This window comes from Myripristis murdjan, chromosome 11 (assembly GCF_902150065.1).
Source record: "Myripristis murdjan chromosome 11, fMyrMur1.1, whole genome shotgun sequence".
NCBI lineage: Eukaryota > Metazoa > Chordata > Actinopteri > Holocentriformes > Holocentridae > Myripristis > Myripristis murdjan.
The window spans coordinates 26,802,322-26,874,410 of NC_043990.1; the positions used below are offsets into that span (position 1 = coordinate 26,802,322).

Sequence of the window (72,089 nt, forward strand, 5' to 3'; positions counted from 1 at the left end):
AGGGTGATGTCAGACAATATTTCAATAAACTTAAAAATCCTAATTAAAGGCAAAATGGAATTAGTTGTTGTTCTGTCTGTCGGCAAAGCAATGGTCTTCTTGTGTGAGGTTGCTAGCTTTCATTTGTGATATTACAGTAATGCCTTAACAGTCCTGGGCAACAGATAATGAATGACCAAAGTGTTTGCATCAGAGTGTTGCGAGTTAAATGTCCCAGTGTTGTGTCCAGATCCTGTGCATGGACAGAAATCCCCCCTTGCGCTGATCTCCACATTGAATCTGTTTTTTTTTTTTTTTTTTTTTTTTTTTTTGTCAAAATGAACAGTTTTCAGAGGCTATAAAAAATGAACAAAAAGACACCTGGCCAACTTATTTGCATGTTCTGAGGTGTCATGGCAAAAAAGCTTGGGAACCACTGTCTTGGATCAGGAGGAGAATGCATCATTATTGGGATAAAGAACACTGTAGTGAGCAGTGAGCATCACTTTTGATGGGGCGGTAATGAAAAACCACAGCATGAGGAGAGAGCTCTCTGCACAGAGCTGACTATTATGATAGAAAACCAACTGGCACTCCCTCCTTTCTCAGAAGTTGCTCCCATTTCCCCTTGTTTATGTTTCAGCATTCAATTATCAACCATGACGTAATACACAGGCACTAAAATAAAGAATTAATAGATGCTAGTTTACTTCAAAGCACGCTACCTGAAAGCCCTTTTTGTTGACATCAATTTAGTGTCAGAGCCGCTGCCCTGCTTACTGCTCTCGTCTCCCTTCGCCATTCTACAAAGACGAGCTAATGGATCCCTTCAAAGCATTAAGGGCCCTAGCTAATTGAATGTGGAGTCCAATTTGCTTCATTTAAGTTTCTCTTTTCCCTTTATTTCCATCTACTCATTGCTTTTTTTTTTTTTTTTTTTTAACAATCAATAATACTACAACATCAGGTGTATTTTACCCCTGGCGGGCCTGTTTTATGTGTCTATAAGAGAACAAAAATTCACAACCGTGGTCACTCGAAGAACATCAAAGCATTTCTTTCCAAAAAATCCTAAGAATCTATTATTTTGGAATACAACCAAACCAAAAAAAAAAACTGTCATTTAATACTCAGTCTTTTAAAAAATACAGATGATTGCAACCACAAAAATGCCACCACACACAGTATATTTGCTAATCTCTAATAGCTGTGGGTACAAGCAGCTCTCTCGAAGCTAAAAGCAAGAGAATGTCTCTACGTCTCCGAGTCTCTTTGATGTCAGTAACAGAGACACTCCCCACCTGCTGACATTAACAGCGAGCTGAAACCTGCCTTTTGAGCTGGCATGTGCATTCACAAACAAATAACTTTCATTTCAACGCAGCAACAATCCAGTTTTAACCAAATATTTTGCCCACACCCATATAAATCGAAGTGATACTGACATTTTCTCCATCTCCGTCTCCATCAATCTGATCTGCCTTGCATTATGAATGGAGCGGCTCAAGGATCTGTCTCTTGGCGGTATTGTTCAAGATGAGAACAGCTTGCCTGCTTCTTGATTTATACATGCTGAAAATCAATACAGAAACATCCTAAAGGTCATGAGCAAAGCATACAAGAATTTTGCTTCAGAATAGATTTCCCTTGATGGTATCTACAAACTTTTTGAGGGAACAGTCTTACTTTTATGTCACTATTCATTTTGTCATTCCGCTTTTTTTTTTATCCCCAGTGATGGATATCTCATCTTGGAAAGAAAATCTTTGCGGACTTGCACCGATATCCCTCTCTTCCCCTAAGCGATTGCACTGAAATCCAATTTTCATCTGTTAGGCTGATACAGGTTTTATCAGCTGTTATTTCTATGACAGAAAATTGATTGGTTCTCATTAACTAATCAAAGTTTTCTCAACGGATGCTGAATTTGAGCAGTTACAAGATGTAAATGACAAATTGACAGACCTACAGGCTCCTTGGCTCGCTTCCAAATCAATGCTTTTCCATCCGGCATGGCTAAAACACCATTACGTAAGCGTATGGAAAAGCAGCGATGGGTAATCTCACACCGAAACAACCTGATAGCTGAACGGAGGAACTCGACTGCCAGCAGCTGTGATCGAGCCACTGCTGGCTAAGAAGTCAACAGCTCTGAGATTACACGTATCATTCACTGTTAACATAATGTGGTTTTGACAAGCTGCGAGTAATTCCTGAGCCAGCACTGATGTCAATAGCCTCATGTTGCAGGGAGGGCTTGTATTCAACCTGCTCTACTAAAGAGTCAATACTGAGGATCAATATGGGTTTTCAAAGGCCAAAGCCTACACCAATATGTATCAAGAGCTGGCTGTGTGCTAATACCGACATGAGGACATTTAAATTGGACATTTTTTATGGCAAAACTGTCCAAAACAAATGGCAAACATTCAGTTATTCCCCCAGAATGAGATTCCTATCAGGGTGAAAAAGCCCCTGAAACAGCAGATAAACCCTCATGTGACACTAAAGCTACTACTGGTGCAACAACTAAGAACGTTAGCTGGGGGGAAGCCCATCTCAATGGCAGGAGGCTAACAATTACCATTTAGAGCATCCAGCCAGTATCCAGCACTCAGTAACAATGAGAGCAAGATAGCCCTATTTCTGTCCTATGTAACAGCCAAGGGGCAAGTGACATAATATCACATTTTGAACTACACTATGAACTATCCCGTTAAAGGTTTCCCATACATAATCAGTGTAGTATTGATCAGTTCTACAGCAACAAATCTAACTGCAATCTATCCATCATGTTAGAGGTGGATAGCATCGACAGGTTGACATGTAATTTTGGCAAATGCCCACTGATGGCTAACTCCATCAGTCTAAACCCTAATGGAAACATTATGTGGGCAGATGGGAGACAAGGGGATCTCAGGCAGCTCTTTGTATAATAAGGCTGGACAACAGGAAGTACACAGCGGGGCAGCAACTGACGGCACTCAACACAGAGGACATAAGTAGTAACACCAATCTTCTGTCTGGCTCCATCCCTCCCCTGCGCTCAATCCTCGACAAATGTCAAGTTCAGCTTTATTTAGAGCCCAATATCACTGTTTACAGTTTCAAAGGGCTTTATATGCCCACATGTTTACAACAAACATTACCACACCCACTCCCCTGACTTAATCCTCATAGCAGGCAAGAAAAAATGGCCCAAAAAACAGGCTGAACAGGAAAAAAAATGAAAGAAATCTTGAGAAGAACCACGGAGAGAGGAGACCCCATTCCTTGCCAGAAGCAATAGGCGTCATCCCAGTGAGCAAATTGCAAACATTACAGTCATTACAGTAACACAGAAAACATCACAGCCACAACTGAGAGTAGAGAGAAAAGACATGAAGAGAGAGACTGTGGGGGAAAAGACACTAAACTAAACTAAGACAGGGAGACTGAGCCTCCATCAAAGCTCAAATCAGAATTATTCATAGGTTAAAAAGCAGTTTTAATGGTGTTTTTGTTGTGAGTGCCTGACAAGACACTGGAGTCAAAAATCAGGTTTTTATCTGTAGAGGTTTGAGGGAAGAGGCAACTGTCGAAGTTTAGGGGAAAAGATCACTGAAAAGACGTTTTATGAAGGGGGGCCAGTGGCCAAGCGTAAGGAATTTTGAGAACATCCATGCATTAATTTCACACAGTCATGCCTCAAGGTTAGCCAATGCAGAGCGGTCATTGTGCTTGACTGGAATGAAGATCTGAGTATCGTCAGCATTACAATGGAGACTAATGTTATAGCTGCAGCTAATTTCACCCAGAGGGAGCATGTAGATGGAGAACAGGAGAGGGCCAAAGACCGACCCCTGAGGAATACCATAGTCAGGCTCTCAGTACTCAGAGGTCATACTGTTGTAGTGGACACACTGCTTCCTCTCTCAGAGGTAAGATTTACACTAAGAGAGCGCCAGGCCATGAATACCAATTAGATCTTCCAGGACCTTTAACAGTACAGTGTGATCAACCGTGCCAAATGCTGCATTCAGATCAAGTAGGATAAGTAAAGTAAAGTGCATACACCTGAAGCCTGATTAAAAAAAAATAATAATAATAATATTGGAAGACATGTGGTCTACAATCTGATCAGATACAATTTTTTCATGAATTTTTGAGTGAAATGAGAGAGAGAGCTTCAGGGTCGAGGTTTGTTTTTTTGAAACAAAAAGAGCAGTTTTTAAAAGAGCAGGGTGAAGTGCCCGATTTAAGCAACAGATTTAGAAGATTAAGGATTGTTGGGCCAAGATCTGAAAAAAAAAAAAAAAAAAAACGAGATAAACATTAGCTGGGAAGGGGTCAAGAAGGCAAGAAGCTGGTTTAGCAGAGTGCACCAGTTTAAAAGGATGGTATAAAATTGGGTCAGAGGGTGCACATCTTGGTTAATCTCTTGAGAACTTACAAAACACGTGGGTGGAAGTTGATTTGACAGGCTATTTTCAATGTCATAATGGAATTCAACAAAATTGTTTGCTGTGAAAGTGCTAGACTGAGGGGAGGGAGTCTGAGTTAGAGTAGATCAGTGGTTCTCAAACTTCTTTCAATAATGTACCCCCTTTGCAATATTTTTTTTTTGCCAAGTACCCCTTGACCAGTGCAAAAACAATTCTGGTAGAAAAAGAAGGTCCAACCCAGCTCCATCAGTGCCTGAAACAACAGCCTGAGACTGACAAAATGTTATTCCCTCTGTTTTTGCTTCTTCTCCACTTCTCTTTCCTTGTTTTCAGCTGTATTGCTGCTACATTTCGATAACAAATCCATTTTCTTGATTTTTGTCTGGCTACCCGGTCGGAGTGAGAAAACGTCCTCGCTCACCGACCACAGGAGCAGATTTAAACCAGAAAAACACACATCTGACACCTTCAGAAAACCCTGAGGGAATACTGTATATAAAATGCAGTTTATCAAACTTACATTTACATTTTTAAAAAAAAATCTCACCTACTCAAAATGTCCTGACTCCAAAGTACCCCTAGGGGTACGCAAACCCCCATTTGAGGACATTGGATCAGACACTGAATCAGAAAGAAACCTTGGCTTATGTTTGTGCACTAAGCAGTTCTGGCTGTGCAGAGCGTGTGTTTATCATCTTCCAGACTATCATGCCAGGTGATACAGAAGACCTCGAGTTTCGTGGCACAGCAGTTATATTGGAATCTCCTACGGGCCTGCTTCCGGAGACAGGTATCCCTGGGGGGACAAATGTCATGCTGCGTCATCTTTTCCAGTATGATCAACTGAAATATTCAGACACAACTGGATATTGAAGAGTCATTTCCCAAATCAATAGCTACATAGAATTTTTTTTCTTCTTTTAAGGGATTCCATTTGACACAATAAAACTTTTTTTGCCCTAGTATTTGTTTTCTTTCTCACTGTCTTCCTCCAAGCTTCAAAGACTTGTTTTAAACTCACAGAGAAAGGAAGATGTAGAGACCACATCAAAACAGCTGGGGAGGGACAGCTTGACAAAAGTCTGGCAATTCAAGCCAGGGATGAGAAAAATGGAAAAATTCACTTCTGTTCCAGCCATCCCAGTAATTTAGTACTTCAGTCAAAGATTGGTCAGTCTGCCAATCAGGGGACCCTCAAAATTACAGTGGTCATGTCACCTGTCTGTCAAATATCATTTCAACTGGACAGCAACATGTCTCAACAGACATGCATATGGTGTGGACGACAACAAAAGAAGTCCTGAGTCCTGATTAGAGTGTCCTGGGTTTGAATCTGATGCCAAAAAGGGTTTTTTTGTCAACTACAGTAGGGGAGAGTGGGGTAATTTGTGCCAAGGGGCAAGTAGTGCCACCCCTGTTATCTAGAAAACCATAGAAGAAGTTGGTCATGTGACCACATATTTTTGAAGAGGCATCTATTCCTCTTCATTCCTCTTCTATTACTCACCCTGCAAAGAAGGGAGACACATGGCTTGAGAAGTAAGAACATTTAAGTTCAAAAAACATTTTTTTGTCCCCCAAAGTAAAAATTCCATGATCAAGGTTTTTTGATTGCTGTGTTTGAACAATTATAGAAAACTTTGAAAACAGTTCACACGGGTTTTAGTACTTTAGTAAGCTACACCATGAGTCTATACAGTTAGCATGATGTTTGCTCAAAACAGCTGGGGGATGCATTTTTTTCAAAATGGTGGGTTTGGGGTAATTTGTGCCAAAGGGCCTGGGGTAAGTTGTGCCAGTGGCACAACTTGTGATTATATACTATATATTACTTTATTGTATTTTATTGTTATTGTACATTGTCTTCTTACCTTTGATCACTAAAACTATTCAGATTCAGATGAAGATGATTTGCAGGTGCTCATTTTGGAATTTTTATTTTGTTCTGGGTATGTGTTCATGTGGCGCTCGGCCTTGTTATAGAAAAGTGGCCTGTGATCTTTTTAAAATAATAAATAAATGTTAAATAAATAATTTTGTATTGAATTTGTTGTGCTTTTATATAGTATTAACATTTGTGAGATTAAAATGATCTGTTTTACTTCAATTATCAATGGCACAATTTACCCCAGTGTATTCTCTCTAATGGCACAATTTACCCCGCACCGGGGGCAAGTTGTGCCACAAAACCACTTTTTTTTCAAAAGCTATATTTCTCAAACAGTTTATATAAGATCCAAAGTGATTGTTCCCAGGGATGCACGACATCTTAAACTATATGTGCATATTTTAGTTGGAGGCATTACTGTGATCCCCTCGCTTTAAAGGCACTTTAAGTAAAAATTGGCACTATTTACCCCACTTTCCCCTGTATACTTTTTTTTTTTAGTTTTTCCTTGATTTTGGTTAGCTAACACCTCTTTCAAACCAATGACCAAGGTCAGACTGGGGATTTGTATGTTGTATTAGTTCCAGTAGTATCCTCATCAGCACTATCCTCATCAGTTTCTCCACCATTTCCCTCACGGAGCCAGCCCTCCCTGTCTTGGTGCCAACCTCTGAGGTGTGTAGTCCTGGACAAGGCCATGCAGCTGGGCCTGCCACACCACCTGGTGCTTCAACGGGTCTGAAACCGAACTTGGACCCATGACTACAACTACCCTACCATGTTACATATTTTGCAGCTTTCATAGCGTTCCACATTTTTACACAATGACAGCAAGACATTAGAGATCTGCTCCTTTGGGAAAACTGTGTCTTAGGCAGATATTGGCTTTAGTTTAGTTAGTAGGTGTTGCTTCTTCACTATTACTGTAAATAACGGGCATGCATTCAGCAATTCATGCACACACATACTATGCAGATAGTATGTGTGTGCATGAATTGCTGAAGGAAAATTTTTCTGCCTCTTGTCCCCCCAACAAGGAACTGGACTCTCTGTCCTTGCCTAACCTGAGTTCACAGGAGCAGCTCGGACAGCGGCCTCCAGCCTCTGGTCTCCCCAGGTTGACCGGCGGCAGATTTTTACTGAACCAAAATAGTTTTCATGTCAGCTCCACTGGAAGAAACCGACTATGTATGCATTTATGAATAAATAATGAATACGATGCATATGATGATACTACATGAATCAATATTCTGATCTATTGATTTTATTGTAGTAAGCCTGCCTGGCTGCCTGCAGTCAAACAGACGAGCTCCCAGACAGGAGAGACAGACACAGCAGGAGCCGTGCTGAGAAATATTAGAAGGATTGTTTGTAGTTGCAGTAACTGCAGTGTCAATCGTGCTTGGAAGCCAGATCAGTTTATGAGGTCATGAGTAGTTTCTGTCTTCATCAGGGTTTAACTGTGTGGACTCCAGGTTGTTTAAAATGAAGCAGCTTGTTACAGCTATGTTACATTAATGGTAGGATGGCTACTGTGTGACTCAAAAAAAAAAAAAAAAAAAATGTGCACAGTTCCTTCACGTGACAAAAATATTCAACTATAGTGAAAGTATCTCCAAATTGTTCTCTGCTTCATCTTATTTCAGCACACACAGCCCTCTTAAAGATTCCACTTGAATGCCAATTTATCTAATCACCCCAGAGTCAAAAGAAAAAAATAAATAAAGGCAAAACATGACTTCTAAGCTGCAGAACTAGATTTAAACCAAATAAATGCATTTTATTCTGTATTAGAAGAGATTTGTATGCATGAGTGATGTGAAATTACATCATTTACTGTTTAAGGCATGACATTTATTTTTTTCTTTTAGGACAATTTTCAACAAGGTAATTGCTAAATCTGCCAGCCTCTCTTTGTGCCTAAGTGCTCATAAATGGTACATTTTTTTAGCCTGCTACAAATTTACATCGAGCCTCCCGATTACCATTCTGGCGATGCGGGAGATGAGCAGAGCCAAGAAAACTCTCACGACAGAAAGGCACAAGAGCACAAGACAAGTAAGTTCTGCTTAGAGGCTGATGGATGTGAATAATTCAGGTCAGCAGGTCTGATATGAATTCAAATGCATGTTTATGTAATGTCTGTCTGGCCATCAACTCTGACGTGACATTTAATTTGACCAGGTACAACCATAAATATTTAAACATTAAATTTAAAAAGCACATGATTTATGGCTTACTCTACCTGGATCAGCTGCCACACATTAGATTATACTTACCATCAAACCCTGAACTAAAACCTGAACTTCAAATGAAGCTGTTTAAAAGCCTTACGATAAATATCTTTTTATATTATGTAATAGGTTAGTAGTACACTATATCACCATATGTTACATTCCAGTGATGTTATATCATATTACATTGTGTCACATCAGTTACCCTTTGTTACATTATGTTATCATATGCGATGCTAAACTGTGCTATATTATGTTCTATAAGGTTCCATTCTGTTCTGTTACATTATGTTACATTACCTCAAGTTACATAATATATTCTGACACTCTGCTATGCTTGATTACATTATACTACACTATGTTACCCTATGCTATGCTGCTATATTATGTTCATTAGAACAGAACAGAACAGAACAGAATATGTGTATTGTACATGTACAACAAACTTGAATGCAACCTTCTAAGCTCAAAGCTTATAAAATTTGGCAAAAAGCCATAAATAGTAAAATAATAATAATAATAATAATAATAATAATAATTACATGATAAACACCTAAAAAAAAAAACACACAGGGCATTCCACCTATTTCACAGGTCTCTTATATTGCACTTCAAACGTATTGCCACAGTCAAGACATGGTGCCTGTTTTATTGTTAAGTGCAGTTATTGCTTTTGGATAAAAGCTGTTTCTCAACCCATTTGTCCTTGTTTTGATTGTCCTGTGTCTCCTGCCCCAGGGCTGCAGCTCAAACAAACAGTGACCTGGGTGGGACAGGTCCCTGAGAATGCTGTGGACTTGAGGCAGCAGGAAATGTATAGCTCTTCCATGGAGGGGAGAGGGCAGCCGATAATTTTCTGGGCGGTGTTGGCGTCCCCCTGCAGTGCTGTTCTGTCCGCTGCTGTGCTGCTGGCATGCCTCACACACATACAGTATGTCAGCGCACTCTCTGTGGAGCAGTGGGAGAAGGACACAAGCAGTTTCTGGGTCAGCTGGTCCTTCCTGAGGAGTCTCAGGAAGCAGAGTCTTTGTGTTTTCTTAATTAACGCTGTGGGGTTGGCGGCCCAGGTCAGGTCCTCCTCAATCTGGACACATCGATCAGCCGACCACCCAGTCAGCTGCTCTACCTCGTCCCTGTGTGCTGGCTCATCCCCCCAGAGAGTCCCACTACTGTTGTTTCGCCGGTAAACTTTATGATGGTGTTGTTGCAGTGGGTGCTGGTGCAGTCGTGACTGTAGGGGGTGTAGGGTAGGGGGCTCAGTACACAGCCCCGTGGGGACCTACCCTCCCCCTCTGCGAGCGATCAGACAGGAAGTCCAAGCTCCAGAGTCCCAGGTCTGCCAGTTTGGACACCAGCCTGTGGGCGAGCATGGTATTACATGCAGAGCCGAAATCCAAAAAGAGCAGCCTTGCAAAGCTCCTCTGCTGCTCTAGGTGGGCCAGGGCGGTGTGGACAGCTGGAGCAACAGCGCCCTCTGTGGATCTGTTTGCTCTGTAGGTAAAAACCGCTGAGCCGCTGTGTCTAAGCACGCCGCCACCTTGAACAGTTCAGTGGTGTTCCAGTCTGTTACATTACATTAAGTTACCATACACCACATTATGCTACACTATGCTATGCTGTGCTTGTTACCCTACATTACTATGTTACATTAGCCTACTTTATGTTACACTATGCTGAATTGTGTTAAGTCACGTCATTGTATTAATCTTTTGTTACACACGCTACGTTACGCTATGCTGCATCACACTGTGCAGTTACCCCATGCTATGTAATGTTAAGCTGTGCTATGTTTTGCCACATTACCATGCTGTTAGTCTACTTTATGCTACATTACACTGTGTTACGCCGCATTACACTGCATTACACTATGAAACACTACGCTGAATTGTGTCGAATGAATTTCACACAGAAAAACTATAGTCTATTTGATAGAGTTGACAATGATGAGTTAGTTGTCCAGCAGCTGTTATGAATCATAAGGCACTGTGATCGATGGAGTCCATCCCTGGGACCAGGCCCATACAGAAGGCCACCATCTGGTAAATGGGTAGCTTCAACAAGCCCTTCTTTGCCTGCCCTGTATACGGCAGTCTATTATGTTACAGGGTACTGTTACAGTAAATTACGTTGCACTGTGATACATCATTACATTATGTTCAGCTGGAAAATGTATCTCTTCTTTGCAAAACAATGCGGCATCATTTCAGCTCTCTCTCCTGAGGAAGCCCAGTCCTCACTCACCAGAAAGAATTAACAACATTTATACATTTATTTCCCCCTCGGTGAGTTTTCTGCATTTTGCGTACTTTAGTTTGCTGCGTTCACAGCCCCTGTGGATTGAGAACTCAGCACAGCTTGGCTAATTAGTCTAGATTGCCAAGCATGCAGCGGCATTCCACTAATTACACCAGCGTCACCATCATGTCTGCCGGTGCAGAGCTCAGCTCCGTGCTGCAGCTCCCTGGTGATTCAGGAGGGGGACATCGGCGACAGCAAAATGCAGGCAGTTAGCAGACACGGAGTGCACGGCAAAGATTTTTTGAAAGGAAAGGTAATCAAAAAATATTAGCATAAAATTGGAGAGCGCAATTTTGCATTGTGGAGAGCTTGGCTAGAATAAAACAGATGAAATGAATTCTCTCTTGCACTTCTCTCAAATTCATTCAATTTGTGCCGCAGGGCAACAAAAGTGTTCCTCACCTAATTTCGGAGCTGATAGGATGTCATTGGAGATCCATTTTGTTTGGAACTAGCACAGCCTTTTTGTGGAGAGAGAGGGTCTATATAAACACCAAAGCATTCAGTGCTCAGCCCACATTGCAATACTTCATTTCTAGCTTTCCTGTGGTATATTCCCTCTCCCCGACCCCCTATTGCTTCTCTCTTTCTATGTGTGGCTCCCATTACATTTTTAATACAGTCATTTTTCAACCAGGGCTCTCAGCGTATTGGGGACTGATTCAGGCTGATGCGGAATGGAAGGAAGTTTTCCGGCACCATATAAAAGCCAGGGTAAATGGAACCCCCCACAATGGAGACGCAAAACATCACGCATGCTGAAATGTGCGGCTGCTGTTTGGCTGCATCTAGACAGCAAATATAAAATCATCATGGGGTCTGTTTTTTTACCCTCTGGAGATTTTTACTTTGATGGAATGAAACAAGGTAATTAATGAGGCAACGATTTCAAGTCATCTTTATAAATTCCACAGTTTTCACCTCGTGTGTTACGGTGCCATCTGAGGCTGAGCACAGCTGAAAATGCAGTGAACTGGAATGAGGGAGTGAAATACAAATTATGAAGAAAAAAAAATCTACGACCACAACATAGTTTTCTGCCGTACAGAAAAAGAGTGTGTATTTTGCCAACATACAGTTAACCGCTGATCAGTGCACTTCTCACTTATTTTAGTGTAATTAACAGAATGGATATAATTTATGCATGAATGCAGAACCAAACAATTCAGGAGATCTGTGTTTTTCTGTATGTGCAGTAAATGATGACATAGTAATGATTAAATTACCATTTAGGGAACAGATATAGTGCATCTGTTCTCTAAACTCACCCAATACTGAATTGCATTTTTTGAAAAATAAAACGTATACTCATACTCACACACAAACCTTGAGGGAACTTGTTTCTATTCTGATCTGTTTTCAATTGAAAATAGCGCTGTAGTCGCACACTAAATTGCAGCGTTGATTCCCACAATCATGTTCAAGGCCTACAAAAGACTGGGTAATGTTCCTAATCTTCCAAATGACTCTGAAAATTGATTTGAGACGGCTGTATTCTGAAAGAGGGGAGGAATTAAATTAGGCAAAACCATTTTCATGGACATCAATGTTCCTCTAACACCTCCCATAACATTTTCAGTGTCTTCGCTGTGGATACTATTGCACCGGCAGCTCCCACTCAGCCGAAATGAAACCCTCTGTTCCAGACTACACTAAGTGCTCACATTATTCTCCATCCAGTCACAATTATTCTTTCACATTGGAAACAACTTAGTGTAAGAATAACGTGTTGTCAGCAGTTCCAGTGCCTTACAACATCTCTAATGCCATCCACCCTGTTCCCAGCAAATTGTAAGCATGAGTAATGAAGCTCTAATCACAAGGAGCTTTTAACTAGTTGACTACCAGTGTCGCTGATTAACACCGATGGCTTTTGAGAGTAGGCGCTGCGGGTGGGAAAGTTATGCTTGGTGCACATCCTGGATTAGCTGCCGTGGGTCAAGAGCTTACTGCAGCGGTGGTTGTAGTGAATTCCCTTTGACAGTGCTGAGATTTCAGCTGCTAAGTCCATTTCCCTCATCTTTAGGCTACCATCACCAGTATAAAGGAGCTGCACAAGCCTACAGCACAAAGCCAGGCTGCAAAACAGAAGAGTGGCCCGTCCCTCCCATTAGAGATGCTGTGCATTCACCCTGTTTGCCCAAATTAAATTCAGGTCACTGATGGGAAATCTTCTTGCTGCGCAGGAGCTGACCAACTGAAGCTAGACCATTGCTCCATCTGTTGCCTTACTACAAGAGGGGGTTAGCTGAGGAGAAAAAAAGACCCCTGTGTAAATCTGTACCCACGGTTCAGAAATCTGGATGCACGTGCTCATGGATTCATAAGCAGAGTCCACTGATTACCAAATCCATGTGCTAAAATGACTATTTGCTTCAGAGAGCAGGAACCGTAATTTGAGCACACCATTTACATTATGAATCTGAGAGCATGTGTGCACAGATTTCTAAACCAAGAGTACAGTTTTTTTTTTTTTTTTTTCTTTTTTTCTCAGCTGAACCAATGGGTGCTCTGTGCCTTTCCCATCACGTTTTTGCCCACCGGTATAAACTATCACAGGCCAGTAGCAGCTTCTTCTTTTCCTCCGATTCCCTCTGTTACACACTTGTTACTTTTTTTTTGTTTGTTTGTTTTTGTTACATCATTTAGGCCTCTGACATCAAACCAACACTTTGTTTATTTAACAATTTGAGTTGACTAAGAGAATTATTTTTCAGAATGTTAGCCGGGGGTAAGTCCACCTCAATGGCAGGAGGCTAACAGTTTTAAAATGGCTGAAATATCCCTTTAAAGGTTCACATTCAGTTCATATATCCATCATGTCAGAGGTGGATGCAACTGACAGGTCGACATGTGATTTGACAAACGCCCAAGACTGGCTAAATCCATCAGTCTAACTATCCATTTAAAGGGGCGATCAATAACCTATGACCCCTATCACCCTCTATCGGTGAGCAGGAAGAACTGCAGCGGCATCAATAAAATTGATCCACCTCTGCGCAGCCAGCCATCCCAGCCACTTAAAATTCACATTTTCATCAGAGACGAACATGCTCGCTAACGAGAGAAACCGAGGGACCGGGAAGTGTCTTGAGAGCCGAAAGGGAGGGGAGGTTTTCAAATGCAGAAATCTCAGCACCGAATTATTTAGTCTGTGGTATTGATCAACAACCCTATCAGCCTCCCACAGATAAATGAGGTTGTTTAATGCCGTGGGGCAGTGCAATTTTCACTGATTGCCCCTTTTAGTGTGATGGCAGTTGAATTGGCGGTGAGAGGGATCCATAATTCGCTGCTAACAAAACAACATAGGTGGAAAACAGTAAGCCTCCTGCTGAAGAGCACACTGGTTTTAAATTGGTGTTTATGTTAATGCTGGTTGTTTTAGGGGGCTTTGATGTATTCAGCATATCTTGCCAAGCTGTATTCACCCACTCCCTTTTCCCTCCTGTCTACCCTCATCTACCTCTGCCACAAAGGACCTCATCTGGCAGGATATGTTCTCCTGAGGTGAAGCCATCGAACCACCACCAGGCATCCCTGGCCTCAGCAGCAGAGTGTCAGCGGGCCTTGTTGCTGTACATTTACAAAAAAGTAATTACAATCTCACATGAGTGGCCTGCTCTCTCAGCTTCCCCCCGGGGGGAGCTGATGCTCGAGCCCCGACCTGTTCTCTAATGATTCAATGATGTTCCTTCCCTCCTCTTAGAATCCATCTCACATCCTTCTATTAGTGTCCTCTAGGCCGAGGTCCTTTGAAGCCACAGTGCCTACAGTTGTGCTTTGTCAGCAGCACCAACCACAAGCCAGTGGGACGCTGAGAGCCATTCACAGATGCTGTAATGACCGGGGATTCAACTTATTGTAATCTCATAGCTGAGAGTTAGCTATCAAAGAGATGTTAATTAATCTCTCCCTTGACAGGATGTCCACATACAATAACACAAGTCATAGTACACCACGATTACGCTTATGGTCCGGACACTATGAATTGTGCTATCCATCTTGGCTGTGGTTTACAGTTGTCATCTAAATGTAGCTGCCACCAATGCCCAAAGCATTGATTAGTCTCAGCGAAGACAAATAGGATATAAATTTTTTATTTCCCCAGTGTCATCATAAATATTCAATGCCCATATCCCAGATGAGCTCGAGTTCAGCTCGATATTTTTCCCGGGAAGTATAATGACTCAGAACACGATAAGAGTTGCATGTCTGAATGTCTTATTCCTAAGTATCTCATCTATATATATGCAGCGTATATGCCTGCTTACCAGGAATGAAATGAAAACGCAAAAGCGCAAGGGTAAATCTGGCAGGTTTTAAACATTTCTCGGTGCGTTACTGACACAGATAGCGAGAAAAAGGTTCTCTGTGGAGCTCTGTGTGCAACACCTTGATATTTGAGGAAATTTTACATTTTTACTCCTACATAAAATGCTGATAATAACATAAAACTTTATTACTATTATTGACATTAAATGTTTATAATAGTAATTGTATGCCTTTGAAGAAATCCATGTGGAGGAACAGGGAGAATAAAGCCTCCTGCTCCCTGTCTTTGCCGGTGTCCACGATGCTGCCCAAGACATCAGCAGCTCTAATTATTTCACCTCATGTTCCGTTGTGCCTAACAAGACCTGAAGGCAATGCAAATGGTTTGACAGTGTGATAACTAGCTAACCAATTTGGAGATGAAATTTCTCTGACAAACTGTTGACGAGGATCCGTGCGTTCAGCATGACAAAGGTAATTATGGGATTCATTTTAGCAGGCGTCATCGAAATGAGAGACTGTATCGAGCCCGGGAGTTAAGCTGGTAAATATTGCCCAGTTCTGTTGATGGAAGGATTCTTCAGTCAGTCGTTTTCAAGAACTGAGGATTTTCCATTGTGTTTGAGGTGATCAGCACCACCACCCAAGGTAGAGGCTTTGAAATGAGCCAGAAAAATACAAGTCCACGATCTGTAATAGATATAAATGACGGCAGATGTAATGAGATATAAATGAATCAAATGGGACTTTATGGATTTACTGTAATCTTCACTGCAAGGCTTGACATTATTACCTGTGATTACTGAGAGTAATATTCACTACGTGTTGCGGGATCATGATTTATCATCATGTCCATATTTCTGATCTCTTCATTCATTTTAGTGTTTTGCATTAGTATAGCCAACAGCATGTAAGGGAGGGAATAGTATGAAATCTTCCATTTGAAAACGGGTGGTGGACACACATAAAAAATCTGCTCCAAAATGAGATTTGAAATATGCACATCGCACATTTCAGCTGCTGATGTCAAGGTAGAACTCATTATGTGGAAGCAGCTGGAAAATTTAACACTGCATTTTTGAAAGTGTTTTCTGTGATTTTATAGAATACAAGTAACACACTTTTTTTTCCTCAAAACAAATACAGTGAAAAAAACAGCATTACCTATTAAGTTTCCATGAAAGCACTTATCTATGTATGTACCACAGTTAATAAATAGGACCTATAATGGATCATTACTCCAGAGGAAAATAAGTCTGCAATGACTGAGATGATAATTCATCAGATGAAAGGTCTAACCTATACCTAATTCATTTTGATAATCATTTTAATGTCTCACAGGCAATTAGTTCCTTAAGACTAAATGGAGGAGAGGGGGTGCTGACTGAAGCCATATCTTTTATGTTTCCTGCTTATTAACATTTTACAGGCTGTGAAAGGGGACAAACCACCAGACAAAAGACACTAAAGGAAACAACTTTTTTTTTTTTTTTTTTTTTACTTATTTTGAGAAAGGGAAAGAGAAAAATTGGACTCTTTCAAGGGTTTTGTTGGGTTAGACAACCTAATTGGATTTAGAAATTGAAATGATGGTGATGACTATATATTGAATTGATCTGCACATTTAATATAACACTGCCCTCATCTGGTCATTTTAGAAGGCCATACATGATTGATTTCCAAACCACTGCCAATTACTAAAATCCTTCCACCAACAGATGGGCAGAAAAAAAGGAAAGCAGCAGGGGGAAAATTATTCTCAACTGTCAGAGGCAAACTGGTGAACTGGCTGAAAGGCAAGTAAATGAGTCTGGGCAGATGGTGTTAAATAAAGACATGGGTAGGCCCAAAATGATTAGAGGTTGACTTTAAGGGAACAAAATAATCACATTGTACATTTGCATGAAAATCATTAAGTTCTTTTAATTTGAGTGAATTGTTCATTTACATAATGGGTGGCAAAAAGTTTTAAAGATCTCTGTATTACATAAAAAAAAAAAAAAATACACTATACATCTTCAGTGAAGAGACAACTTTCTGGTACCATTATCTGGTGGAACTAATAAGAAAAGAACATTGTGAAATACTTTCATTACAGTTAAAACATTTTGTCAGCTTTAGAAGATGTACAATATAAAGTCAGTTGAATCTACACAATTTATCTATACAGCCGCAGGCAACCACCAGCCTGCATATACAAAGTACCTTAAAACAGTGTAAAAATATGTGCATTTTCCTGCCGCAAGAGTCCAATCAGGAACAGAATTACACAGCGTCTTTTTTATTCCTGGTTCAAAACTTTTATATTTCACCATCTATACACCAATTAAGGAACATAAGGTGCTTTATTACAGATTAATCCACTGATATGTGCTGTAATAAAATCATTTAAATAATTAACAAAATACAGTAAAATGCACACATGGGGATAATGGGCAAGTTAATGCTCTGATGGTCTATATACAGAGCCCGGCAGCTGATTGGTAAGAGGCTACAACTGAGCTTTAAATAAGGTCAGCATCACGCTGTTGTGTAGCCAATTCACATTTTCTCTGTACCTCTGTGATATAAAGGCTAAACCTTAAATTATAAGAATATTACACCATACAGCTCTGGAAAAAAATTAAGAGACCACATGAAAATTCTAGGTAAAATCTAATTTGATATTCTCTGATAATCTAAGGACATTTCTTTGTAATTTCTAACAAAAATATTCTCACTGAGGACATTTGTAGAAAATGACAACTGGTCAAAGTGCCAAAAAATACACTTCCTCATTATACACTAAACAAATAGGCTATACACCCATAAATTAGTCATAAACACACCAATGCGTTCGCTTAGGGAGGATTCGACAATCAATATTAGGTGGAGTGACTCTGATTCTTTATCACAGCTTTGATGTGTTGTGGCATGCTAAGTCAATACCTAATCAACACCTCATTAAGTTGAACCATATGCCATTTATCATGCTGGTGGAGGAATCTAACAAAAACATGGAATGGATAGGGTGCCTTGAAGAGAGGTAGAAAATACACATATGAAATGGAGGCGGTCTTTATTTTTTTTTCCAGAGCTGTTAAGGAAGTAAGGCTGGCAGCAGCTGGCACCCGTAGACAGTTATGTATTTGCAGTGCCGTACAGTCACATATAAAAGGATGATACAAAACAAAGGGTTCGAATCAGACAGCAGTTTAGTTGCTGAAGTAAGTACCACTGACGGTGCTATTATAAAGTAAAGAACAATGATCTGTTTCTGTGAATGCTCTGTTTCATTTGGAGAGGAAGGGAGTAGAAAAAAAAAAAGAAATCTATTCTAGAGAAAGGCAAGTGAAGGCCTCATCAGAGTGGTTTACCCTGAGGAACACAACAGGTAGAGACAGGCAGAGAGTATGGTAGGAGCCGACTCTTTCTCAGTTCTCCTCCTGATACTGTATATGCACCCTTTTTGTCACAGTGGGAACTCGAGCGCATGGCCGTGGGATCGCTCGTACTTCTTAGCGTTGGCACCGAGGCACCTCCGATACACGTGAGGTGAACTGCATATATTACACCAACAAGTTCGCTCCCCTCCTTTTACTGATTTGTGGCATCTTTCACTTTAGTTCCAGACACGGTTAACAACAGTACTTAGCTGGAATAGGCCAGCAGGCGGTCAGTAGTTTGGGCTGACATCTCTCCAGTCCACAGTGAGGAGAGGACTACCCATGATGCAGTGGGAGAAGGGGGAGCGTCCCTCCTTAGTGCGGACAAATGGTCCGCTAAGTCCCAAGTTTAAGTGCTTTTCTGGTCAGCATAGACAGCTAAGGTCGGTGGAAGCTGAAAGAGAAGGACAAAGTTACAGTGTTAGTTTACATGCTGCAATGCAACAAATGTTGCTTTCTTGGGAAAAAAAATAAAGCACTAAATCACTAATAAAGTATTCATGAAAGCTTCTCAATAAGCTGAAGTGGAAGTTGGAGCACAGAGTGACAGAACAGAGATGAATTATTGATGCAGCTGTGTATGAGACGGACCGGGTGTAGATCCTGCTTTCCTCGTGCACCTCCATCTCTGAACTCTTGAACTCGTTGAGCTCCTTGCGGATGGCAGCCTGAGATTAGACATGATAGAAATGGTGCTTCAGCAAAAACGACTTTATCTGGCATTGCAAAGAGGAATAGTGGGATTCTGTGATCAAAGCTCAGCATATTAGATTATTTGTTATTGTTGATGTTCCAGACAACCCCATCAAGTCACGTTTTCACATTGTGGTGCACTACTTCAAATATTGCACAAATTACGACCATAAACACTGACATTACACTTGAAAACTCAATGAAAAAATAATAAGGCCTCTATTCAAACTAGAAAATTACTGATCTGCTCTTGCATGATATCTTTGTCCTACATATGAGAACACACATGTAATTTCTGTTCCTACATTTTCTCCAAGCTTCACTGGACCAGGTAATTCACTGGGTTAAACTCAACACGGCCATTAGGCAGAATTCGTATTAGATTCCTGGGATTCCTCTTTGACATTGAATCTACTTGGAATGCAAATCCTCACAGAGTTGACCAAAGCAAAAACAGTGCTGTTAAAAAGGCACAAGGCTTAGGCGCTCCCTTGGTAAGAGGGTTTGAGCCTCACGAGCCCTGTTAGCAAAAGGAGTCAAGTCTGCATTTGTGTGTGTGTGTGTGTGTGTGTGTGTGTGTGTGTGTGTGTGTGTGTGTGTGTGTGTGTGTGTGTGGTCAGCCTCACCTTGTCAGCAGGGGTGAGCTTGGTCCAGGGTTTATCTGCTCGCCGGTCATAGTCATGGGCATGGGTGCACTCCACATACTCATGGAAGCGCAGGATCTTCCTGGCCTGAAGCTCAGCCACTGTGGGCCTCTGGGACAGCTGGTGGCAGAATGAACAGGAGCATTTAACCCTTTGAAACCTGAACAAATTCACTCAATTTCCTCTAAAAACACTGGGAAAAGGAGGTAAGCCAATTCGCATGAAATGACTGAAAAAAGAAACCAGTAAAAAATAAATAAAATGACCAGAAAATAACCACAAATTTATTAAAAATGTTGAAAAACAAGCAGAAAAACTATCAACATCAGTAATTTGAAAATAATAATAAAGATGTCAATAATAATTGCAATAATAATGGAAAAAAATGCAGTGAAAAAATAAAAGAAAAAAAGAAAATCCATATAAAAATATAAAAAAAATTACAAGAAAACTACAATTATTGTCAATATGCAAATTGGAAAATTACCTCAAAAATAAATAGACAGAAATAAACTATATTTTGTTGAGGTGAAATGAAATGTTTCAAAACATAAGCTTGTCCAGGTTTCAGGAACGTCTATCCTAGTGTCCTAATGATTGTTTTGCCTACATCCAGTCATTTTTAAATTGCACCTCCTATGACTAAAAATAGCAATTCACTAATACTGACTTCCAACACACAACCAGTGTAGTTCTGAACAATCCTACAATAAATATGTAGTCAATCACGCTGTGTCATATCCATTGTATCGGGGGTTAGGAACAATGATTAGACCATATCTGATTTGTAATAAGAGGGAAGCACCATCCGACCATAATTGTTAGACAACATGCACAATTAGTGCCAAGGATCAAAGGTGAAAGTGTTGGGTTTTCATGTCATATTCCTATTGGGCTTTACACTGATTCATGCTTTGAATGTGTATATGTGTGTGTGTGTGTGTGTGTGTGTGTGCTGCATCCTGACCTTTCTGGTGAGCCTTCGTTTGATCTCGCACCTCTCTAACCGGCGATCCGCTTCATTCTTGGCTGGAGAGGGAAAAAGACATTCCATGAGGGAGAAAAAACACTGCAGCCAGTCAGGGGGGACTTCACCTGAGCTTCTGCCGGCATGCTGGGGTAACAGGAGTCGTTTTTAATCACTGCCTCTCTGTACACAAGGCACCACATTGTTTTAGTGTGGCTTCCAGCCACCGTCTGCGCCGAGTCATTTGAGGACAAGCGAGACGCAGTAGTGTGGTATGCATCCTGGATAAAATGGTGTTGAGAGATTTTGCAGAGTATTATGTTGATACATGGTTCTGGGATCCAACTTGGCATCACAATGATGAATTAAAGTTTAACCACACCGGAGAGGATTTTCATTTAATTTTTTAGTCTATTTTCAGTTCACATAGGTCAGTGTGTTTACACTCTTCTCCTAATAGCTCACAAGGGGGCATTTATTTGGGAGTTGTAACATTATTCACATCTGATAAAAAAAATCCATAGCAATGTGGACCACCAGTAGTGCCCAGAACTGTTGTGGGTATCCCGTGTGTGGTGTACCTATTAGCATGCCTGAAGCAAAAGGTAAAAAATTAGTCAACTGACAGAGGAGCCAAATGCCAATATTGATTTTAGCGAGGATGAAAAAGATGAGAAGTGGGGCTCTGACCTTGCTGAGTGCAGGGATCCAAGCGCAAATAAACACTTGAATGAAGAAGCTGAAAAATGAATGAGGCACAGAAAGAGGAAGAGATTTACCTTGAAGGATATTCCTCTGCTCCAGCTCCTCTGCTGTTGGTCTCTGGCTCAAACGCCTAGATATAAAACACTGTTTACAGCAAGCAACAAATGCTCTACACGCTTTGTACATATTAAGTTTCAACTGATATGGCTTTCTCAAATATCAGAATGTTATCCTTAGGACTTGGTAAAACCCTCTGAAACAGCATTCAGTTAGAAAACACAAACCATTTAACTAAAACCCAAAATGTTAAGAACAATAATCAAAATATCACATTAGGATTGCAATTCACTCTGAATTTAGGCCCCACAAGCCAGAGGTTTTCGAAGTGGGGGTTCTTGAGGGTCTTCTGGGGGATCCTCAGCAAAACAAGTACTAGTTTAATCTCATTTTAATTTAAATACTTGTGAGAGGTGTTATCATTTAAAGAAAATAAATCTGATGTTCATTCAGCCTCACTGATCTAACCGTTACATATATAATTTTAATAATTATAATAGTTTTCTTGTCATTTTGTAAATACTTTTGATGATTTTCAGGTAATTTTTGCTAATTTTCTAATAATTTTCTTCTTTTTTGTGTATTGTTTTCACATTTGTTTGATTATATTTCAGTCTCACTACTTTGAACGTATTTGATAAGTATGACATCTAAACAACATCATAATTAACACAAATCAAAATATATTTTCAGAATACTGAAGGCAAAATAAAAAGTGGGGGTCTAGGGCTTAACTCCTGCAACAGACAACCAGCGTAGTATTGATCAATTCTATGCTAAATATGTAATCAATCATACTGAATCATATCCATCACATCAGAGGTGGATGGCACTGACTAGCAGGTTTGCGATTTTTTACTGAAATGCACATACTGATACTCCAATGTTTCCAATACATATAAGTATTGGAAACAGAAATCCACATCTGTCATGCACAGGAGGGGAGCTCCAGATGTTGTTTACCGTGTTAGGGCGGTGCCAATCTTGGTCCTCACTGCCAACCACTGTTCCTTGCTCTGCCAGCTCATGGCGTCCTGGTTCTCCTGAGCTTCCCTCTCCTCTCTCTCCTGTCTCTCCTGTCTCTCCAGCTTCAGGGCTAATGTGTCCTTCCTCTTTACACGGCTTGCTAGGCCACCTGTCACACACATTGGAAGTATAGTAGCATCTAGCTTCAGGACATAACATATGGTAAATGTGATAATTACACATCCAGACATCCTACAGCATGGGGACAACGCTGTCAAGTTTTAGTGAGAGGAAGAAAAAACAACAATTGCAAATTTTCATCAGTCACCGTCTATTAGCGTTATGCTCTGATCCAAGACATAATCTTAAATCAGTTCCTGTGTGCTGTGTGTGTCTGTTATATTTACACTGTATGAGAAAAAAATGTCACATTTTGGCAGTTCAAAGCAACAACTTCAAAGTGTCTGAAGATGGAAAATGCCATAAAATCCCTGCCATGGCTTCTTAAGGGTTGTGATCACAAAAGTGCTCACGAAAAACATTCATTTTGCTTGTGTAATTTTAAATAAATGCAAAAATCAGGTAGATCTCAATTAGTATTTACAATCTGAAACCTGAGGTGAACAGATGTGAATGGGACCTAATAACATGGGAGAAACATACTTGGCGGGCCTTCCTCATCGTCGTCATCATCATCGTCTCTGTACAGGATAGGACCATCAGAGTCGGTCTCCTCCTCACTGTCCCCTGGGCCTCCACCCTCAGGGATGACGCTGACTCTGGGATCAACCAAAGCCCTCCGGCTGCGGGGCTCAAACTCAGGCTGGCGGGGAGGCCTCTGGGGTTGTAGCTTCCTCAGCTCCTCCTCCATGTCGAAGTCGTCGTCTTCAGGCCTGCAGAGACACAGCTGTTAGAAAACTGCCCTCAGAAGTTCACTAGAAAAAAATCTGTCATTTCCTGCTGAAATGGGCTGCCACAATTACAGCCACAATTTGGCCACCAGAGCGTTCAAAAAGGGGGCCATTTTTATGACTCACTGTCCTCCTGTAGTGTGCCCTGGCCAATAATTAAACTCTGTGGGAAGAAAAATGTTCCATCACCATGTTTGTTTTTGGCTCTGCATTCTATTTCTCTTTAACTCAGGTAGTGTGTGATCTGCAAACAAAATGGTCCAATTGATTGTTAATCTATTTGGACATGGACCAAAAATCTGCCAAAGACAATCACTGAGTGTGCGATGCCCAGTGTTTTTACAGTCTGTTCAGTTGTGTAGTGTATCCCCAGCCTAATTTGATTGATTGGTTGAAAAAGTTTAATCATATTGGAAGGGAACATTCAATTGTGCATTAGTTTACATTAAGGGAAACATCACATCAAGAATGTCTGGAGTGGTCTATTCAAAATCAGAAGTATTTCGTTTTCTAAATTGGTTTCACTTGGGCAGGTGAGAACCATAACATTCAAATTTGTGCGGGACCAAATAACTGCATTAAGAATGGGTGGTGGGGCTGCTTCCTCTTCCAGGACAACTTTAATGCAGTTTGTTAAAAATCAGAATGTACTGATTACAGGAACTACAGTCAACAACCCTAATACACAATGTTTTATGAGACTGAGATTCATTCATGTGCTCTTAACTGGTATGAACACCAGAATAGGTAAACTGCTGTAGTGCAGACAAGTCAGTCATGCATATTAAGTTACTGGAGGACTGGAGCAAAATTGGTCTAAATTTCCTCCTGCCTCCAAAATCTAAAAACTGGTGGGATAACATGATACAAAAAGCTGAATTACCTGAGTCTGTGACCTTGAATGTTTGCAAGCCCTTGTTCATTTGTAATTGGATAAAACAAACATTCAAAAATTCAAATATGCATTATTCAGACCAATGAAAACAAACTGTACATCTGATTGCACCCTAAAACTGAAGTGATAGTTCAGATTTTTACGCATATTTTTACCCAGCTTGTGACAGCATTTGCTGTCAAAACATTTGCTGTCACAAGCTCTTGTTCTTGTGACAGGGAAGGATTTAATGGACCAAACTTGGTGGATGTATCACACTTGCATGCACCAGCAAACACTACTATATGGGTAAGAATCCAAACTATCACTTTAAGACTCACAACATTGTTGTGCTATGTATGCATGCAGTGTATAAGGGACACTTACAGCCTGAGAGGTTCGATGGTAACTGGGAGCGAGTAGCGTGACCCTCCTGACATTTCAGTGAGGAACTCTGGAGGAGACTCAAACAGTTGTGAGTGCGCTCTTTGGGAGCCGTCTGGGTTGGGGTGAATGGGGCCCGGGCTGGCTAACGCTCTCTGGATAAGGATATGTAGGGGAATAGCTGGAGGCTGGCTGGGGGGCTCTGTCGTGGGACTGGGGGGATCAGTTTGCACGGTGGGCATGGGGCCAGACGAGGCACTGGGCGGAGGGAGCGACTGAGCCCTGGGAGGAGACGGGGGTATGTGGGACGGAGGTGAAGGTAGAGACTCAGTCGAGGGCAGCTGGCCAGCCTTGTCCCCCTCAGTGTTATCTCCAGTGGGGACAGCAGAGGGCACCAGTGCAGGGGCTGAGGCCGGGTTGGAGGTGGGTGATTCTGGAGCCTGGCTGGGGAGAGATGACTCCACAGAATGACGCTTGGTGACCGGGGTTGTCCTCTTGGGTGGGGTAGGCGGAGAGCGCTTGGAAGGTGCTGGCACTACAATGATGCCACTGCCAGGCTGAGAGAGCTCCGCTGTAAATCAACCACAAAGTGATCCAACACTTATCATACAAACAGACACTCACTAGATGTAGGCAAGTGACATCAAACACCTGCTATTACTGTGCAGGAAACACACCAGCACAATGTCTCATGATCTTTAATTTTATCAAAGCCAAAACAATCAGTCAGTCTGTGATTGGATGGAGGTTAGGGTTAGAAAGTGAACAAAACCAAGGTAGCAAGCAAATATGAGAATAACAGCTTCAGTTAGGGAGGGATGAAAAATGTCCCTATAACTCAGTGCTCTTTGGTGAGTCAGTGAATTGTGACAGACAAGGATGATTAGGCAACTGACAGTTTTTTCAATTACCGCCTGTAAGTGGTGTGACATGACACTACATAAGTCTCTGCTCACTCTGAGCCGTGCAACACTGGGAAGTTTATCATTTCTAAATAACACAAAGCTTTTCTATTAGTATAGAAGCAATTTTTCACTTGGATGTCTGCAGTCTTTGGTGAACATCCATTGAGGGTCAACAAACAGTCAATACGCTGCGACACACTGGGTGTTAAATTTCCATGCAATGTTTTACTGCTAGTGTTTTGAGCTGGTTGAGCTCAACCTTGGCTGCATTTTAGTCTTGTGTCATGCGATGTAGTCATGGCGGTGACGTGTTACACATGCTACCAAGATGGTAAAAATGCAGCAACGGTGTGCACGTTAAATGTGAGATGGATTGAGACCCAGTGCCTCGCCTGGTACCTGAGCAGGTCTGGCCAGCCCTGTGGCAGAGGTAGACAGGTAAGGAGAGGTAGAGGCCTAGCTCGCCCTGGTGTCGCCAGCTGGTCCAGTAACCAGGCGGCCTGACCTTAGAGCTCCTGTTTAATGTGGAAGCTGGCAAAAATGAGTGGAGATGTCAGGGAGGGTGTTTACAGGTATGACTTTAACACACCAAGCAGGCCGCAAAATACCACAGGATACTGGGTGGGCTGAATTAAACTTTGTACAAGTTACAACTGCCAGCTTAGGGATGTTTATTATTAATCGATGATGGACTTATCAACATTAAGAATTTGTGTTAATAATGCTTGATTAACCAATGATTGATTTCTTACATAGATGTGGGCTATTTTCTGTACTTTTTAAAATCTATTTTTGCATTACAGGCTACTTTACAGTGGTCAAACACAATTTTGTAGGCTGTGTGCCTGTCTCTCATATCATTCTCTCATAATTTTTTAAGTATTGGAACCTTAAAATCAATAAATTGTTTTCATATGTCTGCAATCTATATCTTAATTGTCCACCCATACTTCAGATGTTAAAAAATAAGCTTTGAATGGGAAAGACAAACATTTGGTATTTGCATTAATAAGCAAAATTCTATTCATTTTTAGTTGTTTATGAATTAAATGGTCATAATGTTAATGACTACCCGATTGCAACCTTATTTAAGCTACTAGATAGACAGATGGATCAATCTTGCTGACACACTAACATGGATTGCCATTGTACTGCAGTACTTCAGACATGGTTTGGCTATGATGAATTTATGTCACTCCTACTCATCTTGGGAAAAACAGTCAGTTTAGTGCCCTACCCATAAGGAAACCTCATTTTAATGTCCAGGTTCAAAACTTTATACTTTAAAATTGTGTCAATTTCATAACCCTGCTGATCCATTTGTCTAGGTGTTACTGTTTTACAGACACTGCTGCCACCTGGTTTGTTTGACTCATCTCTAATGTGTTTCCTTAAATGCAAGATATGGCAAAAAATTGAAATGAACAAAAGACTAAATATGTAAAGAACACTGAAGTTTCTGACTATGGGCTGAGAGAACCAAAGAGAAAATAAAAGCAGTTCTTCGCTACAGGGCTTGCCCACACTAGAAAATAGTGTGTGTGTAGCCCCAAGGGACCAATGCACTGGAAAATACACACCTACAGTTTCATGGCCCTCTCTACTGACTCAGTCCGTCACCAATTCAGTCTCAGTGAGATGATAAGATAAGCTTCTGTACCCCCACAAGGGGATGTAAACTGTATCTATACAAGTGTGAATTGAATTTGGGTATAGCATATGCATGGGAACTGCACCTAACAAATGGTACTGGAATGTGTGACTGCCACAGAATCTGTGTATGTGTTCAGATGAGAGTATTGGGATGGGCAGTAAACAAAGGCAGCTGGGGCAAGCTGGGACAAAGGACACAAAACACTACAACAGCCAATCCGGGTCTATCATCTCTGGAGAGGATTGCTGGCATTGCATAAACACTGCATAAACAAGTCAGTGCTTGCCCTCTCCAGAGGGTGATGGCTGTGTGCACACTCAAACTGCAGACTAAGGCTATATGGTGAAACACAGAATGTAACACTAAGCTAGGAAGCAAACATGACTGAACTCACAGCTACATAAAGGAAAAAACTCTGGACTCAAAGTCAGCACTTACTGTACCATTTGAGCTACAATGTGCGTGCTTTACATAAGATACACAGCTGTAAAATTAAACAACAGTCCACTGGAGAAGAATATTATTAGAGCTTGGTAACAAAGAGTTCCTGCAATGCTGTCTCAGTGAGAGATATGCCCTGAGGTGTATTTCTCAGACATCAAATGCTTTCAAATCTGTTGCATTACGTGAAATGAGAGCAGCTTAAGAGCAAAGATTTCCGCAGCAGAAAACCACTCCGACAAGGACCGACTTGCTTGATGGGTGAACAGTCATGCTTGATTCTCATTTCTGTTTGGACCAGTATTATTTCACCAACCAGTATCAAGCTGAAATGTAACTGTTGACAACTCACTGCCATTAAAAAATGAAAGTGAATAACAGGGACTTAATGAGTTGAAGCTGCTGAACATAAAGTTGAGTGTACTTTTTTTTTTTTTTTCAGAAATATTTGAGTCTCTTACAAACCCATCACAACACTGCCAGCTCCTCCATCACACACACTTTCAAATCTATCTGGAAAAACTTCAGCTACAAACTTAGCAAAAGGCAACATCAGCATTCCTGAAGACAGGTGTGGAGGCAAACACTGCACATCCAACATACCATGACCTTAACTGACACCTCACATCAATCTTTCTGTCTGAATGTAAGAGTGTCTGAACTTTATTTTAATTAGCCTGATTTGGAAATGAGGACTGGTGGTTGGTGTTGGCTGGCAAAACAGTCCTGAAAGAAAATATAGAGTAGCTAAACTGCTACGGTAAACCAGAATATCAATATATTTTGCTGACACAGACTAAGATGAATGGCAATACTGCTTTCACCAACTTCAAGAATACCTTTCACTGACAGCAATATATAGGCAGGGTGGCCAAAAAAGTCTGCAATTATAGGGATAAGTAACACCATCTATTTTTTTGCTTGCTGTGCTTGTTTCCATAGTATACAACCATTTGTCAGGATGGCTGGGTGGTCTAATGTGGCTGCCAAATGCAATTGCAGATACAAATCCAACTTCAGACAAACTTTTTTTTTTTAAGAGTTACACAGACACCAATGCTAAGCTAAAATGGAGTATCAGTGGCAGAGATTTTACCCAAGACTAATAGCAGATGCCTGGACACCTGAGTACTATGTCAGATATTAAAGTAAACTGTCTTGATTTTCTCCATTTTTGGCCCACAGATGTTTTTCTCAAATGGTAAGAAAAAGACATATTTGAAATTAAATATCTTGTCCAAAGACACCAAACTAATGGTTCATGCCTACATTGGTCAGTGAAATTAACGGATCAGATCAATACTTGGTTATCAGTCGATACATCAAATTTAATAGTCAGTATCCACTTTGAAAAAGTGGTATTGCTCCAAGTTTTGATAATCTGTTGTTGTGCTCTAGAATTTCTGACTCCTTGGATACGCTGGGGTAAATCTTTTGTGTAGTAAATCTGAGCCATGTTTATACATCCTGATGTACTACAATGCTCATTTTTGAAAGCTGTTTGACTAACAATATTAAGAATGATCTCAGCAGAGGTTTACAGACAGTGAGGCAAATCTTATGTTGAGGAGGTGGAATAAAATTTTGGCAGCAGAGTCCTGCGGACTCACCAAGCAGTGCAGGGTTGCTCATGCGGTTGCTGGGTTTGGGCGGAGGGATGGGAGGCTGCTTGGCATGGGGAGGGACAGGGGGCGGCATGTCCGAGTCGGATGATGAAGGAGCAGCAGGGGAGGAGCGAGGTGGATCATCGCTAATTATCAGGGAGACTGTCCTTGGCGGCTTAGCCACTGCTATAGCAGAGGATGAGGAGGATGATGAGGAGGAAGAGGAGGATGAGGAAGAGGAGGAGGGGGCTGAAGTCCGTCCAGACTCAGCGGGAGGAGCTGTTAGCCATTTAGGGGGTAGCAGAGCCTGTTTGGATGGAGGGGGCTCCCTCAAAGAGTCTCGAGCTGCGTCAAGGTCAGGGGTGAAGCAGACACCGACAGACTCTACAGCAGGGGGACACACACAAACACACACAAGCACAAAGGGAGAAGTTACAACAAGGTCTCTGATGCTCCCAGTGGAGGAAAGTATAAGTATAAACACAACAAATATTCATGACAGAAAACACTGAGGGCAAAGCCGGGCCATTACTCAGCCTTGTAAAGTAAGCAGCTTTCCGAGAGCTTAACCAAAGGGGAAATTTGGATCAAGGTTCTACAGTTCATAGGGGATGAGAAGTGAGGTGGATGAGACAATTTAAAGTCTACACACAACAGACATGGGAAAAGATCACAGGCTTCTGAAAAGTTGTCGTTTTATGTTTGCCAGTGCTACATAAAAGCCTGCTGTTTACCATTTCAGTTGATTTATTTGTCAGTGCTTTTCATGTTTGCTTGCTACAGAGCTCCTGCTGACTGTAATACTGTTCAAAATTTCAGCCAAAATGCATCTAAGACACCATCAGGTGACTTGAATTTGTACATATGTTGTTGTATCACTGACTTCTGATTTACAAAGGATATAGTTTGCATGGGCAGAGAGATGAAGATATCTGCTTTTTTCTGGAACTTTTTGAGAGTTTTTAGGCAGAACTGTGCAATCATACAGCATCATATTTACAAAGCCTGGCCCATAACCTTGAATTGGATCCCAACAGCAGCAAAGAGTCAAAACGTTCTTAGCCTTGGTTGCGTACCCGTGAATCACACGGCTTCTAAGGATTCACTGGGTCTGGTGTCCGATTCAAGTGAGATCTCTCAGTTAAAAAATGAACTGAGACAAACAGAGCCGTTGTATGGTGAGACACGAGCTGCTGGCATAATCAAGCTGTGCTGCAGCTTGATTATGTCAAGCAAGAGATCATAGCATTTTAGCACAGAAGCTGCTATTGAAATAAACTGAAACTATAATCACTCAAAGCAAAGAAACTTTGCTTTGAGCTTTGGTAAAAGATGTGGGCAAAAGCTTAATTTCCCACCAGAGAGGAAAGGACCCCCAGTCTGTTTGTTAGAATTAGCCTGACTTCACTGGATCGTTCCTCCAAATGTTTTTCATTGGCTTTTTGCTAATACAAAGTTCCTGCATTTGTTATGACCCCTTTCCCCAACAAAGTGTCTTGGCATAAAGAGCACCTAATCTCAACATTGACTGACATTTTTGTATGTGGTTGAAGTTGCCAAGATAGGCAATTGTGCTGTGAGGTGACAAAAGCAGCAACCATGTCAACTGAAAACTGCATCACAGCAGGAGGACTCGTCAGTCGCTGGATTCCCATCACTCTGCCTATATAAAAAAGGCTAACATGGGGAGGCGGGTGTAAACTCAAAAGAAGGATCTTACCCGTCCGTCCTCTGAACTCCTCAGGTGGATTGTACCTTGGCAGGGTGCTCCTTCGGTCAGCCTCAGAGGCTGGCCGAGGTATCTTAGCATCTGAGGAACTTTTTTGGAGACTGGGTCGTAAATCCATGTCTGAGACAGGCCTGACTATTGGCCGTGGGTTGTCCGCAGGCCGCAGGTGCTCTGGTTTTTCTCTTCTTTCCCGCTCATCCCGTCGCTCTTTTTCATTCCTCCTGGCCCAGTCATCCCGTCTATCCCTGTCGTCCCGCCTGTCGCGGTCCTCTCTTCTATCTCTGTCTTCTCTCTTGTCATCTCTCCTTTCTCTGTCATCTCTTTCTCTGTCGTCTCTTCTGTCATCTCTGTCCCCTCGGTTCTCTCTTCTTTCTCTTTCTAGTCGCCGGTCCCTATCCTCTCTCCTCTCCCTGTCCTCCCTGTCTCGATCCTCTCTTCTGTCATCTTTTTCTCCTCGAGCGTCTCTCCTCTCCCTGTCCTCCCTCCTTTCTCTTTCATCACGATCCCTCCTTTCCCTGTCATCTCTCTCTGTCCTTTCGTGTCTCCTCTCTCGGTCATCTCTCTGTTCTCTCCTTTCCCTGAAATCTCTGTCGTCCCTCCGGTCAATGCCGCCTTCTCTCTCCCGCTCTCTGTCTTCTCGCCGATCCCTTCTGTCCATGTCCTCCCTATCATCTTTCCTTCCTCTGTCGTCTCTATCATCCCTTCTCCCCCTGTCTTCTCTGTCATCTTTCCTTCCTCTGTCCTCCCGATCATCTTTTCTTACTCTGTCATCTCTGTCATCCCTCCTTCCCCTGTCTTCTCTGTCATCTTTCCTTCCCCTGTCTTCTCTATCATCTTTCCTTCCTCTGTCTTCCCTGTCATCTCTCCGCCACCTGTCCTCCCTGTCATCTTTGCCGTCTCTCCTCTCGTCCCTGCGGTGTCTATCGTCTTGGGCAGGGCCTCTGGGTAAAGATCCTCCTTTCCTGTCCATATCGGACGGGAGGCGGCTTCGCCTATCCACATCCACAGCAAGCCGGGCGTGAGAGTCCACATCCAAAGGCGCCCGGTTGCTTCGGGAAGCATCAGATGGTATCCTGCTCCGGCGTTCATCTCCCTGTGGCAGCCAGGTGGGATTCACCCTGACATCTGACTCTCCCCGCGGCACTCGCATCCCCGACTCAGACACCCTGTCCACGTCAATGGGCACCGGGTGCCCATTCTTCACTGGTGGAGGTTTGGAGTGGTTCACATCATTGCTCTCTGTCCCGTGAAGACATACGCAGTGAATCACAGGTCATCAGAGACTGAGTCTAACAGTAGAAAATCTTTTTTATACCTAAACATGTTAAAATAACTTAAAAAGAAAAAAAAAAAAAAAAAAAAAATCAACCCACCATTCTCTGGGATTTCCTTTAGGACCCCTCTATCAATTAGCTCTTGACGAGTTTTCCTGACAGAAATCTTTCTTTCCAAGGCTGAAAAACAAATAAACAAAAAAGCACAGTAAGTAACAACACTAATACATAAATGATAGGTAGAAGTGCATGTAAAATGGGTAAACAGTACATGTAAAATGAGTTATAAGTGCATGTAAAAAGGGGCCAGTGTGCAGGTAAATTTTGTCAGTTATAGGGAGGCATTGTACAATTGTATTGCAGCAGGTAGGAATGACTTTTTATAGCGTTCTCTTGAGCGGGGGAGTATGAATCTGTTGCTGAGTGAGCTCTTGAGTTTGTCTAGTGTTTTATGGAGGGAATGGGTGGCATTGTCCATGATCTTATGAAGTTTCAAATGTATATGTATACAATACACACACACACACACACACACACACACACACACATATACACACAAGTGTAAATTAAAATGTGGGGGGGGAAAAATGATACTCTGCATACCTATAGATGTTTCTGCAAACTTCTCACTTGGCTTCTTCTTTCTCCATTTCCAGGGCTTGAAGATCTTACCCAGGCTGGACAACTTGCCTTTGCGCTTGGCGGGAGGTGTTCCTTCCCCAGAGTTTCCCTCCTCACTCCCTGTAGAGCTGCGCTGCAGGTCAACCTCATCATCTGCAACACACAAACGCAAGAAGAACAAATGATGATAAACATACTGAAAACATTAATGATATATTCATGTATAATGATTTGCAATGTGTTCAAATGTCACTGCTCTTGCCATGGACAACCAGGTACTCCAGTGCTCATCATTCATAAAACAAAATTGCATTTTATTAGTTTTGTGCGGTTAGTCTTTTGTCTTTGTCTAGATTAGTGTCAATATTGTGTGGTGGTATTGTTTGCCTTGTATGTCTCTAAAATATGAATAAAAAAAAAAAAAATTGCATTTTATCCATCAAATCAGATCGGGATATTATCAATATCAGCTAGCCAAAATACCAACTGTAATGGCATTACAGTTCATTACTATATAGGCTAAAACACAACACTCTATCTTTCCTGACTGGAAACCATTGCTGGGGCTAGGCCATCGTAAATTATGCGGTTAGGTCCTGATCAGGTATGCATATCCCTACTGCAGTTTATGGCTTAAAATCCTGTCTTCAAAATGTCAACTTTTCAGGAATTAATAAAAACATACGTTTGTTTTAGCCTGAAGATCATGCAGTTTTCAGTTTACCCAATGTGTGTAGGAGAAATTCTTAATTTTAAGTTAAAATATGAAAATCTCCAAAGTTGGAGTTATAAGATATTCACCTAACAGCTATGAAAATGCAGGGCAGGGCTTTGGCTTTAAGCTGGTGCTACATTTGTCTGGAATACGAGTATGGAGCCTGTGAGCAAGGGTGAGGGTTAGTCCAAATTCCACTCTTATTGCCTGCAGAGCTGTCCCAGCTGTCAGACATCGGAGTCTGAAACATGGGCACAGCTTTGTCTGGGCTTTAACTTTCATGAACAAACTTTAACCCTGCCCATACACACACGCACACACACACACACACACACACACACACACACACACACAGTATATTATTCTCAAGTGAATGAACTCAAAAAAGTGGAGTTATTGGAGTTTGCCATGACTGTCATGAGAAAAGGTGTCGTGTGTGTATCATGTTTCACTGGCCGAGATCAACTTTGCATTTGTCACATTAATTTTCACTATCAAAACGCAAGAATAATATAACTAAAATCAAGACTCACAAAAACAATATAATGAATACACTAAAAGACAACCTAGGGAAAAGAGAGCAGACAAAGAAAACAGGAGTAGGCCTTTACAGGAGAAACCATGACACAACTTGCTCAGACTCTGTTCAAAACCAGAAGACAGTACAAACTGGGTGTGAAGCTCCTATTATAATTCTTAGGTGATGAGTCGCGAGGCAGAAGTTACGCAATACTGTGCTGCATGACAGCAAGCACAGATCCATGTGTTGGCCTATGGTTTAAGTGCAGGGAACCATTGTGTTTCCCAATCAAGCGTACACAAGACAGGAGAGTCCACTGCCTCTTTAATGTGGAACACTGGGCATTAGTGTGTGAGAGTGGATGCTGCAGGCTTGATAGGGAGTCTGGACAACCCATTAAAATGAAAATATAGATACAATATGCAAAAAATTCATATCACATAAACACACACACACACACACACACACACACACACACACACACACACACACACACACACACACACCACACACACACACACACACACACACACACGCACACAGACACACACACACATGCATATAGGGCTAATTCCAATTCGCTGCCCTTGGCCCTAGCCCTAGTTTCTGAGTGTCCTCGACTGGGTAGAGGCCCTTACTTTTACTTAGGAAATGGGGCCCCACTTTATATGTCATCAGTAGCTATAACCCAAACCTCCATCCATAAAGTTGTCCCCCACCCAGAAAAAAAAAAAAAAAAAATCATTGTTAACACTAATAAATAATTTTGAACAATATAGTAATATTCAATCAAAGCACAATGCAAGCGGTGCTAATTATAAATGTAAAATAGTGTGTTTTTAAGTGTTAAAAATTTATGACCCCCATGCCTCAATGTGGTTTGGTCCGCATCCTGCTGCCGGCAGAGCGGCAGCTCGGTAACTTTCAGTCAGTCCATCAGCCTGAGAGGCAGCAGCCTGATGAGAACTAGCAAGAAAACCTCCTCAAGTGAAAGCCAGTGAGTCATTTATCACACCACTTGTTCACCAAGCACAAGGCTGTAATATGAAAAGCGATATTTTTCCCCTGCTTGGTCCAAAACCTGCCTCTTTCAGCTCACTGTTTAAGCTAATAGCTAATGACTGTTTACAGGCTGAAGCGAGTGCAGGACAGTGAGGGAGAGAGTGAGGGAGAGACTACAGGAGGAGCAAATACTGAGCTTTTTATTCTTTCAAAAAGTCTGTCAGGATATTAATGTCAGAAACAGTTCATATTTTACTGATATTTTGAGTTCATCTCTAGATAGATATCTAATTTTTTGCATAGTTTCATTTTCTTGTTTGATCTAAAAGGGACAGTGTACAGCTCAAACATACTGTATGTCACTATTTGATGCCATATCTTGCTTTGTTTTTTTGTTGACACTACAATAAATGTTTTTTGAAGAATAGTTTGATGTAGTTGGATTATTCAAGGTATTTCCTCTAGTTTTAGAGCTTATTTTGAGTTTCTAGTTCTTGTCAAGCTACTTTGGTGGACTGTAGTGGAAATGGAACAGTGAGCAAAGAAATTTGGTTAGAGGTTTATTGCTTTTAACACTATTTTTTACAACATATGAACATGCTGAGGGCTCAACACTGTACGGCAAATTTCAAAGGAGCGTAAGAGAGAAAGAGGGAGGTACAGTCGTGCCAGACAGCAATTTTTTCATGTCCCCCCCGGGAATTACTCTCTGAAATTTTGCTGTTTATTGTCCCCCCCCAATAATGAAATGGGATTTTCGCCCCTGATGTCATCCCTATTTTAAACAATGTCATTCTCCCTGTTTATTCCTACAATAAACTGCAGTAAAGAGAAATCCCCTACATGTGAGAAAGGATAGGAATTTGGATAATTACATTTAAATTTATGAACCATTATGAAATCACACATCAGTAACTGTCATCCTAAAGTTTAAAATGGACCAACAGAGACATAGCTGGCTGTGCTTTCTTTGCAGATGAAGCATCTCCGCTTACTACAGCTGCAGTAATATCAAAAATAAATGGAACATCTGAGGGAACTTGTGAACACTGTTGAGAAACATGGTTACTCTCCACTGAGCAGAGCACCAATGATAAATGGGATCAAGTGGATGGCACCAATTTATCTGAAACACAAAAAATGTTATGAAAGCGTTCTCTAAACTCCTCACATAACATTAATATAATAATGGTAATATTCTTCATTTAAAGCCTACTATAAACAGAATTAAAATTGGGCAGAGTCTGATACAAAACACTTACCAGATATCTATGGTCATTCTCCTAAAAGCTGAGATCATGGCAAACGACAGCCAATCAGCAGCTAAGTATGTGTAACATAAACCATATTCAATACATGGGCATTCTCCATGACATATATGCAATCTCAGTCTCTATACAATAAAACAATCCCTGGAACAGTCACAATAAAATTTATCACAATAATAGTGCTAACATTTTGCAATTTATTGTCACTAAAATTATATCCAGCATTTGCATTTCTAAATCTGTACATAAAATTGCAACACAAGCAAATGTCCCACAAAAATAGGCTTGGGGCACATACTAACAACATGACCAGACAGTCAGGCAGCAGAAATAGACTTAAGGGCACAAACATAACACCAAAAGCTGATCACACTGTAAAAGCTTGCTGAGGTACATAACCACACACAACAGCACCAAAGCACAGTGTGACATTGCCTACAGAGCTACCAGAGAAGATAATACAGGAAGTGGTGGTAAGTGGATTTACATTAGCGAGACATAAAAATGAACGGGCAGAAGAAGGACAGCAATAGTGGCAGTACTGTCACACAACCTTTATCATATGGAAATGATTTGACTAATTCAAGCTTGTTAGACCACAGAACAACCCTCTATGCAAAACAGATTGACAGCCTGTGTTAATCACGACAGAAAACACTGCCAGCATCTGCCATCATGTGATAACACACAGAGCACACAGGCAGTATTAGTTAGTGGTGTCATGCTAACATCAGCTAGTTGATTAACACCAACCTATTAGCTCTGTAGTGATCCAAATCTGTAATTTCTTTCACTAGACATCTGTTTTAAGCCATAACTGTGAAAACTACCAAGGATGGGCACTTAATTTCAAATCCTAATGTTTGCATCAAATCAACTACACTTAAAATATAAGCAACAAATTCTTTCTGTTGTTGTGTATTTCAGCAAGTTGATAAATTGTTAAGCTGTTGGCCGTTTTCTATAGATTGAAGTGCCTTCTAGCTACTTCAGTATTTCACCAACAATCCTGAGAGAAATGTTTGAAACCAAGGCTTTTAAATGTGGCAGAAGTTAAACCTTAGGAGAGACTTTCCTCATTTTGTTTTACTTACATGCCTATTTTTGTTGATTAAGGTTGATAAAGTTAAACCTTAGGAGAGACTTTCCTCATTTTGTTTTACTTACATGCCTATTTTTGTTGATTAAGGTTGATAAAGTTAAACCTTAGGAGAGACTTTCCTCACTTTGTTTTACTTACATGCCTATTTTTGTTGATTAATATACAGTATGGAGTCTATATTGAGTCAGTATGGAGGTTTCATCCATATCAAAATATTCTTCACACTTTAAATTGGACATTATTAAGTCAATACCATGACTGATTCTGATCAATATTAAATAATATAGTGTGATATTATTTTTGGTCATTCGGCCAAGCCCCATCCCAGAGTCTCCCAAAGAAATGATTTCAGCATGAGCCACTAAAGCAGTATAGTACAGGGCAGTAGACCACAGGCGTCTGCACTGAAACACACTGCACTGCACATCAACTCCAAGCAATAAGGCCAATTTTCCACTACAACAAACCCCTATCCTCAACAGAAAACACAAATTATAGATGAGAGCTCATCAACACATGCCTGTAAAAATAGAGCTTTAGGGTGTATCTACCCTAAAAATAGTTATGAGAATACTCCTGTTCTCAACTCAACTTTAAGCACTGTCATAAAACTCACACTACACTTTATAGTAGCCTAATGAAATGTTCATAGTGCCACTGGCGCTGTTTGTGGCTGAGGTGCCACCATTAATGTCTGAATATTCAACCCAATTTGCGTTCTCAGTTTTGCGTCCTGATTAAAGTTAACAAACTAAGCTTACCTGCATCTTATAAAGTGAATAGGCAAAATCACAACTAAACATAACAAAGGCCACTGGATTTTTGCTTATCTAAGAGAAAAGCCTTCAAATAAAATAAAAAACAAACAAACAAAACAAAACAAAAAAAACAATTATCTTCTGCTTCTCTGCACTTGTGAAAATGTACAACTTCTGATTTGTAGATGAAATGGGTGTTAAGGGACACAAGTGGGTCTAAATGGGAAATTTTGAAACCTGAAATATTTCCATTCTAAATTCAAACCACCAGTCAAGTAATGGCAATTTCACCTCCCTAGTTTTAATGAAGTTAGCAGAGATGCAAACAGAACGGTCTTATTTTCAGGCAGTCTGGTGGCTCAGTGACATCCAACTCTCTTCCATAGACCACATCTTTGTACTTACTATGATTTTAAAATCTTTGCTCTTGCCTAAACTATCATGGTAAACTTCTAGGGATTTTGGCGGTCCATGGCACACTCTTTTAGTTGGAACATACAAAATAATGGGGAACAAACATGCAATATCATCATGGAACATTTGTGATATAGAACTCCCAAATGCTAATGACTACTTGTAAAATAATCTACTTCAAATAATCCATGGGCAATATGCTAGTGTTGACTGGTATTTTAACAAGAAAGGCATCATTGTAGTTGGGACAGCACTTCCCTGGCTGTATGGAAAGGAAACCCATCTAACACACTCCTACACTTCAAAGCCATATTTCAGCTTGGCTGGCCATGTGCAAGAGTTTATTGCTTTGCTATTACTGTTGCAGAGAAAATATCAGCTGTACTGACCTTTTAAAAATGTCACTAGATGACTTGTTATAAAGCACAAAATAAAATACTGCATAAAATGTTATACATCAGCTTTAGGCATTGGACAGAGCAGAATTACAGTCATTGGTCCTCACACCATTTGACTGCATTACTGTTTGAACACTACCCCCCCCCCCCCCCCCCCCCCCCCCCCAACCAAAATTTTCTTTCATTCACTCCCTTTGACAGTCAAAGTGAGAAACAAAACTAAGTTACGGTTAATGTCAGCCCCTAGGTATGAATGTGACAGTTTTATTCCAGATTAATTTTCACATGGGCGCTTTGATATCTACTAGCATGCATGGGGAAAAAGGCAGTGTGCCCTTGAGCAAGGAACCTCCTCTTTGTCTATCTGTCACAGTTAAGGGTTAGTGAAAAAAGGGGCAAAACTGCAAAAACCAACCAAAAGTGAGGAGTAATCAATGTTTTATCACTGAAGTGTGATGTCTTGAGTGTTGCTTTCTGAGTCACAACACCAACTACATTTAGCCTTGACCTTGACAAGACTGTCCACAAGACATGCTTCTCACAGTGGTTGTACCAGGCTGTAATAGTGTTCACTTTAACCCTCAGGTGTAACCTGTTTGTGGAACAGTAACAGATAGTACTAAAAGAACATAATCTTTCCAAGTCTTTTGTACATTTCATAATACTAAACCTGGCTTAATAAACTGTGGATCTTGTGTGACTGTAGGGAGTAGACTATCTGATGTTTTACAGAGGCAGATTAATCCCTCTTCTGTCAGATAGTGTTCCGTAGAAATGAGGCGGCCCTGGTGCTTGCCAAGGGAGAAATCAGCCGTACCATCTTTTGGCCTCATCTTGCATCACTTGCCATGCCTGCATCTCCCACACGTTTCTACCTCCACTGCCTCTTTATTTTCACCTTCCTTTCATAACTTAAGCAGTACTCTGACATCATTTCTTCAGCTATGGTTAGTTGGTTGGTATGGATGGTTTAAAGTGAGCCTTGCTCTTCACACATCCTCATCTCTATGTGGTAAACAAGGCTGTTGGGCCTGTGTGAGATCTCATATTGAAATGCAGCCACGTAGGGGGCAGTGAACTCCGTGTTAAGTGCAGTGACCCTCACTGCTATTCTTGACACTTAGCCCTGACACCACCGGCTACAAAACTGGGAGGAGTGGGTGGCAGTAAACTAGGGGAAAATGAATGAGATGGTGTGCTTGACTGCAACAGCAGCCTACAATGAGTGGTGTGGTGACCTTGTGTTACAATAGAGCATGACCAGATGAGACGGCTGGTTTCACAGATCAGCCAGAGAATAAAAGGCACCGACCCCAGAGAGATGAGGTGATATGGTAAAGAATAGAGAGCTTTACAGCTCCCAGGCTGAACACCAATACACAGGCCACAGGTTTGCATTCAACAATGACTCTTCACTGGACAGCTTGTTTCAACAAAACCTAAGACAGTAGTATTAAGGCAGCCATTATATCCATTAAAGACAACTGCAAATTTTCAGCCATTCAAAATTAAAAAGACTATTAAAAATACGGATTGCTAATAGTACTAAAGCGGAACCTGTCAGTTCTATGATCAAGCTGTCCCTATGACTCATACTAATCCCATGACATGTGCACACCAACTATATGTAGTGGCTCACCAGAAGTAAAAACACATTTTGCACTAAGGAGAAAGCATGGCATGAACAGAAGCTCATCATATTGCATACCATATTCAGAGGAGAACACGGTTCACACTTAAAATCTGCAGTGAAATATAAAGCAAATATTGGGCAAACAAATATAATCTTCCAAGGTATGATTTCTGTAAAACAAGCAGTGGTCAAAGTTCATAGCAAAACAATAGCAGCAACTCAAAGTCCATGACATTACACAGCAAACGGGGACAGTGTCATGTGGCACATGATTTTTGTGGAGTCTGGGCTAAGGTACACAGCTACTGGACTGTGATAACCAGGCTGTGCTTTTTCCTAACCACAAAAGTGGAATTTTAGCTGTGTTAATACAGCTTGTGAGAGGTTCCTCCTTTTGACAGCAAAAACAGGTTTTGAAAGTTTGTTCTGTCTATTAGTCTTGCCACAGACTAATGGCTTCAGGGTGAACTGTACTACGAAGGCCTAGAGTACGACTTGAAAAGTCATACTGTAAGAATCGAGAGGCAGATCTACACAAAGAAATGGTGTCAGCTGGTGCCTTATAGCACCAAACCGTATTTTTCATAAAAGCGTTGATTAGAATGGAAAAGAGTCAAGACACAGGAAAGACAGAGGAAAGAGCTAGTGTTGTTTGTATATTTCACAATCACTACATTCCATCTGCGTGCATTCTTTAGCACCTGCCTGTGCCTGCCACCTTCCACAAGCCTCTCTGTTACACTCCTCCTCCTCTCCACTATCAAAGCCATGCCTGGCAGGTTGTTTCCTCAATTAAAAACAACTTGTTCTCTCAATATTTCTTTATTGCAACCACCTGATGCTAAACCTCTGGCCTCGGACTCACCAGTGTTGAGTTGAGCTGGTTGCTGGGCCACTGTCTCAGTGCTGGCACTGTGTCCCATGCTACAGCTCCTGTCCCCGCTGGCCTGCCGGGCCCTACCTCTCCTGAGGCCCGCAGCAGGGAGGGAAAACTAAAGCCACCTCGTTCCTCTCCAACCAGCCTTAGAGCTCCTGTAACCCAAGACTGTCTTGCCTGCTCACTTGCGTCGTTTAGTCTCTCTCTTGTCTCTATGGTCTCGCCCTCCCCCTCCCTTCAGCCCGTGTGATTTGGTCTCTCCCTCCTGCTCTCTCTCTAAAACACAAACACACTCACTCAGTTGTTAGGTCCCTCCCTTCTTGGAACTCTGACTTCATAATAAGGTACGGCAATAAGGCAATCTTGCTGCCTGAGATGCCTGTCATTCCTGAGGGCAGATTTTTCAGGGGCAAAGTTCGCAGGGGGAAAGCTTTGAGGGTTGGCCAGTGTGGTCGTCAAGTCTTGAGGGATTTGCCATGCAGTGGGCCCCCCTCTAGCACCATTCCACAGGCTGACACAACGCTACTCCCCGAAGGGCGAGGGGAGGGCTCTCCGCAGGGCGAGGTAACTGGAGATGTGAAAGGTAAGCTGGGCTAAGGTGGCGCTCGCTGCCAGAGGAAAGGAAGTGCCATCGCCGAGGTGTCCAATAACTCTCAAGGGATTGTCCATATAAACTATGTACACGCATGAGTAAACTAATGATATCAGCATGGGAGCTTGTTGTTAAACTTAGGCCTAAGGAATGGTAGCGTCAATACTGGGTTGCACATTAAAACTATCTAAGATAGATTTGGGCGTAAATGTTTTTTTGCAGTTTAAGTTGCATTTGCAAATTCAGCAGGTCCATATACCAGAGAGTTCTAACAACTTTCAACAACAGTATTTCAGAGTGCAGTACTTTCACCTGAGCATACATAAAACCAGCGCTCATCAAGAGACCCACTGTGCTTTCTTTCTTTATTTCATCTGGGATTAACAGTCAGCAACCAAATTGACAAAGAACAGAACATTTCACTGAATGTTTAATCTCACATAAATCCCCGTGCAGCACCGAGACAGGGCAGCCAGGCAGCCTGTGTCTGAACATTTCCATCACTCTACTGTTTGGTTTTGTTATATGTTATCAGTATGTGGGAGTTATGGAGGGAGCTCCTCCTGGTGTGAAGGAGATAAAGGAGGATATAAGGAAAAGGATTTGGGCCATATTTTGTGCTGCCAATCAGACAGAGGCTAGTTTATAGAGAGGAATCTAGGGAATGAGACAACACCGTGTAATAGCTCAGTATGAACAAAGCACGGTGGAATGAGAAGACTTCTGTCCAGCAAGGGATTCTTTTCTTTTAATTGAACTTTAGTGTATAATTTCCAGAAGGGCTAAATTGTCTGATAGTCTCTGGGGAAAAATGTCCTTGACCTTTTTTGAAAAAACTATTTAGGCATCATTTTCCACTACATTTCTTTCTTTAGAGAACAAGTAAAGGTAATGTACACATCTTCTCAGTCAGATTTAAGTGATTTGTTTAGGCCAGATCTAAACGGCAGAACAGCCAACAGGGTCAAACATTTCTACAGCTAGGGACAATTCTTTACTTTGTCTTCCCTTCGTAATCTACATTAGATAGGGAAGAAAAGTGGTCAGAATGTATGTTATTTGGCAGGAAGTGAACTTTAGATAAGGGAAGTCAAAACATCCAAGCTTTAGTGAACAGAGAGCAACCAGATTATTGGTGTCCTGTCAGGACATTCAAGAAATCATAAAAAGCACACTTCACAGGATAAAAACTCCTTACATTTTGATGAGGAAGACTGTAGGCTATGACACTGTTGCTCCCTCTAGAGTACAATTAGAGCAATGGCATGGGATCACAATCTTAAAATGACAAGCAGGAATGTGTGGAATGCAAGGCTAGAGGTCAGCCCTTTGGGAAAGGGAAAATAATTAGAACTGCTATCCTGAGAAACATTGATAAATTAACTGGAATGACAGCCATCTGTGATATCGTATCCATGTTGAATCATTGTGGCGCTGCTCCACCATGTAGTCAGTTTAACTATTTCTAATAAGCAGCAGCAGATGGAGAGTAACACATTTTTTATCAGGCGTCAATGCTATTTCTTAACTGGTAAAAACATGAAAGCTCAGTTGAACCAAAATAGCTTCCTTGATGACTCACAAAAATACTACCACACTATGTCGTCATGACAGCCTCCAGATACAGGAGTACAAATACAATGAAAAGTAACATGTTGGATGACTTGGTCCATTGAGACTAAAACACAGCTAGACCTAAAGCCTTCAGCTGACTCAGCAGCCATGCCTTGGTGTTAGAAACTAGGGCTAGGTTCAATTGATTAAAAATCGATTTGAATTAGTCTTCATCATAACCATCTGATTATCTATTCATTTAAATTTTGAATCGATCATTTAATGTTTTGCTCTGAATATGTAGAGTTGCACTATATTGTGTTGATTGCTGTAGTGTGTTGGTCATACTGAATAAAAAGTACATTAATGGAACTGTTTTGGGGTCAATGTAAACATTAATATTACTGATAATGCACCAGGTTAGAAGGTTCCTTGGACAATTTACAGCATCAGCCCTCTAAGAATCTCTTTCCAATCCAAGTGGGCACTGTAACAGAAAAATTCTTACCCAACTGAAATTGAATTGATTCAAATCTCAAATCCATGTGACAAATCAATTCAGGAAATCAGTGGTAATACCCAGCCCTTTTAGAAACACATCACTTAAAAAGAATAAAGCCAAAGAGGAAGTGCAGTTTATTTTTATGGAGCTTGGCCATGGGGCAAGATAGAGATGAGAAGATCAAGCTTCCCTAATCTGTTCTAGCCATGGCCCTGTTCCCTAGATTGTGGTCATGGACCAGTTTCATTCTGCAATGGCCTGTCCCCTCCTAAAATTTCACCTGAGATCAAAACTCTGACTTCAAGTTGCTTTCAACAGTGTCTCAATCACATTTATTTCACAATTAAAGCATCTACAATGGCTACTTTGCCTGTCTCATAAGTTGCCGGTAGTGAACACCAATTGTTTTCAAAGTCTACAATAACATCCAACAACAAAGGGAAAAAAGCTTACTCACATATACATTCGGACTGTAAAGCCATTCCAGATATTTTTGACGGATGTCACTAAAAGACAAATTCGCTGATCCCCTTTTCAACAGTTCAAGAAAACAGATCCTCTGGGCCACGTGAGTGTACACCTAATACGTACAGGGCCTTCAGCTATCGAGGTTTGTAGTGAAATGGGACACAAGGCTGTGCATGGCAGTGGCAGAAACTAGCAGCTCTGCTAACCTACAGGTGTGTCTTCTGGGTGAAGGCCAATCAGATTGCTGCTGTGTCAACATCACAATGCGTCACAAGACCAACCCCTTAATGGACTCCATAATTTGTTAGCGCTGTGTTGACTCACCACTTTCGGTCTTCATGACACTAAGCCTGATCAGTCATATCAGGCTTACTACAACCATCATAAACATTTTGAAGCAAAACAAGTGATGGTGTAGTTTCAGTCCTGGGTAATACAGCAGTTTTCAATAATTTCCTATTCCTTCATTCTTACTATTCCTTTTGATTTTCCTGTTGAAGAAGTCTGAGTTTCTGTAGATGCTGCTCTTTTCTTTGACTGTTCAGCCATATAGTAGCTATCACTGCTCATACTAACTGCCTGGTTCTTCTTCTATATATTCAAACCAAAATAGCAATATAAAACATATCACTTCCTGTGTATACTCAGCATTTTGCAACAGAAGGATTACTGCGGGAACAGCATTCATTTTGGTGCTCAGTGCTGTCCTATGTGGCAAGGCTCAATTATAAAAAACCCGGCAGGGTAAAGCAAATGTTAACAACTAGCCTATGTGAAAATGTTATTAGACAAAGGCCTGTTTACCTGTAATACAATGAGAAGGGTAAACGAGATTCATTTTGCCTGAGAAATGAGTCTGCTGGGGTGATTACAACAGCATCATCAAGAGTTGGTTAAGTGTGCCAAATAAGCAAGAGTGAAGTCTAAAACGTTCTGATCTACAAGAAAGGGGCAATTTTCTTACCAGGGTTTTCCATCACAGTGTCCAAAACACAGCAGTCAGAGGCTCCTGAATAAAATGAACAAAAGAAATTAATTTCAATGGAATTCAATAACACAAAAAATGTAATGCAGTTACTTTCTTGGTGCAGGACTGTGTTATTACAAGACTCTATCAATGTGAGATATTCTAATTTGTGACTTCATTATTGCCATTCACTTCCCTTTAATGTTCTGAAAACCATCAAATTCACAGCCTAAATAAACTCTTTCACTGACATCCTGACTGTTGATAGTTTTCTAACCTTTTCTCACTATAATGGTTTTCCAGAGGAACACTATTTACAATAGGTGTGTGTGTGTGTGTGTGTGTGTGTGTGTGTGTGTGTGTGTGTGTGTGTGTGTGTGGTGGGGGTTAGGGTTAGGTATGGATTTCCAGAGCATCTGATGAGGCACAAGCATTCAGAAAAGTTGCCAATGGGAAATACCACTGAGAACTAGCATCTTGCATTGTTAGTAAATCAACATCTTTCTAGGCTACTCAATAGATTGGATCCATTCAGTAATTAACAGGGAGCAGCCTGGAACTGGAGAAAGACTTGGCTGTGTCAGCTACAACATAATGGTGCATTAATTAGCCTGTAAACCAACTGTGGGTCCTATTTAGCCAAAGGGCAAAAAAGCTATTCCAATTCAGAATTTATTTTATGGAGCCAAGCAAACAATTGTCACAATTAAGAAGCTATCAACCAATTAAGACAACTGAGGGGAAATACACCAGGCTGATATATAACAGACCCAGGTAATACACCCATGTATACTGTCTGCATTTTCAGTGCCTTTCTATAGTAGATAATTGCTTTGCAAATAAAATGCATTAGTTTCCTTTAGTCTGGACAACGGGACAGCAGTTGAAGCACAACCCATTTGAGTTTCAAGGTTAAAGCTGCACTATGCCTGATTTTCATTTAAAAATACATCAGTCTTACCAGACTGAATCATAAACCGGGGCTGCAAAAGAGAATTGTGTCCCTCCCTACTAACTGAGACCCTGTACATTCAGCCTTTTCACCTCAATTAATTTCTGGTGTTGTGTACAGACACTTGCACACCACAGGAAACAATGAGTCAAACTGAGGCTTGAACTTCAAACTCTCTCCTTAACAGCAGTGAATGAGCGTGTTGTCCAGATAAAACTGGACTTATCTTTGTTAGATATTTTGCCTCTTTCAGCACTTCTGTATCCTTTGGTATAAACACAAACCGACTGAGTTGGTAAACATAAGCATGCTGGGTGACATTTACAACACATCAGATGATTTATCAACTCTTGATTTTTTTTTTCTTTAAACTGTTTCCTCTAAAGAAGTTTGACACCAATGTAATCCAAAGAACTAAAGTCCCTTAGTTATGAGTATGTTCATAGGTTTCCAGCAGTAATACAACTATCAAATGCTATTTCTGCATGAAATAGTGCAGGGTAAGATACAGTAGCTCAGTGAAGTAAGAAGTATGGCTGTTCTCTAAGCTGGGCAGTATGAGTGGCTGACACTGATAAGCATAAATACATAAATCCTGTGTGGTTGCTATATATGAGCTTAAATTTTCAAACGATACTGTAACTTTGTAATTGGTCATATTCAGTAGGTGGGGTCATATTACGCACTAGGGGAGGTTCCTTATGCCTGTATCAAGCTGCACTTTGGAATGTCAAAAGTCCTTTTGTAAAAATAAACTGGCGAAAACCTGCCTGGGTGACTGAATAGCTTGTACAATGTGTACACTGTACAATAACAGGCAGAATGCAACCTGGCAGTTAAGTATTTGGCATTCTTATCAACTAGACTAAGCCACCATAGCATGGTATCCACAAAATCTAATGGAGCATGCATGTTCTCTCTAAATCAGTCTTTTAAACACATTCCTGATAAAAGCAGACTATTAATATTATGGCAACAAAACTACTTAAAAGGATCCTACCAGTGATTTTGCAAGTTTAGACTAATATCAACAAAATTTATAAACTTCATGTTTCTGCTAATCTTTTCCCAAGCCAAGCAGTCACATTTTAGAACTCAAATAGCATCTTTCCTATTTTTTATCCAACCACTGGTTTCCATTCATTCGACTACATTGTGAAAATGAACTTTGAGAGACATCATAAATTCCTGTAATAAAGTCGTCCACATTAGTTTTCCTAAAAGCAGCAGCACTCTTGTGTTTTGATGACTTGTAATTTGGTTGAGTGAAAAGGTCTCTGCCAGAAAATAGTGATTGCGAGTTCCGTGGTTTATGAATGGTGATGACTTTGATATCCACAGAAGCACAATATTATAAGGTGGGTGTTCCATCCAAAAATAAAATTTGAAAACTGAAATATTTTGATTATATGTTGTGTAACCTTTTGTACCCTGCATGATTTGCAAAATGGCTTATAGTGATGTAAAATGTGACGAGCCAAACATTCAAAATCACTGGCATGGTCCTTTAACTGATCAACCAACTTACATCTACTGATGGTCATTGAGCTCCAGTAAATCGTTTCCCAGAGCAACGCTGTCTTAACAGTTTGGCTGTCCAATTATTGGTTCCAGCAGGACAGCTCTATAGCAAAGTGATGACAGGACTGTAAAACATATAAGCAAACAAGGTTACACAGTCAACTTCCTTCTAGGAGCTATGTTTCCTACCTAAAAAAAACCCTTTCCTGAGGGCCATTGAAAAGTCACCAGAGAACGAATTATGTCATGGTCTCTTGTATTAGAACAAAGTCACAACAGGTGGAAAAGAGTCAAGGGTATTGATATGAACTCCACCAAGTTGCCTAACCATTAAAATTTCAGCCACAACCCAAACTATACTAGTGACATTACCTCTGACTACCCTGACCATTAAGTTTCAGGTTTCTGTGTAAGTGCAGCACAAACACACTGCCTGGTCAGCTTTGGTTCAGTCCAACTGGTCTGTCAAGTCTTGGGTTATAATGTACAAACACCACATGCGCAACAGCTGCAGGCAGCACTACATGTCTGTACAGTACACCGCCAATACACCTCTGCCATCCAAACAGGGCAGGCATAAAAATCTGATGAAACTAAAGTAAGTGCATACCAAACACTTAAAATCACTGTGGTTGTTGTGCTGTTTGTTGACGACTATCTTATTTTATTTTGACTGAATATCAAAATCAATGTACTGAAATACACAGGAAATCTGCTAATTTTAGATTAATCAAAATTAACTTTGAATTAAAAAGGTTGGATTTAACTACATACCTGCGTTTTTTAACATGCTCAACCTGTCCATCAACGGAAAGAAGTTGATACGCAGCTGAACTCACAAATAATTCACTAGACAAGTTCAGCACGGCTGCAACTCTATTCTGTTCTCAAATGTCCATGCGCAGCTGCAGGTCCAGGTTGCCTCCACTCTCAGCTCTGAAGAGCAACAACCTCACTACTGGGAGCCAGCAGGAAAGCAAACAGAGAGGTGAGTTAATGTGCACCGCTTTGTGTGCATACATACAAGCAAGTAAACCAAAGCAGCTAAGCCAGGAGTCCGAGTCCCCACAATGCAATGCTAAAGCCCCAAGGGCATCACGTGAGCATGTATACACAAACACACACACACACACACACACACACACACACACACACACACACACACAAGAACACACCTAGTCCTGTCACCTTTTTATTGAAAATTCAAAGGCTAAAGCAGTGTCAGCCTGTGCTCTGTGTTAGCTCAGACTGTGTCCGGTTCCATGTCACTGCTTAGGCTACATGTTTGTCTTTGTCTATCAAGCACACATGGTCTCTCTCAGTGTAAGACAACTAGGGCACGGCTTAAAGAATTGTAGGCTGAACAGCAGCCGGATTTTCAGGTTTGTTAAGGTATTTCAGTATATTGTGGGTGCACACCTTTACATATGTGTGTGTGTGTGTGTGTGTGTGTGTGTGTGTGTAAATAAAGGTATGTGTGTTATTACCTCACCCAGTTGTGTTGCAAGATTAAATTATTTTCATTTTCTAATAATCTATCACATCTTACATCAAGTATTCCATTACTCCACAATCACAAATCACCTTTTTTTCCATTTCACTGAAAAAATATTTGGAAACCAACAAAAAATGTCTTTGACTAACGCCGAAAAATCCATAGAAAGAAATAAGTAAAATAAAACAAAAACAGCCCCAAAAATACTAGGCTTGTTTCAGACCCTAAAATAAACAAGAATAAGAATAAGAAGAGTGAATACATTAAAAAACTATGCACAGTATATCTTGAATAAATTCAACGGTATTATGCACTCCTACTGCATTGATGTGATATACTGGGTCTTTAATGCAACTGGCAATTAATTTCTCCATCCATCCATGGATGTGATGCTTCTCCCACTGAAGGCTAATGGCTGATCAGCCAAAGTGGCAACCATGGGTAGATAAGGTAGGCTATTACATATCAAAAGCGTAAACTGTTTCTTTTTTCTTTTTTTTTTCTATTTACTGAAAGCTCACTGCAGCCAAATTCCACAATGTATGCAACCATATTCATATATACAATACGTGAACATGGTCTCAAATCCTTTTAGTTCTTCTTGTTGTGATGCACTCGTGTCAAAGCATAACTACTCTATTAATTGAGCTGACAGTTTCATGGTCTGACACCATTACTTTTCTTTTTTTTATATCCTAATCTCTTTGGGCAGGTTCTCTAAAATCAAGTGTAGGCTATTTGTTCATCAGAGTCCAAAAAAAGTTGCCATCAAACAAATCCTTTGAATTCAAAGTGTTGGTAGCAATCCGATTTATTTCTAGAGTGTCAATCACTCACAGAAATCAAAGCAGACACTGGCCACAGAAAAGTCTGCAAAGCACCACTGTCAAATGGTATCAAGCTAATTGGCTAAGCTTCCTGCCAAGTTTGCTCGTGGTCATTACAATGAAGAAAAAACAGGTTACACTTACTAAGAGTACATCAGCTCCCCAGTGGCTTTGGATTTGCATGTGAGTCACAGTGATTATTCATGTACATGTGTAACCAAGCCATTTGATTCTTTTAAATGTTTTCCTTTTGGAATAACAAATCTTGCTGTTATTGTAGTGTGCAGAAGGCCAGAGACACTTCATTCCCAAGTGACATGGTTCATATGATAAAACAAGCTTTAGAGTTAACTGTGTTGTATTTGCATTGCACTGGTAGTTCATACATTTTGCACACAGACACCCAATTCTGCCTGCTCACCCCCCAAAACAGCTCATTAAGAGCTTCCAACACATGAGCTACAGGAGAAGAGTACAGCAGGATTGAAAGGAGCACAATCAGCCATTGTGCTGAGTTCATTCTGCAGGCTTGGCAATCTCTAAACAAAGACCCAAGTTGGAGTTTGTTTGGGAACAAGCAGCATGGATCTCAATGAGCCACTGTCAACAGCCAGCTGATAATGGCACATTAACAGAAGCCTCTACTGATTAAAAATCCCACACGGCCCGACAACATCCAAACACTACACAAATTTGTCTGTACACCCTGCAAAATGGATTCTTATCCACCAGCAACCCTGATTTTTTCCCCCAAAAAATTCACCAGCAGATTCAATTTTTAAAACTGACTATGACCTGCCAACCAGGGCTTGTTATCTGTCACAGAAGCTGCGCTAGTAAACACGCCTACAGTTTCAAGCTGTCAATCTCTCACTCCACATTCCCCATCTCCATCATATTCAGATTCAGATCAGATTCAGATTCACTTTTATTGCATCTTAATTATATTACATATAAGAGAGCAAAAATCTTAGGTCTTGCCTCTCATCGACACCAGCAGCAATAGGAAAAATAAAAGCAATAAACATAGTAAAAACATTAAGACAATTAAAACAATTAAATATCTCATTAATCTTAAAATTTGCCACAACAACACTGGTTGCGTGTGTTAATCAGAATCAGAAATACTTTATTGATCACCAAGAGGATAAATAAAGAGCTGTGTAATCCTTACTAGATCAAGGACAACTTGTAAATAAAGCACAGTAAAATGACCAACCTGTTTTACAGTACTACCCACCTAGAACAAATACAGATCCTCTTTGTCTGCCCTCATCTGGCTGATACACTCATTTAAAGAGTCTGTGTTGTCCTATAGGGCGTATTTCTACTTCCAGTCAGCACTAAAAGCAACAGGTGCTTGTTTGAACATGCAGAATGGCCTGTAGATGGAATGCATTGGAATGCCGGAGAGAAAGGCTATTAGCTGCTCTAGCTGGGACACAATAAGACAAATAACTTAAATCTGCAGTGTCTAAATAGTAACACAACAGCAGCTATACTAAACTTATACTATACTAAAGAGAGGCTTCAAAGCAACACTGACGGTGAATTCTCAGGCTCATGGAGCAGGAAAAACAATGTGCAGAAACAACACCAAGTTGAACCTTTTTAGCAGAGGTACAGTGTCCTGTGAACGACAAATGACCACCCACTACAAGTACAATCAACAGAAGAATGACCAGTCCATCTTCCGAGCCTCATTTATTGAACAAACCAGTTAAAGTTATCTAAGTGGCAACAATAAACCACGTTTGTCCTCCCTGTACCAGCCTTCCTAAAATTAGAAACAAGCTAGGCAGGTACAGGTAGTGGCTAAAAGAAACTGACTGGGGGGTAAAGTAAATTAACTTAATACAGACATGACATAGCCTTGACACTGTCCGTGCGACTCCATCTCTACATTTCTACATTTCTTGTTTGTAAAACCGAAAAAGAGCTGTCCGAGCTAAAGATAGTAAGCACTACTAGATATTCACGAAGTTACTGGCATACTGCTAATCCTTGGCTGCTAACGTTACTAGCTGTAGCAGAGCCAGCAACAGGTGGCTATTTCTGTCCATGTAACGTTAGCTATCGCTGCTACATTAGCTCACATTCAGAGTAAACAAAAGGACGTGCTACTCACTTTTCTTTCGGTTGGTTAATTTATGTAGAGAGCTGTGAAGGCAAGAGATGTGTCTGACTTTATCCAAGTGACTCCTGGTTACTTCTGACACTTCACTTGTCTCTGCTGTCCATCACACACACACACACACACGCACACACACACGGCAAGGCGGAACTAGCTTTGCTAACCACCTTTTTGCCCGATGTGAAGTCAGAAAAATAACTTTTACAAGCAGGGAAGAAAATGTTGCAGCGTTACAGCCGTGTCGCTTTGGGTTTGCGCTTAACGTTAAGTGAATATGCTAATAATCGTACTTAAAACTTGTTTCTCGACGTTTTGCTTTCTAAAGGTGTTGGACATTAACTCCGCTTTAGGAAGATTAAATGCTGTTGCGCATGCGTACTGGCGAGCGGCTCGTCTTCATCACCTGCCTGTTGCAGGCTAATATCAAGTTACAGACAAAAATCAACGTAACGTCCCGCTACTGTTTTTCAAAGTGCATAACAATTCAATGTTATTGATATCACACCCCTTTCCTTTAGCTTTCGTAGTACTCAGTACACAGTATAATGATTTGTGTGAGTACTTTTCAGGTTACAGTGAGGATTGTGTGTGACAATTTTTAAAAGTGACACATTTCACGTAAAAAATAAAACCTTTTATTTTCTAAACAAAATAAGAAATCTTCCGGTTTTAGCTATTGCTGGCCAACTTGACACAGATTGTCAGTCGCCAGGTACACGCCCTCACCTTTACAGGGCTCCTCACTCGGAAAAAAAAAAAAAAAAAAATACACACGTCATGTAATTCTTGTATTATTCATATCACTTTTATTATTCCTGTTTTTAGTAGTGGTAGTGGCCCCCGTAGTAGTAGCAGCAATAGTAGTAAGTATTGTATTAAGTGTTGTTGTTACTGTTCAAATAAAGAATCATCTTTAATATATAATTTCGTAAATGTGTGTTTATTTCAGAAAAGCACACTTAATGCCCATAAAATATAATGAAACACTTAATACATCAAATAAAAACAAGAGGACAAGATAAACCAGTAGATGAAATGAGGATAAAACAATGGAACAATAGAAACAGGATAACAAGTTTTTTTTTTCTTTTTTTTATTAAAGGTAAGCATGTATGCTAAAGTTATATATATATATAATACTATTAGTAATACTATATTGTCAGGTGAATTAGAGAAGTAAATTCTCATTGTGTAATTTATGCCTTTGATAAATATATTGTTAGGTAAATGTTAGTTAATTGTCTGGTTTGCATGAAATAGAAGTGGTACAAATTTAAAAACACTCGATGATGAAATAAGCAAAGCACACATCAGTATTTTTTTTTTTTTTTTTTTTTTTTTTTTTTTTCCTCTTTCTTTCTGCCATAAGGTACTGCCATCAAAAGTTTGGATACTGTGAACTCTTCTGGTCATTTGCTGAACTACATGAGTACAATAGCATGTTTTTGCAGACATTAGATCCACACTCTGCCATCTACTGGACAAAAGGTCCTGTCACCCAGCTTAGACACAGCTTCAATATTAAGACAATGGATACATCTGTGGAAACAAACTGAGCTCCCCATCATTATCACAATCATCCCATCACTTTTTTTTTTTTTTTGTTTGTTTGTTTGTTTTTTGTTTTTGACCTTTCCCTCAGCATGTGTTTGCAGTAATCCAAGAAGTGGGCACTGATGCCAGACCTGATAGCGGAGCTGTTCAATTCATCTAACTGTGATCAAATTTATGTGGCCTTTGTTTGCCTGGCATTAGGAAGTAAACACAGCACAGCACTGCCTGCTGTGAGAAAAGCAGCCACAACCATTCCCAGTCTGAAGTTGTTTTTCTGCAGAGAGCTCCACTGAACAGCTTTCTATGCAAATACTTGTTGAGTACCAAGGGGAAAGCCATACAAAAGCAAGCTTTCCAGTGACCTTTAGGTGGACCCAGTCTAGTCATACTGCTCCAGACAGGCTTTTCCCACCCTGTTATCTAATTATAGCCACCTTTTATGTCTTAATCCCAAAGTGTTTTTGTGCTGGGTCACTGGTCGTGACCGAAGGTGGAGTTAGGGTTTTCAATATATACTATATTCCCTTAAAATTGTCTCCCTGGCTGCCTGTTGATAAAGTACTGGGATGCAGGTTCCAGGGGAAGAGATGATGGCTTCATGTCAACTATGTGATTTTCATTTCATTTTTCTTTACACAGAAAAGAAATTAAAAGTAATATTACAGAGCTTCAAATTAAAACTGGCCTGACTCAGTTGAAAACTTTTTTGCAGCAGGTTCCTGTTTGACAGCACATAAAAGACAAAGTCACATCACATTACAAAATTAAAACAAAAACCACCAACATACTTTAGTCTATTAAGATGAATACATTTCAGTTGTATTACAAATCTTGACCCAGATGTGTTAAGTCTTACAAATTAAAAGAAGTCATTTCATTTATGAAACGGATTCACACTGAATTAAAATTAATTGAACAAATGAATTTAAACATATTTTATTAGCATACAAATGAGCTCTCTCCAACAAACAGATATAACTGAGCCATATTTCATCAGCACACATAGAGCCAATAACAGACAGATACATATCTGTGTCAGTCAAGCTGACTTTAAAATCAAGCACATTAGTGGTGGTTCTCATACTTTCCTTATGTTTACATAAATAATGCTCTTCTCCCTGAATACCAAAGAGGATCAATGGACCACAACCGGTTTGAAATGTCTGCATGCTTTTGCACTGATTCATCAAAATGAATGACAGCAGAAAATCAATCAGTCAGGAATCACAAAGTCTAGCAAGAAGGAACTATGACCACCATACCATTCTTATAGTGTATTATATGAGTGCTCATAAGGAAGATCATAAATGGTTTAAGTAGCAATGAAAATATTTCACATATATAAAGTAGCCTGTAAAAATCATAAATAGAAGCGTCTTAAGAATATCTATGAGTTATCTATCATGGGTTGTCAGAAAGCCTTTTAATCTCAGCCAGATAACCTCTGATAAATAACTAGTCATAGAAAATGCAGTTGGAACTATGAGTCATTATAATTTAACAATAATGATCATAAAGCATAATGAGCATGTCATAATTCTTTGGGTGTGCCGGCACACTGCATTCAGTACAATGCACTATAGATATGGTAGCCATATAGACTGGTTGCTATGTTCTGAGCATTTCCCCTCTTTCTAGTGTTTTTCCACAAGGCAGACTCAATGTCATTGACTTTAACATCCCATCCCATATAAATTTCCTATTAAAAGAATATTTTTTCCCAGTCAGCATTGTGAATTTGTATGGAACACCCTCATCTTAAACTTAGAAACAGTGAACAAACAGAGGAAACCTGTACCAGTGAACCCTTAAAAGGATAACTATAAATATGCTGGATAGTCAAACCTTGTCACGGTGTATAAAATTCACACAATGCCCGTACTGTTTGATTTGTTACGCCTACGTCTCTACTCTATAAATAGGCAATAGGACTATAGTACAGCTGTTGGCACATCGTTTAGGCATTTATTTCCTGTGACTAATTTGGCAGATTTGACCAGAAATGCCAAAGATGGTGAAGAGGTGAAATGTGTCAGTGCATGATCCTCTGCGTCATTCAGATACCTTGCATAGTGCATGACATTTTTAGATGAAAATCTATGGACCGAAACGTTCACCTGGAGGTCTAAGGGCGTTCAGGTGAATGTCCTTAAATGTTCTGAAGGTCTTGAAGATCTTCAGGACCTTACTTGTGCCAGGTTGGTGCTAGGTTTGCCATCATCAGAAGGTCCTCAGAGATGAAGGTCGAAGGACTGAAACATTTTGTCTAAATACGTTCTATTGCAAGTATTAAGACATCCTCTCATCTCTTGCTTATTTGGACATTTCTTCCTATGCACCTGTCTGTAAAATACTGAAGTTGAGCCTTCACAGTCAAGTTCCATTCAAAGTTGTAAGTCATATATTTCCAACTTGTGGGTCAGATTTAAATTTGCGTACATCCATGTGGTCCAGCTCAGAAAAATCAGAATGCCCATAAGACTTCCTTGACCCAACTTTAGAAACTGCTCCACATGCAGAATCATGTCACTGATTTGACATTGAACATTCATGAATCGATGCAATTTAAGGTTTCAAATTTGTATCTGGAAACCATTTATCACACAGGTGTTTTTATAAATATGAGGTTACACAATGCTGAAAATCAAATTTGAGTGTACGTTTTAAAGGCAGTGCCGTGTTTACAGTGGTACTGCAGCATATAGACACAGCTTCTCAGAAAACTCAAGTATGCAAGTATGGACATCTTAGAAATACAGGATGTAAAGGCACCAAAAAACCCAGACTTCTACTAAAATAATATATGGTGATGACACATATTTAATAAAAAAGACCACAAATGGCAAGCTGCATGGAAAAAATATGTCAAATGAAAGTCTCATGACCAGTTTAGAGAGGCACCCAGGAGGACAGGCAGTGTCTTTTCTTTTTGTGCTCCTTATAGTAGCCCCCCTCCATACACACACACACACACACACACACACACACACACACACACACACACACACACACACACACACACACACACACACACACTAAATCTGCTCAGTTCCTCAGTTCATGCATTTCATTCAATGCAGGCCTCATATATACACTCTATGCAGTCCATCAGGCAGCAGCATATATTCAACAAATTTGATTTTCAGTTCTTGGGCTGCTCATGGGAGTGTCTCCATCCATCCTCCAGAGTGGTAATCAATGTTGCATAATGTTACTTTACTGCAGCAAGAGTAATGCCAGTGTGTAAACACTGTTTCTGTGTTTCATAATGCACCATATTCTAAGGCCATGTGTAATATATTAGGATGGGAATATTTGCAAAAGGAATAAAAACATTCTCATTGCCATCACATTGCAGAACACCACACAAGTATTAAAAATAGAATTGCACGATGTGGAATTTACTTTCTTCTGTGAGAAAATAGGCTACATTCAGCTGGACGGCCCTTAAATGGAGCTGCTTTTGGGTCAGAGGTGAGTGATGATACTGTCTGAGAACACATTCTTCCCCAATCTTTGCCAGAACAATTAACCATTCATAACTCTGAACCAGAGGTGGAAAAAATGAAATGACACCAAGGCAAGGCCAGGTTATTTTTAGTCCAGGTGAAACCATTGTCCTATTGATAGGTCAGCTTACGCTTTTCTTTTGTCAGACAGGAAACAGCCAGGAAAGCAGCAAGCTCATCTTTGTGGACACACAGGGGAGGCTGATTACATATTAACATATCACAGTTCCACTGAAACCTTTGATAAGACCTTACGCTTATGCGCTCCTTAAAAAACAAAGTTGGATGACTCATCATTGGAACAGTTATGACCTTCAGAAAGGCACACGATAGCAGCCTTCCATGGAGGAGTGGGTCAGAGCTTCACACCACTTCGCCTTCAAAAGCCTCACTGTGAAGCTACAGGTTCATTACAGGGTATTCCATGCAACCCATTGGAACAAAAACACCATTATACAAAAGAGCTGTCTCAACTGACAAATCTGCTGACTAATTCAATGCAAACAATAGCACAATGTACTCCAAATATTACCACAAGAATGGGATATTTAATAGATGTTGCCATGACGTCAGCAAATGTTGTGTGAAGTGAAGTGAGAATCAGAATCAGAAATAGTTTACTGATGCCAGAGGGGAAATTGGGTCAGTGACAGATCTCAGTTGTTCAAAATCTCAAGAGAAGAGCACTGCATATCATAAGCATAAGTGAAATAATAAGAAATAGAAAAAGACGTAAGAAACATGTGCATTAGAAATTTCAAAAAAAAAAAAAAAATAAAAAATAAAAAAATATGTGCACTATGTATTAATATATCCATTAATCCTGCTTGTGCATTAATTTTAGTTATAAAAAAGTATGTGCATTGTGTGCATAATGTACAAATATGCGCATTAACCTTCCAAAATGGAAAGAAATAAGAAACTGACCATATGTCGAAAGTATACCTAGGTATAAACACTCTAAAGCAAAAGTTGGTATTTATGTGAGTGGCAATTCCAGTGTTTCAGGAACAAAATGCATGAAAGTTCATGTGGGTTTGCAAAATAGTAGGTATCCACGTGAGATTAAAAAAAAAAAAAAAAAGTATGTACATTATGAAAATGTACTGAGACTAGCTTATATGGATGATGTTTGAAAATGTGGGTCACAGAAAAACCTGTGACTTCTAATCTTTTAGCGTCTGTTCAACAGAACTCTAATCCTACCTGTAAACAAGGTATTATGTCTGGTTTCACCACATCACGTGCAAAAACGTACTCCTCCTCAGTTTGCCTCTGTGGAAGACGAAGCACATGCATATTTCTGCATCACTCCACTGTGCTGTTAGAGGGGTTGACACACCCTCCTCTATCTGTACTACATAGTGCAAGGCAGTGTGATGTGTTTGGCAGGGCAAATAGAGGGCACCTCAGAGTACTCCCAATCGATTTCCCATTTGCACCAAGCTCTCCCTCCTCTGGACCTCTATCTTTTTCTTCTCTTCGAAGGCATTCAGGAAAAGATGGGGAGCGGACTCTCTGTGGTGCTGAGCTGCTGAGAGATGGGCTGTTTACTGCTCCCTCATTTAATTTCATTTCTCATGGCTCAGAGGGTTAGAATCTGTCTTTCATGTTGAAATACTGAAATCCAGACAGAGAGGAATACTGAACATGTTTGATCACGCATGAAGACAAGTATCACAATGTTTAGAGAAGCACTTTTTGGTGCCTTTATTCCTTTGTTTTTTTGTAATGTAACAAAGTAGTAATAAATATACACTACTCACAAAAAGTTAGGGATATTCGGCTTTCGGGTGAAATTTCAGGATGAACCTAAAATGCATTATAACCTTTACAGGTGAACTTAATGTGATCTTCTGTAAACTTTTGAATGCACATGTCCAACTGTTCAATGTTTCAGTACTTTTTGCACAAGTTGCTGTTCTCTAACAAGGAGTTTAACGGCAAAATTCACATCAGGTGTTTGATGCTCCAGCTCATCAAGGTCGTATCATTAGGGAACGGCTGCTGGAGACTGGGGTACCTCAAATGGAGTGGCCTGCACTTTCTCCAGACCTGAATCCCATAGAAAACCTATGGGATCAGCTGAGTCGCCGTGTAGAGGCTCGGAGCTCTGTACTCCAGAACCTCAATGTCCTGAGGGCCGCCCTTCAAGAAGAGTGGGATGCCATGCCTCAGCAGACAATAAGTCGACTTGTGAACAGCATGAGACGTCGTTGTCAAGCTGTAATTGTTGCTCAAAGGCACATGACAAGTTATTGACACTGACATTTTTTGTTGTGGTATACCCACCACTGTTGTTGGCTTTTGTTTCAAGAAATTGTTTGAGATGAGGATATCACCAGTGTATGCTTCTACTTAAATGCCCTACTTTCATGATATAATATCACTGTAGCGTGAACTTTTTATATTTTCCATAAATTTCACCCAAAAGCCAAATATCCCTAACTTTTTGTGAGTAGTGTATAATAAATATGATAAAATGTCTACTAATGCAAAAAATGATAGATAAAAGATGACCACAAAATTACCATAAAGTTGCCACAAAATTACCCAAAGTAGCTGGAAAATCACATTTGGAGAAGGGGAAAATTTTTCAAACAAATTTTAAGCAAATTGGAAAGAAAGAAATCCCTCCAAAAAAAAAAAAAAAAAAAAAACAACATTAACAAAAAATAAATAAATAAATAAAAAAAATTGATGTTGTCCAGAGGATTAAATAAAACACGAAAAGTCCACAAGTGACTTAAATCACAACAGGTGTAACACATTTTTTAACTGATGATGTAATAATAATGTCTGATAAAGTAACAACTCATAGGAAAAAGAAATAATGAAGCAACTTGAGTTATTACATTAATAGATAGCATGTCATCAGCAGTTTACATTCTTTATGAAGTAATAAACACCCGTTAATGTAATAATGTGATGCGCTTAGAGCCAATTACTGTACATGGAAGTTTGTTATACATACATACATAACAGGCATTATGTATGTATGTATGTATGTATGTATGTATGTATGTATGTATGTATTTATTTATTTATTTTAGGGACTATTAGTTTAGCTGAGAATACTGTACATTATCAGTAGCTACATGCTTAAAGGGTACAGATGTGAAGTCAGTCACATTCCAATATAAGCTTGCTTCAATTAAAAAACTTGGAAATAAACAAAATGTCTAATGAAGCGGTGAGAAACATCAGAGGGGAGCTGCTGCAAAAGTAGCAAACATACCTGACCTGTGACAGCAAGCTTACATGTCGACCATGTAAAACTATTAAACCAAGCCTTGTGTAGTTTTATTGTTTGGCAGCTCAAACAACGGACTGCCTGTTAGCAAAGTTTCACAGCAGATAGGAATGTTTTTTTAAAAAACTTTCCAAAACGGTTTGGGAAGAGCACAAAGTGATGCGTCGTCCCAAATGTATTTCACGTAAAGGTCACTTGAATGAGAAGGTTTATCTTTCACTGTATCAGTGCGGGTCATCTGTCAGTTAGCAGTAATAATGACGCATCGTCTGTTCATGGACTTAAACAGACACAAGAGCCTGGAATGTGAGTGTGGAGAACAAACGCAGCCTTATGATGGCTAGACACGTGGTCCAAACCTATACACACCTGTAGCATTGTTGCTGACCTCATGGTAGAGATAGCATTACAGTAAAAGCATCTGGGACGAGTAGCATGATTGTAATGGTCATATAAGAATAATATAATGACATCTTTGTCATCTTAACACCTCTCAAGACCAAGGAGTTTTGCTTGACCTCCCAGTTGTACTCACTGAGTCAGAAAGAAACCTGGAGAGAAAACTTTGGCCTCCAGTTGATGGTAATCAAGGCAAATATCCACCCATATAAGTTAAAATCAACTAAAATATTAGAAACTTATTAATTTATGCTTTTTACTTTCACTTTAAATGACCCAGTGCTCATATAAGTTGTAGCATTTTGATACCATGGACTATAATGTCCATGTTTGAATATGCAAATACAAGTTACATATCAAGTGCAAAAAAATCTCCATCTTAGTAAGTCGATAGATAGATAGATATAGATATGATAGATATGATAGATATGATAGATAAAATCTTGTTTTTCGTAAAAGAAGGTAGAAAAAAACCCTGCCAGTGGGATGGCATGATTCCCCTTGTTTCTGATGAATTTTCACTCGTTACAGGAAGAGGTAGACTTAGATATGTTGGGATGAGAAAGAATGAGTCAGATCAGCCCACAAGGATCAAGAGAATAACACCTGATCCAAGAAAATTCTGGGGATGAGTTGATTCTTTAGAAGTGGATACAAGTGGGATGAACTCATCCCACTGGTGGATTTCTCACCTTGTTTGAAAAAAAAAAAAAACTAGATTTAAACACTGACTATGAGACTATAAGACTTTTGCTTTTCACAGTATGCAAAAATGCAACTGAGACCAAAAAAAAAAGAAAAAAAAAAAAAAAAAGTCAGAGCTGGGACACTTTCAGCTGCAGTGTGAACGCAGCTTCTAAGTGGCTGAGTGACATTCATGTCTCCAGGCTGGCTCGATAACATAACATAGCAAAAACCCCATATTTTGTCATAAATTTCATGGGCCATCGCTGACAGAGTCTTGCAGCCCACAGTTTGTGTTATCCAGTCTGTTGTTGAGGACAGCATTTCATCCTGCAGGCCTTGATCCTGCTGGTTTTTCCTTATGTGTGATAATGGAAGCTTCAGCCTGCATCAGCAGATAAGAGCCGCTCACCTTATGAGCAGAATACCCTGCAACCAATATGGCTTTGGAAAGCTGATAGTGGCTCCAATATATTTTACACTGAAGCTGCTGATGGTTGATATTTCATGGTGATGCCGAGAATCCCTAATTTTGAATATCTAAATGTGAAAATGAAAAAATGGATTACATAATACTATGTAGTGACTGTTACATCATAAGGAGTGCAACATGTATTTAAATGTGGATGTAATATCAGTAATAATTGATCATGTAACGACTCATAAAAATAAAAATTCCAGAACTTTAGTTATTACATGATTAGATATTATTGCATCATCAGGTTTATAGTGTAATAAACACCAGTTAACCCTTTGAAACCTGAGCAGAATAATTTGATTTCTTTCAAAAACAATTACTAACAAATTAGAAAAAATGAAAAATAATTTTTTTTTCCTGTAACATCATTTTAAATAGGAAATTATAATAATTATAAATATTGTTTTCTGGATATTTTTCCCAAGGGTTGTTTTTTTTTTCTTCTTTTGGATAAATTTCTAATAATCTTTCTTTCTTTCTTTCTTTCTTTCTTTCTTTCTTTCTTAGCAAAGTTGAAGGTCATTTACTGTTTTCTTTTTTTTTATTTATTGTCATATTGTCATATGTGTGTGTAATTAAGATATTCATAAACATATGTTCACATGCATATTCATACACACCTCTGAATCTGATCAAAACGTCTCATTAGAATTGAATCAGGTTAAGGGATTCACAAAGACATCTAGTGTTGTCCTGATCAACCAGAAATGTGTTATCAAACAAAGTCGTTTATTCATTCCTTTATTTATTCAGGGAGGGCCAGTTGAGAGCAAGCTCTGTTTTTCAATGATGCCCTGATTACATAATAAAAAAAATATACACAATATGCAATAATACAAAATACCAGTGCAATAACAGTACAAGGAGAATGAACACCTTAATGTGTCCAAATACACTGGGAGAACATAAAAGTGAGAACTTGTTCATGAAAGGAATCAAGCTGCTTAATTGGAGATAAGTTTGCATCTCATTCAATTTTGATGGTGTGAAGTGTCTGAAAGCGATTTTTCCTGTCTCTGTCCTGACATTTGGGATATTAAGCGCTAATGAATTATAGGAATGAGTGCTATAGTTAAACTGCACAAATGACAGCAAGCTTGTTAAGTAGACAGGAAGCTTGTTAAGCATGGGCTTATAAATAAACAGAATACAGTGATTGTCTCTTCTCAGAGCCAAAGAAGTCTAACCCACATGTTCATAGAGCATGCAGTGGTGGGTGCTAATCTCATCACCAGTTATGAATCTAATGGCTGAGTGATAAACTGAGTCCAGAGGTTTTAGATTTTAAGGGCCTCACACACCACACTAGAGGTGGATGCCACTGGCTGCTGATAACTGATTAAAAAAAAAAAAAAGACAGTCAAAAACAGTCAGTCTGACACTACAATAGAAACTGGATGAGGCAGCCTTGGCCTGCTGCTGCCACCCTGTCTCATCTCAGCATGAGTAACCGCTGTCATCCTGGGCTTCCCTCCTCGATAAAGCAGGGGACTGAGGTGGAAACATACAAGCAGAGGAGCCAGGAGCATCATGGAAACTTGATAAAAGGAGTTATTTGAAGTGAGGGTCTTTGTTTTGAGGGCGGAGTCTTGACACCACTTTTAGTTACCCAAAGATCTGCTTAATGTCAGATATTTTTAGGGCAGAAACTAAAACAATGGTGTTTATAGCTGTGGTATTTGTTGTCAGAGTGCAGACTGATAAGACCCAGGGTTTGCCTGGTGACTAACCCAGACCTTTAAGGTTTATATGAGGATAAACATGCTCAGCAGGGCATCAGCTCAGTTTCCCAAGCAGCTGTGGAATTCTACTATCTAGACATCACATGGAAATCACTCCCTGGAATTAACCTTAATTTTCAACATGAACATTGGAATGGTTTACCACCCACGTTTTCTGGAACTATGACTGGTGAAAACTGGAAAAATGTAATCAGAAGTGAATAACCTTGGAGGTGTATATTCTACGTCTTGGAACAAAGGAACAAAATCCAGGTCACGTTAAAATATATTAAAGATTGCCGACTGATATCGGAAACATTACCTCAAGGGTCACAGAAATGTCAAAGTCTATCTGAAGGCCATGCTGATGTTCCAAGATTAGCTGCATAATGTCTTCATTGAAATAACAATGCCATGCAAATCACATAGATCATCCAATCTAAAATAATATAACACACTCGATCCAAGACAAGTGTAATGACTGGTTAGATGAGTTTAGACTGGAGGAGGGTTACGTCCTGTGCTTTGCCAAAACCCAGCATGGTTCCCACTGACATCATCTGCAACGGAAGATACGGTGCATGTGCTGGTCCCAGATGAAAGATCTGGTGAGAAGGGGGATTTTATTTGCTTTATTTATCTTGGCAGCATTGTCTGGGCGGCGTGTTTTCGTCCAGCTTCACCCTGATGCTCACTGGCACACTTCCATTCTTTCACATTGGGAGAAGATGGCGCTTGATTGTGCTGTTGTCCTCATTTGACAGCAGACACCTGTTATCATCGCTCCAGTCATACTTGACCTTCCCACACAGTTTCACAGGAATCCATTAGTTGGGAAAATGGGGGTTTCCTTTGTTATTTATCAAGTTTTCAACCTTCAGCTGGAATTTTGTAGGAAACAGTGAGGAGCAGATCTGTGAACAGGCGTATATGTTCACCATTTGTCCTTGTTGATGTGGGCTCAGGACTTTGCCCTGCTCTCTGTCCTTAAAGACAAGGCCAGTAGTTAATCAGCAAAGCTTGTTTGTCTCCATTCAGTTTTTCCTAGCAGGCAACATCTTAAAAATGCAGAACTAGTCCACTGAGGGCTAAATGTCTTTTCAACATCTTCAAGCTACCTTTTGTTGTTGATTCATTGTTTTGCTTTTTTTTTTGGTTACGTAATTGTTTTGCATTATGATGTAATTTTGTGTTATGATGTAATGTTTACTTGTGTGGACCCCTGGAGGAGTAGCTGCTACACTGGTAGTGACTAATGTGGATCCAAATATATGAATAAATGAATAAACATTTTATCACATGAATTAAAAAAAAAAAAAAAAAAAAAAACACTTTCTGTAATTGTCAGAAAAGTGTCACAAATGAACACAAGCTGTTGAAAGTACCTGCATGCAGGTGCAGGCATTTTCATCAGAAAGGGGTACAGTTATTTTTAGAACTAACTTTAGAACTCACCAGCTTCCAAGACTAATAGCATCAGAAGTCGTGGTCATTTTGGTGTGTAATATGTGTATGTTCGTGTCAAATTGCGGGCATGAATAGATACGCCAGGGCAACCCAGTCTCACTCCAAATTGTGTAATAGCTATGTTGGTCCACAAGGCAAAACGTAGTCATTTCACAAAAATGGCTCTGAAATTGTGACATGGGTATGTTTTGTCTGCCTAGTCTTTTCTGCGGGCATACTTTCGGTCATGTGACTGCCCAGTTTCTCCCCGGCGTGAACAAAAAACATGGCAGACATCCCTTCTACTTTCGGTGGAAATTGCTATTTTAACATAGCTTGTGGCTTTAGCTTTGTTTTGATAACTTTTCTAGCGACAAATGTACACTTTCTTTTTATAGTATCCATTTGGTTTTTGTATACGATCCGTAGTTTTGTCGTTTCGACGTACATTCTTTCAGATCTCCCTAAGAAATTGTAGTAAAACTACGTTTTGTTGTTGCTACAGTGGTAGCCATGGATGCTATTAACAACGAGCCGGAAGGAAGTTGATGTCGGACATAAAAGCAGGCAGGTATGGTGAAACACAGAGATTTGTTGTGGGGAACTGACATGGCTGATGTGGCTGGCATGATGAGGCTGAGGGTTATGAAACAGATGATGTGACAGTGGCACAGTGATGTGTTGGAGGCAGGGAGGTGATGACGTGATGACTGGCAGTTGTACAGATTCCTGGATGACTGGCAGGTGTGCAGCAGTGTTAATTTTGACAGCCATTTTAATTTTAGTCTTAGTCTTCTTGACAAAAATGCTTATTAGTCTTTGTCACGTTTTAGTCATTGCTATCCTTAATAGTTTTAGTCTAGTCTTAGTCGACAAAAATGAAATATTTTAGTCTAGTCTTAGTCGACAAAAATGAAAAATATTTTAGTCTAGTCTTAGTCGACAAAAATGAAAAATATTTTAGTCATATATATGTGTTTATATATATAGATATATATCTACATCTATATCTATCTATATCTATATCTATACACACACACACACACACACACACACACACACACACTTAATTCTTTGAAGTTTAAACTAATTGAATCATGCCAATACAGGTAGACTCTCCTATCAATAGAGATGAAATGCAACCATGCAGTATCCTCAGGATTGTACATTACACACATGTAAAATTGATAACAGTGGAATCAATTGTCATTACACAAAGACAGTCAAGAAACAAAACATTCTTTCTCTTTGATCATGGCTTTATTTCTGAGAACCAGACCTTGAGTGTACTGTGCCACTGTAATTTAGAAGATGCATTTGACTATTAGGATGTAAACCTTAACAGACATCAAAATATACAACCCCAGTCTATATTTACCTGTTTGTTTTAAGTTAAGTAAATTTGCTGACTTGTAAGTGCAAGTCCATCACCATCACCCGTGTGTTACCGTGTTTGTGTGTGCGCAGGCTGCCTGGTAGCCTAGTTTGTACTGTGTCGTAGGATAGATACGCGCGGCGAACACGACCGCGATTGGTGTGGGCTTGTATATCAGCTGTGTTCGCCGACACTGGTCGTGGTCGCTACCGCGGTGTGGGCTTGTAGCCAGTAGCGGAACAAGTCACGGGCGGGCCAGGGTGCAAGCCACATGATCGGGCCTCTCACCGCCGCCCTCCCGCCCTGAAAAAAGGATAAGAAAAAGAAAAAAAATACAAAGTCCTGTGCGCAGCGGTGGTCACGCCAGAAAAACACACTATTGCCTACTGTTTCATTATTGTGTTTGGCTAGATAATAAATTAAAGCTTTAAATTACATTTCAATTCAATTTTATTGTAAGTTACATGCTTTACAACAAACACATGCCCGCAACTGCGGGGTTTGCAAGCAATAACTACATTTTTCCACACAACTTCAAAGCATTTTGTGTTCAGCACCACGGAGAGTGACAATAACATTTTGGAACCCACTTCAACTTAAGAGCACCACTGTACCTAAAAAATCAATTTAGAATGATATGATTACATTTGTCACGGCAGCCCATCAGTTCAAGTAAAAGTACAAATTCAACTCCACGCAATTAAATTCTAAATAAAATAAGAGTCGGTGACAGCCGGGCCCCTGACGCCCCAGGCCTGGGTGTGGCCGCGTACCTGGCACCCCTGGATGGTCCGCCTCTACTTGTAGCCTTTATCAGCTGTGTTAACTGCGCATCTCCGGCGTACACCACAGTGTAAATGAGGCTGTAGGCACACCTTCTCAACCAAACTCAGCCACAGGATGCATTGCTCATATTTTGAGCTTTTGGCAGACAGATTGCACGCACACTTGGAGGAAATAATGCATTAAGTCCACTACATCACCTAGGGGAGCCTGGGGTAAGATGAGCCATTTTTCATATTTAGGATCACCCCCCCACCACCACCACCACCACCTTCCTCCCCACCTCCATCCCACCCCTCCCTCACCTTTCCCCTCTCTAAATAACAGTCATTTCTTCACATTCATGTGTATTTTTATTTATTAAACACAATTCAACAGGTACAATAAACAGCTGTTTTAACATGCCTTAAAGTGCGCTTGGGAAGAGAACATTAACAACTGTGAAAACACTAGAACACTAGTTTTTTGGTGTCCTTGCTGACAGTAAGGTCAGTTATGAACATATGAATGTAACACATTTGTGGTGGCCACCACTGGCCACCACATAGCTCTGCCCCTGGCTTTCACTCAATATTCCACCTGTCGAGGTTGCAGGGGAATACAAATTGCTCAGACCTCCTTGCTGTGCCACCAACTCTGTGAGGTTTGGGGACTTTTAGATGTTAAAACAACCTTGGCCTCGGCCCCGAACGCACCGCAGGACCCCAGAAAAAAGACTCGTGGACGCTCAGGTCATTTTGACCCTTAAGGCTTTACGAGGGTTAATATTTAATATTTTAGACATATAGGCTACAGCCAAAATACACTTATTAAGTATATGGGGTACCGGCTCAACTTACCCCTGGCCAAATGGCTCAACTTACCCCAGAGCTACCATTTTGACTTTTTTAGTCCCCCCAACTAAAATAGTGCACTTTTATGCTAGGTTTATGACCTCATGTTGTAGCTCATAGATACCACAAATGATGTATAAAACAAAATTTAAAATTATCAGTCTTGGTCTTAACACAATTCTCATGAAACTGATGGTAGACTAAATTCACTTTAGTCAGTAAAAAATGTTTCTTTTTTTTTGGAAATAAATGTCTAACCACTTTACCCATGTGGTTCTTACCTTCACAGACTCCATGAAATGATATTTCATGGTCACATGATCAATATTTTTTACCGTTTCCTAGCAACAGGGGGTGGCTCAACTTACCCCTTGGCCATCTTTGTCATGAAAAAAAGGGCGTTGACATAAATATTTTGTCATCATAATCGCTTGACGAAAGTAACACTGAGTCAGACTAAGAAACACTGAGAAAGGGAAACAGGGAAAACACCATGGAAACAGGCAAGATTATGCTAATGGTCCTTTGTCATCTATTGCAAAAATGTTTTTTTTTTTCATAAATATGTATTTAAAAAGAAACTATTCAATGTGTATGAGTAGATATAAGAACAATAATAATGTCTGTCAAGGCATATCAAGATGCTCCCCACAGCTACTGTTTCAGGTTTAGTAAGATGTAAGGCAAGTTTGACAGGGTAAAATGGAGCGTTTTCTCAAATGTAAACGAAATGGTGTTTCCTCAGAACCGTTCCTCAAAACCTTTCTAAAACTGTCTACAGATACAATCTAGCTCTTTTTATTAAAGAGGAAATATTTTGTTGGGCCTTCTGAGCGAGGAAAGTGAGCCTTGAGGTGGTGAAGGTTGACAAACCCTGGTCTAACCTTGACATAGATGTGTGGTGGCTTTCACTTTTTAACCCAACAGAGTCTAATTTTAGCCTAATCTTTAACCATTTAGACCTCTTCTCATTGGCTAATTATCACCAGATTGCTCAGTGGGGTCCTTTGCCTTTGTATGTGATTATGTCACACGGGCATTGGGTTAATGGCATTCCTCACAGACAGCAGTAGTAAGTTGTTACACCTCGGTTAACTGCAGGTATGGTAAGGATGGAAAACCCCCCTCCAACATGTTTCTCTTTCATTCTGTGCCACAGGATGATATGAATCAATATGCAAGCCTAAAGAGAGGAAATCTAAAGAGAAAGTAATTCCCGTAATATGGTCTCTGATAGTAATCCTCATTTGTCCTTCGGAGAAGACAAATCATCTCCGCTTCGAGGTCAACACAAAAAAAGTTTTGCATGGGAAAACCTGGCTATTCTGAGATATGGTGAAGGTTAATCACTGTCGCTGGGAAACCAAACAAAGTGCTTTCTTGTAGTTCTGCAGAAGTGTGACCATCCCTGGCAAATCAAACAAGCCTGGTGGAGTGCATGCCTGTATGATTAATAGGCGGATACAGTACTTTACAGTCATGTAATGCTCTCTTATTCTCTATCTCTCTCCCTCTCGCATGAGGGTGGTGGTAGTTGGAGAGAGGGGGCCACATAGAATATTTATGGCCCACCCAAAGGTTGGAATAGGCAAGGAAATACTTCATATTTTAGCCAGTATATAGACCCCATGCAGAGGTAAAGGGCAGTGGAAACCTCTTATCGCATAACTGCTGAGAAAGTGTTGCCAGAACAATGAGTGTGTGTGTGTGTGTGTGTGTGTGTGTGTGTGTGTGTGTGTGTGTGTGTGTGTGTGTGTGCTTAACTATCCTGTAACTGGAGAGTTTGCAGGTCTCATCTTATCACCGGCAGTAAGCTTAAAGGGGTAGTTCACCCATTCACATTCCTAAAATTATTATCATTTTTAAATAATAATACTAATACTAATACTAATACTAATACTAATAATAATAATAATAATAATAATAATAATAATAATAATAATAATAAAATGCTGCCATTTCAGGCTGTAAAAAGTCTGCAACACATCATGAAATTCAAACTTTGTTTATTTAACAGTTTTAGTGAATTAAGGCAGTTATTTTGAAGAAGTCCACCTCTGGAGCATCCAGCCAGCATCCAGCACTCAGTAGCAATGAGAGGAAAGATAGAACAACCACTGTGCTATATAACAGTAAGTGGGTAAGCGGTTATAGTGAAGTAATGTCACATTTTTCAAAATGGGTCAACTATCACCTTAATGTTTGAGCATGGAGAAAAGCCTGACTTCATTTTCTTGAAATTGGTATCAGCCTCCCTGGGCCGTGTTTGCCTCAGTTTTCTCAGACACAGTAGAAATGTGTTATAATGCTTGCCGACAACCTGCACATCTATAAAATTAGAGGATTAATCAGTATCAGTTGGTTCAGTAAAAAAAAGTGTTCCAGCAGTCTGATCCACAAGGCAGTTGACTCCATTGAATTTGAATTGGAAAATGAAAAACGAATGTAGTCTCTTGGCGTTATTTGGATTCCACTTCCAAAATGTCTTAAGATGTCATCAACGAATTGTCGCTGTCCAGAAAAAAGCACTTATCTCCTGTTTTGGTGATTTTATGTTTTTACTTAATTTGAGAATTTACGCTCTCCCCTATAGGTTCAGAAAGATTGAAAGTTTTTCAAAACGGATTAAATAAACTGAAAAGTCCACAGCTGTCAAGCTAAACACAAGGCCGTCTTTTCTTCTCTGAAAAGGCGACATTTTGGAGGCAAGTGCTTTTCACTGGACAGTGATGAATTGCTTCTTCTTTCCAAAAGATAAATCTAGCACTTGTTTTGTGTCAGAACTGGATGACATGCTGATGTTATACTGATATTGTGGTACAGGAGTAGATATCATCTGGGATTTTGGACTGGAATTTTCATAATATTGTGATCTGGTATGAGTGTTGTTTTCCTGGTTTTAAAAGCAGTATTACAGTAAAGAAATGCAATTCTTTGAACTTATTAGACTGTTTTACCTTTTCTGTTATTTGCCTCTACCTGCTTGGTCATCATAACCACATTACTGATGATTTTTTATCAAAAGTCTCTAGTGTGTAAATATCTTATGAAAGCACCAATAGTCATCCCTAAAATTTCATCACAATATTGATACTGAGGCACTTGGTCAAAGATATGGTATATTTCATTTTATCCATATCGCCCAGCCGTAATATGTGTGTGTGTGTGTGTGTGTGTGTGTGTGTGTGTGTGTGTGTGTGTGGTGTTCGAGGTGGCTGTTTGTTTGAATGCGTTGGTGCATTAGAGTAAGATGGAGAAAGCTAATTGTTTTCAAATGGGAAACAGAGATTTCCTGTAATGGGGCCTGTGAATGGCAGGGCTTCTGTAGAACATCCTGAACTGGACACAGCAGCTATTTCTCACTGATATCTTCACTACACAAAAAAAAAAAAAAAAAAACATT

At 40.2% G+C, this 72,089-nt stretch overlaps 1 protein-coding gene across 4 annotated transcripts; it reads right to left on the bottom strand.

The window, feature by feature from the left end:
* Positions 1-16,995: 16,995 nt before the first annotated feature.
* Positions 16,996-53,018, bottom strand: phactr4a (phosphatase and actin regulator 4a). 4 transcript variants are annotated; one of them, XM_030063186.1, is made up of 16 exons: positions 52,646-53,018; positions 48,203-48,320; positions 45,720-45,764; positions 32,935-33,105; positions 32,431-32,511; positions 31,049-32,296; positions 29,335-29,712; positions 26,029-26,160; positions 24,728-25,295; positions 23,219-23,448; positions 22,553-22,724; positions 21,607-21,662; positions 20,828-20,889; positions 19,843-19,980; positions 19,115-19,191; positions 16,996-18,917 (listed from the first exon to the last, which is right to left on the bottom strand). In XM_030063186.1, the coding sequence occupies exons 3-16, from the start codon at positions 45,730-45,732 to the stop codon at positions 18,902-18,904; spliced, it is 3,342 nt and encodes a 1,113-aa protein (XP_029919046.1). In that variant the 5' UTR covers positions 45,733-45,764; positions 48,203-48,320; positions 52,646-53,018; the 3' UTR covers positions 16,996-18,901. The 4 variants fall into 4 exon arrangements, with proteins under 4 accessions (XP_029919046.1, XP_029919045.1, XP_029919044.1 ...); XM_030063185.1 differs by lacking the exon at positions 48,203-48,320; XM_030063184.1 differs by lacking the exons at positions 45,720-45,764; positions 48,203-48,320; positions 52,646-53,018 and adding an exon at positions 41,628-41,868.
* Positions 53,019-72,089: the final 19,071 nt, after the last annotated feature.

Bases quoted from the DNA above. Each gene is read 5' to 3' on its own strand.
- phactr4a (XM_030063184.1), bottom strand. From the start codon at position 41,685: ATGGGACACAGTGCCAGCACTGAGACAGTGGCCCAGCAACCAGCTCAA. The intron at 22,725-23,218 runs GTATGTTTCTCC...TGTGTGTGACAG, and splicing joins CGATGAGGAAGGCCCGCCAA to GTGGCCTAGCAAGCCGTGTA. The intron at 19,981-20,827 runs GTCAGGATGCAG...TTCTGCCACCAG, and splicing joins AACGAAGGCTCACCAGAAAG to CTGTCCCAGAGGCCCACAGT.